This window comes from Trachurus trachurus (genome assembly GCF_905171665.1).
Source record: "Trachurus trachurus genome assembly, chromosome: 7".
NCBI lineage: Eukaryota > Metazoa > Chordata > Actinopteri > Carangiformes > Carangidae > Trachurus > Trachurus trachurus.
The window spans coordinates 34,289,573-34,361,661 of NC_139901.1; the positions used below are offsets into that span (position 1 = coordinate 34,289,573).

At 41.4% G+C, this 72,089-nt stretch overlaps 1 long non-coding RNA gene across 1 annotated transcript in view; it reads left to right on the forward strand.

Annotated features, from left to right (window-relative positions):
- Nucleotides 1–71,037: 71,037 nt before the first annotated feature.
- LOC310988711 overlaps nt 71,038–72,089 on the forward strand; it is a 531,702-nt gene continuing 530,650 nt past the window's right edge. Inside the window, exon 1 of the long non-coding RNA XR_014595499.1 lies at nt 71,038–71,433. This is a non-coding gene — a long non-coding RNA (uncharacterized lncRNA). The remainder of the gene's footprint in view (nt 71,434–72,089) is intronic.

Below are 72,089 nucleotides of genomic sequence, written 5' to 3' on the forward strand. Positions count from 1 at the left end.
ACTCAACTGGTTTAGCAGTTACTTACTTGGAAGACAACAATACGTATGTATACACAACTACAAATCATCTCTTAAAGCCATTAAGCACGGGGTCCCCCAAGGCTCCATTTTGGGACCACTTCTTTTTATTTTGTACATAAATGACCTAGTTCACTCTTCACATGCACTCCACAAAGTTTTGTTTGCCGATGACACTAATATGTTTTTATCCCATAACAATCTTGTTGAGCTCGAACAAATCATAAACAGTGAACTCACCAAAGTAGACACCTGGTTCAAATGCAATAAACTTTCTCTCAATATAAGCAAAACAAACTACATCATATTCCGTTCAAATAAAAAACAATTTGACACTAACCACATATATCCTAACATAAATGGAAAGAACATTACTCGAGTCAGCTCAACAAGATTCTTAGGGATTGTGATCGACGAATGCCTCAATTTTAAACAACATATTGATGACTTACTAAAAAAACTGTCTAAATATGTTGGTCTATTCTTTAAGTTGAGGCACTTCATTCCACTTTCTGCACTCCTCACCTTATATAAAACCTTATTTGAACCACATTTAAACTACTGTAATGTCATATGGTGCAATACATTTCCCACTTACACAAAAAAACTTGAGATTTTACAAAAAAAAATAACACGGGCTCTATCATGGTCTAGCTACAATTCTCCTACAGGACCACTTTTCCTTCGCTTCAATCTCCTGAAGCTTTCCGACTATAACTATTTTCAAAATGCTGTAACAATGTACCAAGTTGTGTATAAATTAAATAAGAGGTTATGTGACCTCATTCCAATCTCTCGACCTCTGCACACCTATAGCACTAGAAATAAACATCTAATTATAGGAAAAAGGAGGAAATTAAAATGTACCAGCCACAGTGTTGTTTGCAGAGGACCAGAGATCTGGAATGGGCTTGATGACACTCTTAAAATGTCACGCTCTATCTCAATTTTTTAAAAAAAACCTTAAAAAGCAATTACTGTTAAGGTATGTTTGATTAATTATAATGTATTGTATTATCGATGTAGCCCTGACTTGTCGAAGGAATATTGCCTTTACTCGCCATTCTACCCCACACCCAAACCGTTATGTCCACCTGCTTATCTTTATTTTACTTAATTCCTTTTTTTTCTTTCCACTCACACACACAGTTGCACTTGGAAAATGTAAATGTTGCTGTATGTCTGTCCTAGTGTCTGCTTGTGCTTGATGTTTGTTTGTGTGTCTGTTTTGGCATGTACCCAATGTATGTTATGGTATGTCTGAGGGCCCCCTACTATGAGCCTTGAGTGGCTTCCTTGGGGTGACCCGTTTTCGCACACTGCAGCTAAACGTAATATGTATCTAAGATGCTCTGCAGATGCTGTTGTACGTGTGTGAAATAAATTAAATTGAGAAATTGAGAAACACTGGCAGCGACTAGTTTCCGGTGTCCAAACTTTGTTGCTATTTGAGGCCAATGTGCATTTAATGAGGTCTGTGTTTAACTGCTAAACTAGTCAATAAAGCAATGTGAAATGTAGCTGGTAATGATCCAAATGTGACCTTAATGTAACTGACAACAAGTCACGTCTTTCTGAGAATTGACAGCCCGGACAGATTTGCCAGACGCACAGCTTCCGCCAACAGAAACCACGACAAAAGTCGTTTATTTCAGCCAGGCACCTCTATTTGACACGGTTCTTTGACGGGGGTCCGAAGAAAAACGTAGTCACACTCGTAGACTGCTGTCTCTCAAGTTATAATCATTCATTTATTAATCATACGATAGAAATTATGACGTCAATACCTCGGAGCCATAGACGCTCAGCGCCAGACACAACAGCGCCTCCCCGAGTGCCGGCAACGTAATGACACCAACAGAAAAAGGAGTTGTGAACAGATTACTGACAGTCTGTAGTGTGTATTGTCTGTCTATTCAAGGCTATGATCACAGATCACAGTAAGCTGTATACTGAGAACCATGTTCATTTCATTTAAATAAAATAAAATGTGGAATCTATTTCAATTGTCCACAAGAATAAAAATTGAGAACAATTTGTAAACTCTTTTGAATAAAAACCAAATGAGACAAATTCCAAAATTCTTTGCTTTATTTGAACACAAATGCACATTATACAATGTTTCTCAAAGCGCTTCCTGTACAGTAAGCTGCACTCTTAACACCCACAGGTGAAAGGTTTGACCACTGTCAACTTGTTAGCACAGTGCTATTGCAGAGGGTCAGCTCTCCATTATGCTTTTAAATGGACCCATCCATTAGAATGAACCATTGCCATGTCATACATATCACTATTGAACAGTTTTTTGTCTCAGTTTTACGGTAGAAAACATTTGCTCACTTGTTCCCATCAACATAACCCAACCTTAGCGAGTGTGTCTGCTCTGAAACACTGACTGTGCTGCTATGTCTGTAACGCATAACATTTTGTAATTGCATAAGGCAAGGTGTGCCTTAGACGTGCAATAGATGTTACAAAAAAAGTCAGCCAGTTTATGAAAACATAAAAATGTCAAAGTCCAAAAAACAGCCCTGCCATGAGTGAAAAGAAATTTTAGCGAATAACTGTTTGGTCCGTGGCTTCAATGAACTGAAGGCGCAGATGAAAGTCACCTGGTTACATGTGTGGTCCCAAAAAAAAGAAAAAAAAACTATACACAAATACATAAACAAGTGTCTGAGACACTGTGTCTGTCCTTGACAGAGGATGTAGGCGCTGATGGGAGGGGCAGCCGCACCCACTAAATCATATCTACCAGCCGCACACATGCACTCTCACATACAAACAAACACTACAGCTCATTCAGTCTCACTATCGCTGTCAGAATCCATTATGCCTTCAAAAATGTCATCCTCTTCTGCCTCCTCCTCCTCCTCCTCCTCCTCCTCCTCCTGCAGGACACTTCCTGTGACCAGTGTTTGATAGACGGCCTGCACCTCCGCCATGAGCCTCTTTGTTGCATCCAACTGGGCTTGTACAGTGCACCACAGTCCCTCATAGGCCTCAGGAGGAAGAGCTGAAGATAGAAAGATAGATTTTATTGGCAAAATACAGAATATTTTAAAAACAAACATGTCAACACAACTGCTGCCAAAGGGATAAAAACACAAAAAAGCCATTGGCTCATTTCCATTGTGGTCAGTGAGTGTGTCCGTGTGTATCAGTGGGTGTAAGTGCATGTCCATAAGGCGGCAAGGGGAAAGATAAACCTTTGTCTGTCACAGTAACGGAAATCATCTTTGGCAAGCACGAAAATACAATCCTGTAGACCAATACGCACATTCCATTGGTGTTGGGTGGTGATGGGAGCAGATCCCCAGTCAAATTCTAATAAAATAAATTAACATAAGCTCTGTTCATTGGGCCAACGTTTTGGTCTTTTGATCTTTATCAGGACCAACATGCTACACTTGTTGTGTGGCTTCATTTGAACACCACAGTTGGTCCTCATGAAGGTCTACAGTATAGACTAATACGTTGACCCATTAAAAAGAGCTTATTGTGAGTGCGGGAGCAAGCTGCGATTTTTTTTTGCGTCTGTACTGACATTGAATCACTGAAAGACCTGAGCTTCCTTAGTAGGTGGAGATTTGTACACAGGTAGGTATGAAAAGAATGATTAATTCACTTTTACTTATTAATAAGTGTATGTAACAATCCTTTTGTTATAACGTAAAAAACTTGACTAAAGTCATTTGCAATGTTGCAACATTCAAAAATGTTATACACTTACAGTCTCTCACTTCGTCATCACTGATGGATTCTCTCAGACGCCTCGAGTAGCGGCAAAGCGACTTCCAGTGTTGCTGCATTTCTTTGAGGAGAATGCCAGCCTCTTCTCCAAGACGCTTGACGAGCATGACTTTGTCAAAGGCCATCTTTTTCCTTCTTAAAGGAATGTCCGATTCTGTAATGAGAAAAAAAAAGAAAGAAAAAAAAGGGACTGATGTTTTAAGTCAGATATGAATGCATTACATACTTTGAAATAACTACAAGTTTAGGTAAGCCCATACCCTGATCCCATGGCCATAGACCGAATCTCCTTGTTGTTTACATTCTACTTCCGGGTAGAAAACCAGCACGTAATTTGAATGAGATCAATAGTAACGAACGAGAGTTTAGCTATATATCATATTTTTCACGCCCTATCACCGTTTAGACAAATCTGAAATGATTGAAGAAACATTACTATTTCTGTTTGTGTGTTTTGTGTTGCTATGTGTTGTATTTATTCAGTTTGGGGGAATCACGGTGTCTAGAAAGCATCAGTGGCTCAGCTGACAGGGACAGCTAACGGTAGCTAAGCTAACGGCAGTAGCTAAGCTAACACCAGGACGTCAGCTGTTAAAACCCTCCCGTTGTGGGACACGACATGAAACTACTCCAGTTAGCTCAGTCATGTTGGAACTCAGATATCCGCTGGAGAAAATATTTTTTCATGGATCGTTTATTGAGTCACTGAGTTATTAAAGTTAAACAGGTAGCTAACCGTTAGCCCGGCTAATCTCTGATAACCATGACTAATTACAAAAATGTGCACACGTAAATAGTAAAGTTTGTCCAATCATTGGTTTTATAGACTTTACAAACATCAGATTAGTCTAAACGGCGATATAGTGACATGAAAAAGTAGATATAAATAGTGAAACTCTCGTCCGTCACTATTGTTCTCATGCTGGTTTTCTACCCGGAAGTAGTTGTAAACAACAAGGCGATTCGTCCTATAGAGGGCACTCCACAGCCAGGATATCATCGGCAGGAGGAACAGCCTCTTCAGAAGGGACGAGCAGGTTGTAAAAACCAATGACCTCCGCCAGTTTGCTTTTCTCCTGCTGAATTTTTGTGGTGATCCTCTGTCTGGCCTTGCTGCTGTCTGAAATATAAATGCACATACATCTCATTAAATAATGACTATTACAATTGTAATGAGACCAAAAGACAAAAACATTGACTTGTACGCACCATACTGACGATATTTGGCTTGCTTTTTTTGTTGGATGCTTAACATCAGGCTCTCCATGACACGCTGAAGCCCAGGAGCATCCTCTGGACTGATGTTTGCTGGGGCTGTTCAATATCAGAGTTTAGAAAACATACATTTAAATGCACGATCTGATATCACCAAGTAATTAACAGCCCAGGATCAATGTCCAAGTTGTTCGTCCAGGAGCACTGTTATAACCAACCAATCAGCGGTCATTTGTGCGTTGTGATGTCATTGACAGTGCGACGTGAAAAATTCAATGTGCGTTAGCCTGCCTCCTTTTTTGTAGCCTGCCTTCATTTCACCAAAAAGGTAAGAGCATTTCCAAATTCGACTTTTGATTGTTTTTAAAACATTTGTGAGAAAAAAGGCTTGATGAGCACGTAGGATTATGTTTTCGCACAGTGTTTAATAAGGTAGCTAATTTGCTAACAACTAGCAACTAGCCAATTGTTAGCCTAAGTAATACTTTTGCTTGGTTTTAAAACATTTGAGAGAAAAAAGTCTTAATAAGCAGGTAGGTGAATGTTTTCCGTGTTGGATAAGGTAGCTAGTTTGCTAACAACTAGCAACTAGCCGATTGTTAGCCTAACTGTTAAAACTAGCCAGAACAGTGAACAGTGGGTGAACTGTGCAGTTATTGCCTTGGGAAATATTCAGAATTACTGTCAGATAATGCATTTTGCCTTGATAATGAGTAGTTACTTTTGAGGGGCAGAGTGGTGAAGCAGCAGAGTTCATAATATTTCTGAACAGGATGCGTTGTACGTAGCTTTGTAAACTGTTAGCAGGGAAACAGGCTATGTAAATAATAGCTGTTACTAGGTAATTCATCAATAGCTAACTGTAGGCTACTCACCTCAATTTTGACAGAGAATGATGGCAACAGGCTAATCTAGGCCAGGCCGATAACCCCACACATTTTGCTTATCTGTGCTATCAAAATTTTAATCCAGGAGCAATATAGTATCACATTTATCCAGGACCACTGTTCATCACCAGTCCAGGACAGTCAGTCTCACTTTCCACTCATTGTTAATCCAGGACTGATAAAGCATCACATTCATCCTGGACTGTTGTTACAAGATCTTTAGTCCAGGACAGTCATCACCTTGACGTGGACTTCTTCTTCATCAGTCCAGGACAATCACAGTCTCACTCTCCTCTCATTAAGTTTTAATCATACTGATACAGTATCACATTCATCCTGGGCTGTTTTTGCTTAGGCCTATCTTTAGTCCAGAGGCCTGTACTGCGAAGGAGGCTCAACATACCTAGGCTTTGTGCTCAAGATGCAGCTCAACAAACCCTCAAGTCCGCAATCAGAGCTAAACGGTACTGTGACGGTGGTTATCAACTTAATTAGTCAAGTCCGGTTCTCAGCTTTGTGCTCTGCGCGCGTTCACATAAAAGGGGGCGTTTGACGTCATATTATTCTACTTCCGCACGAAATTGATCCACAACGGGCTGATTTCAGCCAAGACGAGTGCAATTGTTTTAATGGAGAGAGTATGAGCGATATTTAAAAAAAGCACGATCACAGCCTGAAGCAACAGTGTTGCTGCAAATACTATGACAAGAGAGGAGGCTGCTTTTAATTTTTCTGACAGCTCTTGCGCTACTTTTAAATATGAAGCTTTATCCATATAAACTAGAGCAACATCAACTGTCATTTTAAATTGTGTTTTATATTGTTATATATTTCACTGATCGCAATTATAACGCGAGTGTGTGTTTTATTGGAAGCGAGGCTGGATAGGTTACAGTGAGGTTATTTTTAGGTGCTGTAGCTAAAAGCAAATCTCATAAACAAAGACCTTTTTAAATGTGAAAACAGCGGAGACTTATTCAAGATTTGCGTTTGGGCAACACTGAAATATAACGGGCGACACATCGGTCACATTAAGTGAAATTATTAACTTTACCGATTATCCATCTGATTATCTGTCCTGCTGCGAGCGAACAACTTCTATCAGTGGTGACTGACTGTATATAAAAGTAAAATATAGGCTATAGACCGAGTCGGCAAGCAAGGAAACGTCACTTCCGGTCAGGGCCGTGGGGGAAAACAAACCGTTTTCCCCATACACACTCATGCAAAAAGGCGGCATTTTAAACCTTTGTCAAACGCTTGTTCGCCGTCCTGTCTTAGTTTTAATCACATGTATATGCTGACAAAGAGCTATATATTAGAAAACTCATCACGATCTGGGTCGATTGCTGTCCGTACATCTTAAAATATAAAGTTTTCACAGCCATAGCCTACACCGAGTCAGCAGGGTCGGCAACCTTCACTTCCGGTCAGAGCGTTACACGTTTGGAGAAGATGAGCGAAGTTCCGATATAAAAGTTCAGGTTGTGGTTTTTGAATTTATTTGCGGTGCAAAATAATACACAATAACTCAGGCAGTGTCTACGAGTGTCTAGAGCCGGCCGGCGGCGACTAAGAGAGCGTCAGAGCCGTGGGGGAAGACAAATATGACTGACTGTGAAATACCTAATATTTTTAAATGTACGGACAACAATCGACCCAGATCGTGATGAGTTTCTAAAAATATAGCTCTCTGTCAGCATATACATGTGATTAAAACTAAGACAGGACGGCGAAAAAGCCTTTGACAAAGGTTTAAAATGCCGCCTTTTTGCATGAGTGTGTATGGGGGACACGGTTTGTTTTCCCCCACGGCCCTGACCGGAAGTGACGTTTCCTTGCTTGCCGACTGTGTCTATAGTCTAATAGGCTAATGAGCTCCTGACGCTCAGCTCAACGGGTGAGGAGGCGGAGACTCAGCGGAGACGCTCAGAGAAAGTAAACAGCAGCGATCAGCTGATCTCTCCCTCCGTACAAACGCTCCGTTCTGATCCAGCTCCACTGGACTTTCAAAGTAAAGGTGCCGCCAGCTGTAAATTAGTTAAAATAGTGAAACAGCGGCGCTTTTATAGCCGGTTTTATGATTAAACTCGGAACATAACCTGGTCGGGACCAGGTTATGAGCTAAGCATAAGTTACCATGGTGATCTAGCCTCGTTAAAAGACAGCCACCGTCGCAGTACAGGAGAGGCTGGCTTTACACTCAACATACCTCGCTAACCCACTAAACTGGCTTCGCAGTACAGGCCTCAGGACTCCTGCACTTAATCCTGCACTTTAATCTAGGATCACCATAGCACTACTTTTATCCGGACTGTTGCGGACTGTTATTTATTATTAGCCCAGGACAATCACAGCCTTATAGCTATGGTTTACTGTTATTAGAATATTATATCTTGTATTCCTGATTTGTCATTTGGTCTGAAATGTAATTGTCCCTGTTGTTATGATTTTGTCCGAGATACAATGAGATTTAGGGTAGTAGTTTTAATAACTTGATGTTTTTTGTTTGTTGAAAATGTACAGTAGTTGACCCATATGCTTCTTCAACAGGCAATAGACGCACTGATTTACCTCCAGTGTAAGGTATTGACACACTTTATTGTCAATATTTATCAAGTGAATATTACATTTGATTTTATAGCTTTTATGCTTAATGTAATTTCAAAAATACTTTTGGGTAACACTTTATAATGAGTACACCCTATTAAGCATTAGTTAAGCATGAATAAATATTGAATTCATAATTTATAACATATGAATACTCATTAGTATGTAGTTAGTAAACATAGTTATAAATGTTTTACTCATCATTGGTAAGCACAGTAGTTATGGATTAGTAAACACTGAATTCATCATTTATAAAGCATGTTTCTGACGTTATTACTCATTAGTATGTGGTTTACAATCACAGTTGTAAATGTTTTACTCTTCATTAATAAGCTTATATATATTATATATAAATGATGGATTCAGCCTTCCCAAGCGCTCTTACACGTCCAGTATGAATGGTTAGTGACTGTTAGTAAATGTTTTATAAAAACAAAATTTCATTTCCAATGGATCACTTATAAACATTAATGCAGGAATTCATGAATTCAGGCAGTTACAAAGCACTTAGTACTACTTGTTAATTAAGTATTTTGTGTGAGCTCATCTAAAGTGGGCACTATCTATGCCTTGTAGAGCATTTACAAATGAGATATTAAGGCTGGCAATGCCTCAAGACTCAAAAGTCTTGGTTATCTTAACAGACCAAGGAGAGACACAACACAAAGGGATAGTTTATATTGCATTGTATTTATTGCAACTTCCCAACATATTGTAACTGTACAACTGTTCTGTTGATGTAAAACAAGGGTAAGCATGGCTGAATAAAAACTTGCCAACACCAACAGTGGATCACAGAAGTTTAAGTTCAGCAAATAATTCTTTGAAAAAAATCTTTCTGTAGCCTATTTATTTTATTTTTTTCTGTATCAAAAAATTAAGTCAGTTCCTTATATTTGCTGGGGGCAGCTCTCTGCGGTTGGAGCAGTGTTTCGGTCCATCCCAACACGCTTGAAAGCAGGAGACCAAACAGCCAGAGAATTTTCTTGTATACTGGGAAACGGCCTGATCCAGATTTTGGACTGCAATTTAGAGAACAAAAAAGTAAAGTTATCAACAGTTAGAAATAAAGAAAAGAGGGGGAAAAAAGGATATTTAACTAACGATATTTAACACACACACACACACACACACACACACACACACACACACACACACACACACACACACACACACACACACACACACACACACACACACACACACACACACACAGTCACACATTGACTTGTAAAATCAGAACAGACATAATAACCTGTGATTTTCAGCTATGATTATATTATCCTTTACAGCAGGCACATTCTGACAGATGAGAATATTATTGTCAGGTATTGCCCCCCCTCTATTAAATTTGAAATGAGGCTGCTCTGATGATACAAGTCGGCAGTCCTGAAATGTGTGTTTACATGTCGCGGTAGTAGCCTAGTAGTAGCCTTCTGGGCCCGCGTCCGCCGGACTCGTCGATTCTGGGCAGAGTTCAGTTCTCCGTCTCCAACTCTCCATTCATTTTAATAAGATCTTCCATCCCTGAAAGAAAAAAGAGCACAATTCTTAACACCACACCCTATATTTGATTTAAAGTAATAATCCAGAGTAATTTTAACCCTACCTTGTGACCTTGTTAAATCAAATTGGTACCCAGCCCTACTACAAATCGATCAGAGTATAAAAAAATGCAGACAGCAGGCTGATCAGCAACCTCAGTTTGCTCAAGCAGGTCAAATAGTAGGTCTAACCCTACAGTAGGCCAGTGTTAAGATGCTTTTATTTATTACAATTGAGGTCTTATTTGAGAGGTTTGCTTGACATGCACGTATTGGTATGATTGGTATATCATGAGGATGAATGTGATACTATATTGCTCTTGGATGAACACTGAGACCATAGACTGAGACTCGCCCTGCCGTGGACTGATGAAGAAGAAGTCCACGTCAAGATGATGACTGTCCTGGACTAAAGATCTTGTAACAACAGTCCAGGATGAATGTGATGCTTTATCAGTCCTGGATTAACAATGAGTGGAAAGTGAGACTGACTGTCCTGGACTGGTGATGAACAGTGGTCCTGGATAAATGTGATACTATATTGCTCCTGGATTAAATTTTTGATAGCACAGATAAGCAAAATGTGTGGGGTTATCGGCCTGGCCTAGATTAGCCTGTTGCCATCATTCTCTGTCAAAATTGAGGTGAGTAGCCTACAGTTAGCTATTGATGAATTACCTAGTAACAGCTATTATTTACATAGCCTGTTTCCCTGCTAACAGTTTACAAAGCTACGTACAACGCATCCTGTTCAGAAATATTATGAACTCTGCTGCTTCACCACTCTGCCCCTCAAAAGTAACTACTCATTATCAAGGCAAAATGCATTATCTGACAGTAATTCTGAATATTTCCCAAGGCAATAACTGCACAGTTCACCCACTGTTCACTGTTCTGGCTAGTTTTAACAGTTAGGCTAACAATCGGCTAGTTGCTAGTTGTTAGCAAACTAGCTACCTTATCCAACACGGAAAACATTCACCTACCTGCTTATTAAGACTTTTTTTCTCTCAAATGTTTTAAAACCAAGCAAAAGTATTACTTAGGCTAACAATTGGCTAGTTGCTAGTTGTTAGCAAATTAGCTACCTTATTAAACACTGTGTGAAAACATAAGCCTACGTGCTCATCAAGCCTTTTTTCTCACAAATGTTTTAAAAACAATCAAAAGTTGAATTTGGAAATGCTCTTACCTTTTTGGTGAAATGAAGGCAGGCTACAAAAAAGGAGGCAGGGTATTGAATTTTTCACGTCGCACTGTCAATGACATCACAACGCACAAATGACCCCTGATTGGTTGGTTATAACAGTGCTCCTGGACGAACAACTTGGACATTGATCCTGGGCTGTTAATTACTTGGTGATATCAGATCGTGCCATTTAAATAGTCAAGAATTGTCACTTATATTTTAGCTAGAGCCATACATACTTGCTGCAGCCCATGCCCGAACATCGTCAACCCACTGCAGTAGATCTTGATCGGTGATGCAGAGGTCACTTTTCAAGATGTTCAGCTCCTTCTCCTCTTGGACTGTCCTCTGCAATATCTGTTATAGATTTGTGTTAGAATTGTTATTTCTTTATTTCAACTGACTCAATTTCACAAGAATACATTTAATACATGGGCCTCATTCACCAATATCTTCTTTAGAAAGAAAATTCTGAAAGATTTTTAAGAATCTGTAATGAAAATTCTTAAGAATCAAGAACTCAATGTCGCATTAATCAACAGCAGAGAAGGTGAGGTAAGTAGGAAAGTTAAAAGGCTCAAACTAAAATCTGCTGAGAGAGCACTGGACTGCAAACATATAAACAACATTAGTAGTGACATGGAGGTACTGCTGCTGGAAGTGAAAGAAGCAGAGTGCCAACTGATGAAGTAAAGAAGAAATGGTTTGCTGGGTTTCCCCCAGAAAACTTGTTAAGATCAGTGGTAGGGTGGCCCACCAGCGTGCAAGTGTGTTTGTTGTGACGAGGGCCTGATCCTAATCATAACTGATGGCAGGGCCCTATAGGTAACAGATTCATTAAACGGGTAGTAGAATTTTAAAAGCTGTGATTCCATAAAGCTGATGTTAGAAGTTGACTGGAAATTTGAAATATAATAACTATGTATTATCCTAAGATATTTATGTAACATCTAAACTCATACTTTACGCTCCTCCCCTCTGTTTGAAGGGTTAGACAACTGTCTAACCTCTGCCATCACAGCTTTAAACAGCAGGCAGTAGATGTCATTGGTTGTCTATTTGTACATGTATTTTTTTTCTGGTGGTGTTTGTGTGTTGGTATCTTTGGAGCAGATCTGTGCAAATGAATTTCCCCCAGCGGACAATAACTCATGAATGTGAATCTAAAAGAGATAAGCTAAAGAAGGGAGATGCAGAGCAGTGGAGGGGAGAGGCTGGTCAAGACTGATCTGAGCTGGACCAGCACATCAGGTCATCAGTGAGAGGCACCCTGTGTTGCCTTCTAAATATCATATGATCATTGCTATTGGACTCAATTTTGTAATAAACATAACTGATATGAATTAACTGTCAATAGGGCTTCAGCAAGCAAAGTGGATTGTAAAATATTACTAAAAACCTAAATTATGACAATATTCCAATTCAAATCATACACTACAAACTGCACAGAAAAAAAAAACAATTTTGCACAAGCATCAGTTCTCAAATGTGTGTGCAAGTATGCTCCTTAGTGTGCATTGATTTTGTTCTTAGACGTTTGTTGAACGATTGTGGCATTCATGATTTTTTTTTTTCTCCGGGATTTGTTCTCGAGTTAGAACTTCAGAACAAATTTTTTCTCAAGAACGGTTTGTGAATAAGGCCCAATGTCCTCCATGATCAGACATGTTAATGTGTCAGCAGGAATCATACCTTGACATATCTTTGAGAGAGGTATCTGTGCAGGTTTTGCCTCTTCCTTTTATTCCAGCCTCTAGCTTGCAGAGTTATCATATCTGTGCGTGCTATGAGTGAAGGGGAGAAAGGTTACCTTGTGTTGCAATAGAGAGCTTTTAGCTTAACAATTTCACTTTTGTTCTATCATGATAAATGTAAAAAGCCTGGATGTGAGCCAGAAATGTGAAGTCAACTGTTACAATAATCACTGTGGTGATATGACAAATTCTGTACTACAGGACAAGTTGCAGAGTACATGCATTATTTACTTACTGGATTTGGTCATATACTTTGTTGTCAATGCAACCCGTGACAAGAAGGAGTTAACCTGCTCTACCTCCTCACCAACAGTCATACCTAATAAGATTGGGAAAATATGACAGTTTGATTAGAATACAGTATGTGTAATTCAAGTTTGATTTCAAATTACTTGGGCAGATTAGAACCAATGGAATTAACCAGATAAACAGACATTTGGAGTTTATAACACTTCAGCTTGCTTATGTTGACTAATTCAATGAATACTTTCCCCAATCCACATGCTCACAACCTGTCCCCTTAAGACAATACAACATGTTTCTGTAGTGATGTTAACCACAGTCCACATTCAAAGTGAATGTGGTTGCATGGATGACACAAACAGCTCAGAGGCCGAGTGAGTTATACCAATAAAAAAAAAATGCTTAGCCATGCTTTTTACATAACTTGTTTTCATTGAAGACAACACAAACCAAAAGCCGAATTTAAAACGAAACATTTGAGAGGCTAAGGGGACTACTATCAATTTGTTAATCACTTGAAAATGTGAACAAATATTTGCTCATTAATCAAGGAATACATTGCAATAGTCATGATATTATTTGAAATCAGAACACAGCCCTTGTAATAACTCCTTAATGCCATTTTAAATATGAATGTTTAAGTGACTGTCTTCTGTGCCGTCTCTCTGCTGCATGTTTGACAACTAACCTGCTCCTTCCTGATTACGGCCACCCCACTGCACCTGTAGAGCAATAGGAAATCACATTTATCATTCCACATATAATCTAAATAAATGCTTTAAAAAAATATAGCACACAAGTTTTGAATTGGGAAAGGACACAACTAGTTTAGAAGAATAAAACCTAGACTTAAGCTTCAACTGTATAACATTTTATTCATTTATTATAGCACAAGCAATGCATAAGGTGAAGGATTAATTTACCTCACATTTGCCGGAGTGCCCCTTAGCGTGCATCACTGACAGGAATGGCTTCTGTTTTAAAAGTGGGGACAGTTCTGGAAATGTCTCACACACCTTCTGCAGATATGGGTAATACTTGCACATAATGTCTGTGCAAATAAACCCTATTTTGGTGTCAGCTGTGCCAAGCTCCTTCTGCAGGAACATAGGGTAGGCGAAGATTTCCCCTCTGAACATGTTGAGTGCCCTCAACAACATGCCATGACGGCAGACAGCCACCTCCACACCCTCTTCATCCACCTTTGCCCCCGACTTTTTGGAAGTTTCTCTTGCCGCTGTCCAGCGAGACTTCCCACACACACCTTTTCCAGATACCTATGAATCATTTGGAACACATTAAAAACATGGAAAACTATTTATGCTTTAATATTGTAACACTATTCTAACATGATATTTGAACAAAATTGACTATTCTGTTACTCCACTTTGTTGTGGTTGGTGGAGAAGAGTGAAGTATTCAGTACAGTTCTGGTGGATTTGTCTTTTACAGAGGTCTTAATGTTTTACTTTCCATCCAATTACTGATGTAGGATCACATCTGTAGGGGCCATATCATAGTCCTTCTCCAAGTGTTAGGGGTTCCATGGAGTCTTAATCTAATATCGGACATGTTTTCAACAAAATAACACAAGGATTGGGGCACTGAGTGGCGCAAGAGGCTAAGCAGGCAAGGCAAGGCAAGGCAATTTTATTTGTATAGCCCGTTTTTACAAACAGTTTGTCTCAAAGGGCTTTACATGGCATCGTAACAACATCCTCTGTCCTTAGACCCTCACATCGACTGAGGAAAAACTCCATGGAAACCCTTTTAACAGGGAAAAACAGGAGAAACCTCAGGGTGAGCAACAGAGGAGGGATCCCTCACCCAGGACGGACAGACGTGCAATAGATGTTGTTACAGACAAGAAAACAGTTTACAGTTTGTCACAGAATGTGCGGAATATGGAAATGTTAGCAGGGGTTGATGAAGGCAGTCTCTAGTGGGGGGGGGGGGGGGGGGGCAGGGAGAGCCGGTCAGCTCGATGGGAGGACTGGGTGGCAGACTGGTCCATGGGAAGGGAGGGGAGGCCGGTCTAACGGCAGGGGAAGGGGTGGGAGGGGGGCGATGTAGGCGGCGGCTGGTGCAGAGAGATGGAGCTCCGGTGGATCTGCGGAAACACAGAGAGAGAGTGCGAGACACCAAGGCCAAACTACAAAGTGCAACAGAAAATGACAACAGAAAATGACAGTTTAAAAATATACTGAGGAGAGGAGAGGAGAGGAGGGGAGAGGAGAGGAAAGGAGAGGGCTCTGTGTAACCAGATGTGTCCCCAGCAGTCTAAGCCTATAGCAGCGTAGCTATAAAATGGTTCAGAGCTACCTGAACCAGCCCTAACTAAAAGCCCTGTCATAGAGGAAGGTCTTAAGTCTAGACTTAAATGTAGTTAGAGTGTCTGCCTCTTTGACCCATGGAGAGAGCTGGTTCCACAGTAAAGGAGCCCGGTAACTGAAGGCTCTACCTCCCAGTCTGTTTTTAGAGATACTGGGAGTCACTAACAGACCTGCGTTCTGGGAGCGGAGTGCTCTGGTAGGACAGTAAGGAATGATTAGTTCTTTCAGATAGGTTGGAGCTTTATCATTAAGAGCCTTGTAAGTCAGCAGAAGGATTTTGAAGTCTATTCTAAATCCTACAGGAAGCCAGTGGAGAGAAGCTAAGGTGGGAGAGATGTGCTCTCTCTTCCTAACTCCTGTCAAAACTCTCGCTGCGGCATTCTGGACCAGCTGGAGACTCTTTAGAGAGTTTTTCGGACATCCTGACAGGAGAGAGTTGCAGTAGTCTAGCCTAGAAGTGATAAATGCATGCACTAGTTTCTCAGCATCACTCTGGGAGAGAATATTCCTAATCTTAGTGATACTGCGCAGATGGAAGAAGGCGGTCCTAGTCACATGTTTTATGTGGGAGCTGAAGGAAAGGTCCTGGTCAAAAATGACTCCAAGGTTCCGCGCGGTTGTACTCGGGGTCAGGGTGATGCCATCTAGAGTAGCGATCTGATCAGAGAAAGTGTCCCTGAGATGTTTAGGTCCAAACACAATGACCTCAGTTTTATCTGAATTCAGTAGCAAGAAGTTAGAGGACATCCAGGATCTAATGTCTTTCAGACAGTCTTGCAGATTGATGAGCCGGCTTCTGTCATCTGGCTCCATGGACAAGTAGAGTTGCGTATCATCCGCATAACAGTGAAAATTGATTGAATGCTTCCGGATGATGCCACCTAATGGGAGCATGTAAAGAATGAAGAGGATTGGCCCTAAGACTGAACCCTGCGGTACACCATGCGTAACTCTGCTATACTCTGAATGGTCGTTATTAACATTAACAAATTGAAACCTGTCAGATAAGTATGACTTAAACCATTTCAGGGCGGGCCCTTTAATCCCTATTTCATGATCTAGTCTCTGCAGCAGGATGCTGTGGTCGATGGTGTCGAATGCAGCACTGAGGTCCAAAAGTACAAGAACAGAGACGAGACCTCTGTCTGAAGCTATAAGAAGATCATTAGAGACTTTGACAAGTGCTGTTTCAGTGCTATGGTGTTCTCTGAATCCAGATTGGAAAGCTTCAAAGAGCTCGTTGCTGTGCAGATGTTCATGTAGCTGCTCCAGGACAATCTTCTCAAGGATCTTAGAGATGTAAGGAAGGTTGGATATAGGCCGATAGTTGGCGAGGACATCTGGGTCAAGAGAAGGTTTTTTAAGTAAAGGGTTAATGACAGCCACCTTGAAGGCCTGTGGCACGTAGCCTGTGGCTAAGGAAAGATTGATTTGGTTCAGAAAAGAAATGTTAATTAAGGGAAAGACATCCTTAAGTAGTCTTGTCGGGACTGGATCCAGCAGACATGTGGCTGACTTGGAAGAAGTAATTGCAGAAGTTAAGTCTGACAGGTCGATGGGAGAGAAGCTGTCCAAGTGTGTACCAAGTCTGGGAGGTGCTTCTATGGGTACTGTAATCTGTGCTCCATTACTAGCAATTTTCGTTCTAATATTAACTATCTTTTCGGTAAAGAAAGTTAGGAAGTCGTTACTGCTGAGAGTTGGAGGGATGGATGGCTCAACGACACTATGGTTCTTGGTTAGCCTGGCCACAGTGTTGAAAAGGAACCTGGGGTTGTTCTTATTCTTTTCTATTAAAGATGAATAGTAATTGCTTCTAGCATTACGGAGTTCTTTTTTATATATTAATAAACTATCCTTCCAGGCTTGACGGTCTTCCTCATGTTGGCTGGAATGTGTTTTCCTTTCCAGCTGTCTGGTCTTCTGTTTCAGAGCGCGCAGATTTGGGCTGTACCAGGGAGCTATTCTTTTCTGATTGATAACTTTCTTTTTCAGGGGAGCTACAGCATAAAGTGTCCCAAGGAGTGCTGCTGCAGTGCTATCCACAAGATAGTCCACCTGTGTGGGGGTGAAATCAGCATAACTGCCCATAATATGGTTACAGGATGTGGCACCAAGCTCTGCTGGAATAAGCTCTTTAAATCTAGAAACAGCAGTGTCAGATAGACATCTACTGTAGCGGGATTTTTTCCCAGGTAGGATATAATTTGTTAAAGTAAATTCAAATGTTATTAAAGAATGGTCAGACAAGACGGGGTTCTGAGGAAGAACTGTGACATGGTCAGTTTCTATTCCATAAGTAAGTACTAAGTCAAGGATATGATTAAAAGTGTGAGTGGGTTTGTTTACCCTCTGAGAGAAGCCGACTGAATCCAAAAGTGACTTGAACGCAGTAGCCAGACAATCATCATCGACGTCCACATGAATGTTAAAGTCACCTACTATAATGACTTTGTCTGAGCTCATTGCTAAATTTGACAGAAAGTCAGGGAATTCTTCTAGAAACTCAGAATAAGGTGCAGGAGGACGATACACTACAGCAAGTAAGAGTGGTTTTTCTGCTTTCCAGTCTGGGTGAGAGAGGCTGACAGTAAGGCTTTCAAATGTATTATATGAACTATTATGTCTAGGGTTGATAATCAGATTTGACTGATAAATAGCAGCCACTCCTCCTCCTCGGCCTGTGTTACGAGGCACATGACAGTTAATGTAACTAGGAGGGGTAGATTCATTCAAACTAACATATTCATCTTGCTGCAACCAGGTCTCAGTTAGTGTTAATATGTCAATATGGTGACTTGTAATTAAGTCATTCACTAGGAGAGACTTGGATGGGAGAGAACGAATGTTGAGCAAACCACATTTAATAGTTCTATTAGGTTGGCTTGCTGGAGCAGTGGTTTTGATTTTAACTAAGTTGCTATAAACAACTCCTCTAGATTGGGGTTTAGGCTTAGACAGCCTCGAGGCAGACACAGTTTCTATAGGCTGGGTGGGTGACAACAAGAGGGAACCAGCAGAGGGGCGTGTTAAACTGCGGCTCTGCCTGCTGGTCTGAACTCTGGGTGCTTGTCAGGGATTAGCACGGCTAATAAAGTTCCCTATGTTACTAGATAGGAGGGATGCGCCATCCAGAGTAGGATGGACGCCATCTCTCCGAATCAGACCAGTCTTTCCCCAGAAGGAGGTCCAGTTATCTATGTAAGCCACGTCGTTATCTACGCACCACCTAGACATCCAGCGATGGAATGAACGCATGCGACTAAACATATCGTCACTCACTAAGTTGGGCAGCGGGCCAGAGAAAATTACGGAGTCCGACATTGTCTTTGCAAAGTTGCACACCGAAGCCATATTAACCTTAGTTAACTCCGACTGGCGAAGCCGGGTGTCATTACCGCCGACATGGATTACAATCTTACTGTATTTAACCTTACGTTTACATGCCAGCAGCTTCAGATTAGCCTCAACGTCGCCCGCTCTGGCCCCTGGGATGCACTTTACGCTCGCTGAATTCTCTACCTTCACGTTCCGTAAAATGGAGCTGCCAATGACTAATGCCGACTTCACAGCGGGGCTGTGAGCAACAGAGTCGACATGTTGAGTTACGTTCTCAGCGGGTGTGTCGCTGAGTGGGGAAAAGCGGTTGGAGACGTGAAGGGGTTGGTGGGCCAACACGGGCTTTTTGCGACTATGATTCCCTCGGCTTGTTGTCACCCAGCCGGACTGGCTAGTTCCCGGCTGCTCGGGGGCTGGGGGGGAACTGCTAGCGGCGGCTAGGCTAGGTGGCTCCGCACCGGCTAAGCTGGACTGTGAAGCTACTGTAGCTGGACTAGCCTCCATGGTGCGGAGCCGGGACTCTAACTCGCTGAGCCTCGCCTCCAGAGCTGCAAACATGCTACACTTATTACACATACCATTATCACTAAAGGAGGCAGAGGAGTGGCTAAACATCTGACACTCAGAGCAGGAGAAGGAGAGAGAGGAGGGGGGAGAAGCCATAGCTAGTATGCTAAGCTAGTATGCTAAGCTAACTAGCGGACCTGTGGCAAGTACAACAAGTTGAATGGAGAAATACAAAGAGAGTCCTGTTAAAGACTTAAGTGACAGAAAGTTGTGTAATGTAGGAAAACGTGGTGTACACTGGTGCTTAAAGTGATTAAATTAGCAGAACGCTAGACGGAGGACTGAGAAAGTCTAACACAACACAGCAACAGTGCAGCAGGTACAGGCAGGAAATGACGTAACACGCTCACCGTAAGTCTCGAGCGCCACCAATAGGAACCAGCCACCGTTAATGGTGCAATCCACTAGATGATTACACAGGAGTTTGCAACACAGTTGAAAGACAGGTCCCCAATGTAGAGGCCACAGTCCTCAATGCAGTTGGCCCCGGTTCAGGCACGTGCACACATAGGGCCCAAAGGGTGCTTGAGCCCCTGCCCTTTTTGCCTCGTATTAAAAAGTGCCCTTTTTTATGTTTTTTTCTCCAATAAATGCATTCCTGTTGTGCATGAGGATGTAAACAACCGCGCTGTAAAAATGCCACGGTTATCTACCGTACGCGTTCCCTTGTAATACACGGTATTGTGTATGTACGTTGGTGTGTGTGTTGTCCGCTGCTGCTCCGCTCTGTCCCGTGCGCGCTCCCTCACATGCACGTCCAGAGAGAGAGAGAGAGAAGTAGAAGCTGCTGCCTCGTCGATAACTGTGTGTGTGTCGCATGTAGATGAGACGTGACAGTGGAGCGACTTGTGTCGAATCTTGTGAGTTATAAATCCACCAACATAACTTCCTTGTCGGTTCTGACAAGTCGCTGTCCACTTATTCAACGAGCTTAATATGAGTCATATTTCAGAAAAGCGCTCATTTGTGTTTGTTTAGCTAACTGCTTGTTAAGAGTTAAGCCCCGCCCCGTCCTCTGTCTAACATCACCTGAATGTAGTGAACAGCAGCAGCAACAGGAGGAATCACTCACTCAGCTTGAGTTCACTGACTATTTGAATTTGTTTCCAGATGTTGAGTTACTGGTGTGACTTTGCTGTTGTAAATATTGCTGATGTTCTGAAATATGCACAGTAGCAGTCACAGTAGTCATTTCTTGGTTTTGTGTGTGTAGCCTGTAGGCTTAGCCTACTTCTATTTCTCACATGATTTTTTTTTTTCTGCAAGCCATGTTAATGTGCACCCAATACCATATTAGTCATGTGCACGTCCCTGCCCCGGTTCTAATCCCGCATCGGGCACCCTTTCCTGCACGTCATTCCCCTCTCTCCATCTCCCTGTTTCCTGTCTCCCTCAACTATACTATAAATAAAAAAAAAGGCATCAAAAGCCAAAGAAATATATAATCAAAAATACCACAAGGATCAAGTACCACAGCAGCCTTCTCATCCTGTCTAAACAACCCTAGTCAGAGGCAGTCCCACCTACCTCACACCCTTCTAGTGTAACCGTGCCAATCAGAACCTGTCCCATCCATCTCAACCAGCAACTGCTGAACCCAAGTAAATTTAGTAGGTGGGGACACCCAGGGGTATGGATGGAGACACCTTCCTCCCCTTTCCCATGAAATATGGGGCACAGCAAGTACAGTAAGTAAGCACACCTCTTAAAGTCCCACTCCCGCGACCCTTTTCGGCCATTTTAAAACCAGCTCATTAGCCATGCACATTAGCAATGCACCTCTGGGGGGTGGGCGGAGACTGCGCTGCTCTGCACCCGCCCAGCCACCTCCTCACACCTCACCCCCCGCTTGCTGACAGCTGGACATTGTACAGTTACAGATTCAGCGCGTTTAGCGTAAAACTCCACACTGGGATTCGATCCCAGACTGGAGCATAGTCCTTGCTCACAGTGCAAGCTGCTCTACCAGGTGAGCTATACCTGTTATACCTTGACAGCTACACCGAGCTGTGAAGCCTTTCACCTCTGAGCCAGATGCAGAGCTTGTAGCACTAGTGCCCTCCCCTGGAGCTGTGACACGTCAGCTCCAGTCTCCCTGAAACTGCCAGTTTGCGTCTGCCATTGGTTCACAGCAGTTTGAAGGCAGAAAAACTCAGAAATGCAATTTTGCACTTCCTTTTCTGCTGATATGTCCTCTAACACAAGAAAAATGCCACAGGAACATGTGAAAAGCTCAAAAAACACGATTTTCACGGGAGTGGGTCTTTAATACCTTACTTGACAAATACAAATAATTTATTCTTCAGATAAAAGGCTAGGTCACCCACATCTTTAAGGTTGTATCTTATGTTATTTTTCTTTTAAATTTGAAATGATTCGATAAACCTATCTATGATCTAATCCATAAACTGTTCTTATCTACCCAGCAGTAGCAAAACTCACAGGTTGGACTGCATTCCGAAGGTCCCCACAAAGTCTGCCACATCCTTGTCCCGTGCAAAGAAAGCACCATCAAAGTATGCTTTTTCTCCCGTTCTGAAAAATAAGACAAGAGAGCTACTACAATACAGACACCAAAGCTCTTTTGATATTGTAGCACACGTAAGTTTTGTGATTGATATTTCTTCTCCAAAAATAACAAATGGTACTTAAATTAAGTAATGAATACCCTTTAGTACGATTGAAACGATACATCTTTCTGTTTCCATCAAGAGACACTGCTGTCATGTCCTCAGTGCAGGCTGGGCATGAGAAGTGGTCAATGTTCAAGAGTTTTTCCTTCTCATGCCTACAGTAGGTCCACTCTAAGAAGCTGTGCTGTAGGCTGTCACCACATATACTCCCAGACTGCAAGTAAACAGGATGTAAAGATATTTAATTGTTAATTTGATAAGCTCTGCAGAACATTATGTAGAATTTTTAATAGGAGGAAAATATGTTACTGACTGCAATATTTAACGGCATAAAATATTTTATGACTTACACGGCCAAAGTTGCTGGAACGATTGTCTAGCATCTTTACAAAAGCCTGTCTGGACAAGGCTGGTGCACTTATTTTCATCTCTTCAAATGAGTTGAAAACATCTACTGTATACACTGTGTGAAAGTCAACATTTCCAGGCCAGTAACCACTGGCCAGGAGGTGCTTAAGACCAGGAGTCCATGTTGCGACGCAGGACTTGCAGGTGATGTGGGGTAGTGACAGATCGTATCGGCCTGTCGAGACAAAGGAAACATAACGTTCTCAAAATTAATAATTCTAAGAGAGATTTGCTTGATCAACTCAACATATTCAAAACATCATAGTAGCATGATTACCATTTATGGAGACCAGGATAATGGCTCGTCCAACACCAACAGTGTTGTTGGCAGAGTCACATGTACAAATCCGAGTTGGACAGGCAACTGGTAACAGGCATGCTACAAATAAGCAAAAGAAAGAAAGCCTAAAAAAAACAGAACTTTTGAACCACTTCAAACCAGGGAAGGGTGATTAACCAATTACATTTAGGTTAAAAAGCTGTCAGACCAGATGATATTTGAGGAGAGTGCTATTAGTCACATTGATGTGGTCTTTAAAATACAGCAAGAATAAAATTGACACTTTTTGGAATGTAAAGACTTTGTGGTAAGCTTGTATGACAAGAGTCCTCAAAGCAGTCTTTGAATAAGGAGCTGCAACAAACTTACAAACATTGAGGTCCATTGTACTAAATAGGACAAATGCATTTCTTGCCTTTGAAAATGTTTTAAGCCAATGGACTTACCTTGTTCACGTATTGTATGTGCCCCATTATCACTGGCTATATATCGAGTTGGAGGAATCGGTTGGTAAAAGCCTTCCAACATACAGTCTCTGTTGTGCAAAACAGAATTGCGATGGACAGATACATCACACGTGCTGCAAAACAGCTCTTTCGGAAGGCATTCCCGGCAACGGATGACAGCCTGTTCTTTGTTGCAGTGGTGACACAGCTCGTGAAGAGTGTTCTCTGCCGACAGCATCATGTCCAACAGCAGTGGCCTGGCATTTTCCCACTTTGCCTCAGACAGTGTCTGCCGCATGTCCCAAGTTCTACTACTGCACACCACAGCCTCATAACATTGGAATGGATCATCCTTTAGGGTGTCCTTCAACATCTGGAGCTGGCAGTCTAGAACAGAGTGACATTTGCTGAGTCCGGCTCAAAATCAGCCAAATTTAACAGCCAAACTGTAATAGTGACAAAGTGAAATTTGTATTTCCAAACAGAGATCAAGATCGATTATTTTGGTGCGTTCCAGGCAGGCTTTTGAACTCATAAGTTACAACTTTAAGTCACCAGTTACAAGTTTGTAGCTTTTATTTACAAGTTACCACTAGGAACTGGGAGTAGATCAATCTAGTACGAGTTCACAGGTGAGACATTACGAGTTACACTCTACGTTCCAATGGATAACCATAAGAACAGGTCGCACAAACACAATGGACGGGTTGCCTAGAACGCACCATTAATTTAATAACATAGCTTAGGGCTTACCAATAGTCTGCTGTGCCTCTTGCACTTCTGACTGGGAAGCTTCAAATTGACAAAAAGATAAATAAAAAGGAGAACAAAAGCACAGATCAGATGAAAGCATGCAATTGCACTTCGAATTTTGTTAGTATGTCAAAGTAATCAAATATTTTAGAGTCTGGATCTAGCCAATTCTAATACTGTACAGTAATTTTAACACTAATACTCTTATGCCTTTTATTATGAGCTGATTATGGCTGGTTATGGTATCTTATCATATTCTCTTTTCACTTATATTTGAAGATACAGATGTTACTGGTTCAAAATTGCGGACTTCACGCGTGGTTCATGCGAGACGGCACAAGACTCAGGAATTTTTTTTCTTTGGCGAGACAAAGGTTTTAATGAAAAGCCTCAATGTGCCAAAACAACCACCAGGTGGCATCTGTGAGAACGGAGGACGACAGGCGGATGACTCAGTGATCTGTGCAGTAATCCACAGCTTAAACTCTAGGCTATTAAACTAGAACTAACTACTGTATACCCTGCCTAAATCACAGAAACTATTGTAATATGATAAAGCCTGTCTTGCTTTATGACTTGATGATTATGTATCACAAATTATGAAGGATCATCTGCGCAAGGCAAAGATGATAGCATCAACAAAACACGTCGTAACACACGCGGCTGTATGGGACAGGCTTTTATTTAATTCAGCACTCACTTTAAGTTAAACACTTTTTAATTCATAAAAACTGCTCGGCAGCGAGAAACGGACGCGTTTCGGCAATCAGCCGTCCTCAGCGTTTTTTGACTTTGAATTTTTTTGGACTGGCACCCGATTCACCCGTTCATACCTTGAGTTGAGCACGCCAGGTTTGCTGATTTTATTTAATTCAGAACAAACCGCTTAGCAAAAATGGAAAATATAGTCTATAATAATTAGGGGAGAGCCGGGTCGATTGATACACTTTTCATTTAAACGTCTTTTTCAAAGATGACGTTATGTACACAAACATTTTTATCATGTGATCAACAACTCACATGTGTATTTTCTTAGTTACAAGTGTAATTTAACACATATGTTGGATGATCGCGCTGTTTTATAACTTTGAACGTAAGTTGACATTTGTCTCAAACGCCCCACCTATGCGGGTCGTTGGGACGGTTGAAACAGCGTTTTAAACAGAAACTACTGACATTACTCTCGTTTTTATGCAGCATATCGGACAACATACTAGTGTACTCGTTATTGCCAAAATGTCACATAATTTCTCACAATATAAATAGGTCAAATAAATATTTTTGTCCCGTGCGCAATTGTCAAGATCCGCATTTCGATTAAACTCGCCTTTCTTCTTTTGTACGAGTTGTTGGACAACTGCATTTTCATTTAATTTACTTATTTCCCTGCCCTAAGTCATGTTTATGGATACACAGTTGAACATATTGTCATTTTTCCCTCGGCATTTTCCCCTCACTTTGCTGAATATCTGTTGATTCACGTCATAAACACGAACATTAAAAATATGTGGTGTTTATTAAAAATATGTTGTTCATTCAAATCGGTTGTTGTTCATTGCAAAACAGTTAGGCTATTAATTTGGTGATTTATATACAGATATTGATCGCGCAGTGTGACCACAGTCACTACGCACGGTGGCGTGAGGGACATTTGAAACAGCTGTATCAATCGTCCCTGCAGCGACTACTGACAATAAAACCTGTTTTGCCTCTAAACTTCAAAACTATGACATTTCATAATTTAGGACCTGTTTATGTACGAATTCATCTGTTGTTAGGTCATATTATTATTGCATTAAACACACAATACAACTTTTGATCACAAAAAAACTACCGCACCTAACATTTTACTTTCCGTAGTCAAAAACCGGTTCGCGCTAATAACTTTTGAATGGTGTGACGTAATTTCACAAGCTTTCCCAGGATTGGTCGGTGTTGAGTGCTGAACATAGTGACAAAATCTGACGGCTCAAGCTTGTGTGGTTTTCGAGGAAATCGCTGTGTATCAATCGTCCCGTGTATCAATCGACCCGGCTCTCCCCTAATTGATCTGTTGTTTGGCCACTGTTTGAAAATAACTCGAATTATGAGCAAATAATCTGATCCAGAGCAGCAGTCATAATCAGACTTCTTCTAAATAAACCTAAACATTCATTCTTTTTTCTCTTCTTCTTCACAGGAGAAAATGAGGTGCGCTGCGCTCACGGACGCGTTGATGTTTTGTGATTTATCTGCTGCCTTGACTCTGCCCTTTATAGCCTACATGTGCGTTCAGATTAACAATAAGACAAGCCATGGTTGAGTTTATTGAGTTAATAATCAGCATCTTAGTACCTCTGATCCGGAGCGATAGTGTTATGAAAATCGCTACAGTTGAACTGGTCTGGTTTTTAGCTGCTCAATCTCATTGTTTCAAAGAAAAGGGATTGATTTTTATAACGAAATGAAACGAAAACAATATTATATTGATACATTGTTGTAAAAAAAAAAAATCCAAAAGAAACGAAAATGAACTAAAGAAAATAACTTTCACACACACATTAAAACAGTGCGATTGGTTGAAAGCTGATAATTAGCCATGTGCTTATAAGCTGATTGGCCGAAACCAAGAACAAAGCCGCGTGAATGGCCAATCGCCATGTGTTAACGGCCGACATGTAAATCAGCTGTTTCGATGGGCGTTAGGCTATATGAATAGAGATGTTAATGTGGTACTTTGCACATAGGCTACTTTCTGTAACTGGAAGAAAAACAGCCAGCTGGAAGAATGTGTTGCCTAAATCTTTTACTGTGTGGGAGATCTCCACCAACGTAGCCGGGGAGAAAGCAAGTGGGACCGTTCTGCCCAGTCTCTGAGCAGCGCACGTTTCACAGATAAGCTTCATAACGGGAGTAGCCTAATGTCAGTAGTTTCTGTTTAAAACATGCTGTTTCAACCGCCCCTCCTCTGTGTCTCAAACGACCCGCATAGGTGGGACGTTTGAGACAAATAACAACATACGTTTAAAGTTATAAAACAGCGCGATCATCCAACATATGTGTTAAATTATAGCCTATGTAACTAAGAGAATGGACATGTGAGTTGTTGATCACATGATAAAAATGTTTGTTTACATAACGTCACCTGCCCTAATGTGCGTGTCCCTTCTTTTGTCTCTAGTATATTTCCCACAACTTTAGAACAAAGAACTGACTCATGCCAGATTTTTTTTCTCTAGCTTTATTTAAAATATACAGCAGCTTTATATTAGGCTACAGTCACCAGCAGGCACACAAACAGCATCCCCAGGACAGGATATCGATTACGGTCACATGCCAGTCGCTCCTCCCTTCAGTTCTATAACTTTCTCAATGACACTGTCCAGATGATCGATGTACTTATTACAGACGCTGATGGTCAGCTTCTCCATCCAAAATGTCTGGATCGCTGCTTCCAACTCCTCCCTGTTAGTTGGTTTCGCCTCAGAGCGGTTTAGGGTTATTTAGAAGAAGAGTAAGTTATTTAGAGCGGTTTATTTAGAAGAAGTCTGATTATGACTGCTGCTCTGGATCAGATTATTTGCTCATAATTCGGGTTATTTTCAAACAGTGGCCAAACAACAGATCAATTAATTATTATAGGCTAGACTATATTTTCCATTTTTGCTAAGCGGTTTGTTCTGAATTAAATAAAAGCCTGTCCCATACAGCCGCGTGTGTTACGCCGTGTTTTGTTGATGCTATCATCTTTGCCTTGCGCAGATGATCCTTCATAATTAAAAATAAAAAGTCCAGGCCGGCTGCATGGCTGACGGTGTCACCACTCTCATTATCACTGGCTGTTTGTGTTGTCTGTCAAAAAATGGATGAATGAAACGACTTTGTATCGGCCGCGTCTTCTATCGAGGGAAAGTTATTTATCCTATGTTTTATCGCCCAGCCCCAAAGTGACACAGACCCGTTCATTCACAAGAAATCATCCAGCTGCACTCTCAAACAAGGTGCGGAGTGAGAAATCTGCGGCACTACTGCACAGTAGGCTACTGTAGTTGGCTCATTTTAAAAACACATTTTGGAGATGACGAGACAGATGACCGAAAAAAGAGAGTGAGACGTGGGCTATAGTCTACTGTAGCTGCCGTCGTTACATTTTGTCATTGAAAAACGAGGCTACTACAGTATATTATTTACTGTCTGCAGCTAGTTCTCCTTTCATCCTCTTGTATTCTGTATCATGAACAGCGCCACTCCTAATCGCGGCTATCAGGCTGTCAGCATTGTCCCCAAAACGTCTGAGCAGTATTTAGTACGGTGCTGCCACCTAGAGGAAAACAGTTGTGGTGAAAAGTCACGCGATCACGCGATCCTGCAGTGCAGGAAAAACCCCGCAATTTTGAACCAGTAACATCTGTATGCTGCTATTTTTTATGCAGCTTTACAGTCGGTTGTCTCGGGCTAATTTCTGTTAGCCCGTCTATGAGGTTTTGCATTATACGTTAGCATTAAGCTAGCGGGCTTTATGCTTAGTTGTGATACTGGCTGTGTGTGTTTTGAACGTTGTTTAAAACTATGTGGGTTTGATTGAACATCTTTGAAGCTTAAATATATATATTACCGCTTAATACTCCTCTTTTATTTTATGTATGCTGCTATTTTTTATGCAGCTTTACTGTCGGTTGCCGCGGGCTAATTTCTGTTAGCCCGTCTATGAGGTTTTGCATTATACGTTAGCATTAAGCTAACGGGCTTTGTGCTTAGTTGTGATACTGGCTGTGTGTGTTTTGAACGTTGTTTAAAACTATGTGGGTTTGATCGAACATCTTTGATGCTTAAATATAGCCTATATATTCCCACTTAATATATTGCTTTACTCCTCTTTTTATTTTATGTAGGTATTTTTACTGTAGGGCAGGCTAATCTTGACAAATAAAACCTTGAAGCAAAAAGATTTTGCCTTTTGTTTGAGAACTGACATTTATGTACAATAATTCAGTAACAGTTGTAAATATACCTTTGTACAATTTATTTTTTTTAATATTTTACCGTTCAAAAGCAAGCTCAGTGCTGTCTGTCCCATAGAAGAACATGACAGCGGCAGCCTGCTGTAGCCGCTCTGCTTGTGGTGCAATACATACAACAGTCTCCGGCTGCAATGAACACGCGCTGGAGCCGAGCAATGGGGGCGTGGTTTTTGTGATTCCTGATTGGACGGAGGGGCGGGTGTGCGATTCGAAAAAGAAATCGTTAGTCCAGTAAATGCAGCCGCCCGGGATGGTACCTTTAACTATTAGTTTTTAAAGATTTTAACTTATTTAACCATTTTAGCAGTACAAGGCTGCCCTCTTGTGGACAAAATGAGTAACAGCAATACATACAACCAAAAAGTGGTCTGCTACATCTCCTAATCATTGAAAGAATGTTTCCAATTTTGGTTATTATCCTCTTTATATGCATGTCCCATGATAATGTACGATCTATGATGATTCCTAATAATTTTACCTCTTTCACATGTTTAATTAATTTGTTATTGATCATCACATTAAGCTCTGGGTTTGAACGCAGTGAATAGTTTGATCCAATAACCATACTAGTTGTTTTTGACACATTCAAAATTAATCCATTGCAGTTAACCCACTCAGAAACCAACTTCATTTCTTCATTTAAATGTCTATTTAATCCATCAATAGTTCTTTCAGCTAAGTAAATTGTCGTATCATCGGCATACATTGTCATGCGAGCTGTTTTTAATGCCAAGGGAAAATCATTGGTTAAGATTGAGTATAAAAGAAGTCCAAGGCAACTTCCTTGGGGTACTCCCTGTTTTACTTGTTTTAAATCTGACTCACTTCCATTGAAATAAACCATTTGCCATCTCTCACTCAAATAACTTTTAATAATTAACAAAGCTGATGATGAAAACCCATAATGTTTCAGTTTTGCCAATAATAATTCATGATCTAGAATATCAAACGCTGCCGAAAAATCCAGGAAGACAGCTCCTATCATTTTCTTTTGCGAGATTTCATTACACCAGTCATCTAACATTTGTGTCATAGCTGTTGTTGTGGAATATTTTTCCCTGTAAGCATGCTGAAAATCTGTAAATAAATAATTATTAGAAAAATATGACTGAATTTGCTCATACACAATTTTTTCCATGATTTTACTCAAAATTGGCAATAAACTGATAGGTCGACTATTTGACTCAGAAAACTGCAACTTTTTGTTTTTGGGAATTGGTATTATTTTTGCAATTTTCCATCCTTGTAGCCATATATTTTTAGTCAAACATAAATTAATTATATGTGTTACCACTGGGGCCACAATACCAACAATAGGTTTCAATAACCTTCCATCAAGAAAATCAACCCCAGGTGACTTATTCTTACAATTCATTAATAATAACTCAACTTTAGAAACTGTAACAGTCTTGAAATCAAAAATACATTCTTTACCTTCCATAATTTGGTTAATTAGTCTATCTGCAAGGTCAGTATCATTATACTGTACAGTACTTTTTAACTTATCGATTTTATTAATGAAATAATTATTCAAATGATTAGCAATGTCCTTGGGTTTGGTCAAGAACTCTCCTCCTGTTTCTAAGTAAGATGGTGAAGACTTGGTGTGGCCCTTAAAGCAGATATCAGCTTCGCGGCCGTTTCGGCTAATGCTGCGTTCAAGGCAGGCTTTTGAAACCGTAAGTTACAGCTTCAAGTCACAACTACGACTTGGTAGCGTTCCAGGTAACCCGTAGCTCGTGTTTTTACCATCCTGTTGTCTGTGAAAGTTCCCTATAACGGCCACTCGTAACTTCCGACCCGTGAACTCGTACCAGATCGAACTGGTATGACTTCACAGGAAGGAAAAACACAAAGTACGAGTTTCTTTGAACGCACCATGAGTTAGCAGCCCCCGCCCTTGTCAGGCATCAATTGGTCCTCGTGCTACGTCACCACATTCACGCGCATCCCTTGGCTGCACACACAGCCCTTCATGCCGTTCTCTCTCCTCATTGGATAACACTTGTATCCCACAAGGAAAATTTTCTCCTCGGGTTACAGCAGAGCAGAGTGACGGAGAGACTCGTGTTTAGGCTGAAATACTTCATGTAAGTGATTGCTGACGGAAAATAGGACTATTTAGGACTTATATTAACAAAAACATTCCACTGATATCTGCTTTAATCCTCCTGAAATCATACAGTCGTATCACTGAGCTGATAAACTGCAAATGCATTAGCTTAAACTTAATTTTCTAGCCTTTTATCACTCCTTGGAAGTAAATATAATAATAATAATAACGGAAACCTCATTTATTTCTTAATATAAACGAAATCATATTTTCTTTATTGATCACCATAGTTTATCCAAACTTAAACCATCCAAGTTTAAACAATTTATCATCATATAACAAATAATTATTCAGTCTGTGTTCTGCATGCTTACCGCACCAGTTTACTGTCTCTCTATCATTTCCAGGGTAGATCATGTTGAGTCAGTCTCCACATTACGCACCAGCTGCGCTCGCGCTGTTCACCATCAATCACGTTGCTCGGTCCTATCTGGCAGAGTCACCCCACCCTGTTGAACTGAAAACAAACGTTGAAAGGGCAACGGGACGTCTCTAAACAGTGAAATAGTGAAACAGCAGAGAAGTGATTATATATGGAGCACAAATAAGGGGGGCTCCACAAGGATCCATACTGCAACCTGCACTGCTTACAGTGATTACGGATTATATGGTATCCGCGGGTCATTCCAACATACCGCCACTCCGACATTGACGTCTAGTTGTCGTAATGGCGGCACTTCCATTAATTGAAAACGTCCCACCACTCCGACAATTTTTGTTTCCATTGTCGGAATGGCGTTACTTTCCTTTTTTGGAAACGTTCCGCCATTCCGACATAAGGTCATTAAATGTGTAGGTTAATAATGATCACCAGTGCCCTAGGCGAGATTACTCTCAGGCGCCCCCCCAACAATGATCATAATGATCATAACGATAACATAGCAGTGTATCTCTATGTCCCCTCTGACCCTGAGATACACAACTTTCAACACACACAACAATCAGTAAAATTGCATTGAGTAAATCCTGGGTGAAGACATGAAAAAATGTGTCTCTTCACAATCGTGAGAACAAACTGTTGTGGTGCTTGAAATGGGATACGAAGGTCTGGGCTTCACAAAAGCAGTGGAATATACTGTATGATATAAGGCGATAAGTGTAGAAAAAAAATTGTTTAATTGCTTTTTGAGCATAAATGTTAGGCCTAACTGTCATTCTCACCAAATGTCTCAAATGTGGGATAACAGAAGCTAAATATTGACTTCACGTTACATTTCAAACTTCATGAGATGTATGTAGCCCTAAATGAGAAATTTTCTACAAATATCAACTAAATAGACAAAAAACACACAAAATGTACAATATTTAGCCTATTAATGTACCCTATATGTGTTGTCACTGTGGTGCTGTTTGAGAGGTAAAAAAAAAAAACTAGTTTGATAGCTCAGCAGGTGTGAATACAGAGCTGGAGCTGATCTGGAGCTGTGGCCCACTGGCCCTGCTGTCTGAGCAGGCTGAAATCTCAACTCTCTCTTCTTCTTTCATAATCTTCCTCATCAAATTAGTCAGAACTATAAACCTCTGAAGCACCGTCATCATCCTCTCTCTCTCTCTCCCTCTATCCCTCTGAACGACTCTGCTGTTTCGAAGCGCTTCACAGTTGTTGTTTTGATTGACAGGTCGTCAAGGGCGTGCGGCCGTGCGTATTTGAAAGAGGAGAGTCTCCCAATCACAGTAGTTGAACCGCATTTCTACTGTGTAAATGACCCAAATATGAAAAAACAACAACAACAAAAAACATATTGAGACGGTCACGCAAACGCGCCGGCATTTGTGCCACACATCTAATTAAAAATGTGGCGTTTCTAACAAGAAAACAGCTTGAGAGCATTCCTGCTGCAGACAGGTATCTGCTGTGTGTGTGACTATACACAATTTAGGAACATGTTTGTCATTGTTTATTTATTTGTATTGGGGGTTTTTTTCTACACACAAAACACTAAGTGAGGGGGCGCAGCGGACATAAATCATTATTATTATCTTTTTTTTTTTTTTCCCCTTGACTGGCGACGCCCCTCCAGCAGTTGGCGCTCTAGGTGACCGCCTATATCGCCTATGCCAAGAGCCGGCCCTGCACACACACACACACACACACAGGACTCTGTCTTCCTCATGTAACACCTGTAATGTATACAGATAACTTGGACTAGTCTCTAGGTTCAGGAAGAGTGGTGAGTTTAGTGTTAAGAATAACAGACCACAGACCAGTGAGTGAGTTTTTAACTGCCGGCTTATTTATATAGAAAATGATCAGAAAAACAGTAAACATTAAATGGTACCAACATTCATACACACATACATTCGATAAGTGAAATGTTCAATCTCCCTTCAACCATTCAAAATGAAACCAAGATCCCAGGAAATCAGGTTTATTTATCCCTATTTATTTCTTCCTCAAATTAATATCTTCCTCAAAAAGTAAAGAAAACAGGGTATAAAACCTCAAAATACACACTTTTCACTCCTAATTGTTTCTCTTTTTTCCTCTCACTCACGAGTTAAGCCTGGTTTATGCTCGACGCAGTCGCGAGTGCGCGAGGCTCGCGCGCCACAAATGACGTAAACGCGCACCTCGCGACGGCGTCGCGCGCTGGCGCGTCGCGCTGTCGCGCACCTCCAGGATTTTGAAACTTGGCGCGCGCCGCGCGAGTGTCGCTCGGTTCAAAATGGATGAATTGGAGGGAAGACTGGCTGAGCTATACGCTCTAGCATTTGTACAACTCGTAATTAACTTATAAAGACCATCAAATGACCCAGAACTCGAGGAACTATGCAAAGCCGGTCCCTCCTCTCCTCCATGTGCATCTGTTTACAACAAGCCGGCGAAAAATCAATACATGGAGCGATCGATAACGTTATATAACTACTACACTGATGTTGCAAGGACGGTTGGTTTTCAAATCATGTAGTTAACTATCACAATTACACCGGAGCTTTTTAATTAAGGTAAATAGTAGAGCTACAGGAGAAATCCTGCTTACTTCTTCTCTGTTTTTAGTTGCTTCTGCTACTTCCTATTGTATTTTTTTATCTACCGCCCCCTGTCTTTGCTACGAATATTGCAACGGTGAATGCGGCAAGTATAAACGCCTGTGCGCTCTGCCGAGGTGCGCGCGCCAACTGCCAACGGAGCCAGGCGAAAGTATAACCTAGGCTTTACTCTGTTTATAGGACGAATCGCCTTGTTGTTTACAACTACTTCCGGGTAGAAAACCAGCATTCGAACAATAGTGACGGACGAGAGTTTCACTATATATATCTACTTTTTCATGTCACTATATCGCCGTTTAGACTAATCTGATGTTTGTAAAGTCTATAAAACCAATGATTGGACAAACATTACTATTTACGTGTGCACATTTTTGTAATTAGTCATAGTTATCAGAGATTAGCTGGGCTAACGGTTACCTGTTGAACTTTAATAACTCAGTGACTCAATAAACGCTCCATAAAAAAATATTTTCTCCAGCGGATATCTGAGTTCCAACATGACTGAGCTAACTGGAGTAGTTTCATGTCGTGTCCCACAACGGGAGGGTTTTAACAGCTGACGTCCTGGTGTTAGCTTAGCTACCGCCGTTAGCTTAGCTACCGTTAGCTGTCCCTGTCAGCTGAGCCACTGATGCTTTCTAGACACCGTGATTCCCCCAAACTGAATGAATACAACACATAGCAACACAAAACACACACACAGAAATAGTAATGTTTCTTCAATAATTTCAGATTTGTCTAAACGGTGATAGGGCGTGAAAAATATGATATATAGCTAAACTCTCGTTCGTTACTATTGATCTCATTCACATTACGTGCTGGTTTTCTACCCGGAAGTAGAATGTAAACAACAAGGCGATTCGGTCTATTCCTCTCCCTCCAGTAAGCGGCGCTATAGTCACCTGACCGGCACTTATTAAAGGAGCAGTAAACATAAAATAATGATAAATTGAACAGTACTCTGCTTTTTGACTGCTTTGATGACATTCTGTTAAATTAAACACAATAATTATTATGTTTGCTTACTTTTAGGTTTGATCTTAATTTTATAAGTTTATTGTCTTATTCATCTAGGTTACACTCACACTCACCCCGGCCCCTCAGTTTCTCATCCAACCCTACCCTACCTGCCCGTACCGTACACATTCACAGTCAGTCAGAAATCACAGAATTTAAATATCCTAACAACAACATTACTCTGGGGTCGCTACAATATTTTCAGTTGTGCAGTCAGCTATTATTAATAATGAGCGATGAGCCCGTGTAACGGATGTGCACTCACTCCACCGATAAAAGACGTGCTAACCAACCCACCAAGTGGTTGTCAACCTCTTGGCGAAGAGGTTAGCATCGTCGCCTCCGGTGCGGGAGGTCGTGGGATCGAACCCCACCTAGGGCAGGCCGTGAGAAACACAATGCAGAGGGCCAGATATGACATCGGCTACACCCGGCCGTCATACAGTTTTTATTTTATTTATTCATTTTTGTCGTTTTTTTCCCCACTCAGTTTTTTTCCCACTTTTTATTTAATATTTGAATATTAATTTTCATATTTGAATCTCAGGTTTTTTTAAATATTCAAATATATGTTGGAATTTAGAATATTCGTTGACAGCCCTACTTGAAATAAGAAGACATTCTTGATGCACGGTGTCCTGACTTGATCTTTTAACATTTCTCAGCATTAAACTCTGGTTGTTTCTATGTGTGCTTCACTTTATATCCTCATCTTGATCAGACTGATGCTGTCCAGAGAAGAACCTGTTCTAGGAGACAGACACACCTTGTTAGTTCATAACAGGATGTATCGAGTTTAACTTTGACTTAGAAGAAGTCAAACATTCTTGATGTAGCCTACCGTGTCCTGACTTGATATTTGAACATTTCTCAGCATTAAACTCTGGTTGTTTCTATGTGTGCTTCACTTTATATCCTCATTCTGATTAGACGGGTGCTGTCCAGAAAACAACCTGTTCTAGGAGACAGACACACCTTGAATAGTTCACAACAGGATGTATCAAGTTTAACTTTGACTTAGAAGAAGTCAAACATTCTTGATGCACTGTGTCCTGATTTGATCTTTGAACATTTCTCAGCATTAAACTCTTGTTTGTTTCTATGTGTGCTTCACTTTATATCCTCATTCTGATTAGACGGGTGCTGTCCAGAAAACAACCTGTTCTAGGAGACAGACACACCTTGAATAGTTCACAACAGGATGTATCAAGTTTAATTGTAACTCATAAGAAGATATTAGACATTCTTGACACACCTCTGTACCATTGTCAGCTTAATGATACCTCTTTAGCAACCAGAGATATGCACCAACTGGACCTGCTCTGACAAACATGTCATGGGACAAGTGACAGAAAACCAAAATCACACCACCAGTGTCAGCATGTGTGATTGGCTGTCTGTGTTAAATACCCAAGTATACGTAAGTACCCAAATCTGCTCTGTTATATGTCTGTCTTCAGTTTTCTTTAAGACATTTCATGATCTGCACAAACTGATGATCACATCTTCACCAAACTGGGGAGAGAGGACTGAATCTGAAATAATAAACTAATCTTTCATCTTCTGTACCGCTTATTCTCACTAGGGCCGTGGGCCTATCTCAACTGACTTAGGGCAAGAGGCGGGGTACACCCTGGACAGGTTGCCAGTCTGCAGGGCTAACATATACAGACAAACAACCATTTACACTCTCATTTGCACCCACGGACAATTTAGAGTCGCCAATTAACCTAATCTGCATATCTTTGGTCTGTGGGAGGAGGCCGGAGTACCTGCAGAGAACCCACACATGCACAGGGCGAACATGCAAACTCCACACAGAAGGGCCCCAGCCCCAAACTCATAGCTCTTCATTATGTGCAAGACATGGCCTCCTGCAATTTAAAATAACGCACTGCTTACATTGGTCAAAACAAAAGCTTGATAAAATATTTCCCTCAGTAGATCCCTCATGTGACAGATGCAGACTTGGACCAGCAACACTGGGTCATATATTCTGGAGTTGCACAAAGCTATCAAATTACTGGGACAATATCTTTCAGACTCTATCAAATACCTTACATAGACCAATTAACGTAGATCCATTGATGGCGGTTCTAGGAATTATTGATTCAAGTATGATGAAAAGCAACATGGAACATAGTATGGTTTCGTTTGTCAGCCTACTGGCTACAATAGAAACCCCAGTAAATGGTTCAGAGCTACCTGAACCAGCCCTAACTAAAAGCCCTGTCATAAAGGAAGGTCTTAAGTCTAGACTTAAATGTAGTTAGAGCAGGGGTTTTCAAAGTGTGAGGCGCGCCTCCCTTGGGGGGCGCCAGAGAGTTTGAGGGGAGGCGCGACATGAGAAAAAGGAAAAAAAAAGAAAAACTGAAAACATTCAAACAAAAGATGAGTTACATGTCACTTGCACATAGGGCTAAATGATTAATGTTTTTGCAGTAGTCTATAATTTGCAATTACACTGCGATATGATAAAACACGATCTTGTTGAAACACACAGGCTGCGATTATGCTCGACTGATGTGTCAGGGAGCAACACACAGTCTCACCCCCGACGTGAACTGACGCTTGGTCAGTCGCGTTGTGCACTGACGCCCAAGCTGCCCCGATGCAATCCCCTCCGCGGCGATATGTGACGCTCGGAGCGAGTGATCAGAGAGACTGTGTTGCAGGGAGAGCGGAGCTCAGCTGGCCTCGGCTGAATGTAGCACTAAACTTTAAACAGTAGACACAAGTCTTGTGTATTGTCGTATTACTCCACGTTTTGATAGGTCATATAGTTTTTGATCAATCCATGATCAATGACCATGATCATTTTTGGATAAATTATGAGATTATAATGGGTGTGTATTGCACGGAATGTTCGTGTCAGAGTGGGTGACATCATCGGTTAGAGTGGGAGAGATGCCAGAAAAACTCCAGATTTTTTCTCTATCCAACCTCCATACGGCCACAATTTACACTCTACAGACATAATTTCGGCCACGGTTGTAGACGAGCTCATCCCTGATCTCTTAATCTGCTCAAAATATCAGAGAGACTTACAGAATTTAAACTCTGAGCCTCTAATGGCGCATTTCCACTAGCACGGTTCGGCTCGGTACGGCACGGCTCGGCGCGCTATTTGCGTGTTTCCACTAGCACGTAGTACCTGCAACCAGGTACACTTTTGGTATCACCTCAGCCCTGGTTCCAAGCGAGCCGAAGCGTTACTAAAACGTGACGTCAGCCGACTGCCTTCCACTGATTGGCCGATGAGTGTCGTCACTGGAAGCGACGACCGACAACAGAAATGTTCCTGCTGAAGCCTGTTATTACCAGAGAATTTCTAATATTTAGACTGGCTCTGTTATTACGTGACTTTATTAAGTTTTAATATTTTTTCATGCGAGAAAGTAACTGTTTAGATCCCCATGTGCGGTTAGTTTATCCAAACGACGGCTGTTTAGAAGTTTGCCCCGATGTTTTTGGGAGAAGTGAAGCTCCAGGTCCGAGCAGCGACCGCGACATCACAGAGGCAGCAGCCCGGCTCCTGACGTGCTCCGCCGGCCAGCCTACCACCGTCACCCCGAGGAGAACAGACCGCTTATTAACTTCCCCGATGGCTTTTAGAGGTTTACCACCGGCTGGTTAAACTCTTAAATGTTGGTCTCATTGATGAAATCCAACAATTGTGGCTGTAGCAGCAGTTTGTTTGTGGTTAGACAGAAGAGCAGCACTGCCTTGGGGTCTGAACGCACAGAAAACACCACATTTACATCAATAAATAAATGTTTTACAATGAACCAGGCCGATCTCAGAGCTGGCAAGACTCTCCGGTAAGGCATATTGAACGGTTAAATGCCGTTAACGGGACGAGAGCAGTCAAAACGGCGGTTTAAAGCTAGCTACAGCGAGGGTAGGTTCACTTCCTGTTTACAAAGTAAAAGCACCAATTCTATCGTAATGGCTTTCCTTATGATAAAAGGCAACGGGTATTTTATTTTGTGAAAATAACCAGAAGTGCGTTGCTCACTACGACTAGCTTTAGTAACGCCGACTTTGTTGAAACAAAATTGTAAACAGCTGGTATTTAGTCAGTTTTTCAACACGTTGGGGATCTAAACGACTACTTTCTCGCCTGAAAATGTTTCAAATGTTGCTAAAGTTATATATTTACAGAGTTTAGAGCGTTGCTCGCCGCTGTGTAAATGACGTCACGGCGGCACTAGTGATACTCAGTTGTAAAGGAAACACAACCAAACCGAGCCGAGCCGTGCCGTGCCGAGCCGTATCGAGCCGAGCCGTGCTAGTGGAAATGCGCCATTAGTGCGGCCACGTCTGTCTCTGCTCCTCATTGACTCCAATACAAATATTTTCTGAGAGAAGCAGAACGGCCTGATGTTTTAAAACTGCCAGCGTCGCCAAAATATTTACTGTAGAAACACCAAATCGTACCAAAATTTTCATTAAGTCCTTGGAGCAACGTTGATCTGTGTTTTGTTCTGATAGGAGTTACCGTTTTCTCACGCTAAGCCTAATTGTGAGACCGGTGCAGAGACAGAAAATGGCTCTTTTTCTCCACGTTTCTGTCTGTCTCAGCCTGCGGGGGCCCCTATCGCCGTGGTAACCACCTGGAGTTGCTGTCGTAACCTCTTTGATCCTCAGGCCAGAGCTCGTTAACTTCATAAACAATCCACCTGGCGCTCGTTTAAATGTTTATAAACACCGACACAGCTAAATCAGACTGACACAGGATGCAGCTACTAACTAACTATGTGTCAAGTCAGTCACACACACACACACACACACACACACACACACACACACACACACACACAGGTAACCTAATGTGGTTACAGCTCCTCCATATCAGTGCTTATAGAAAGATGATCATGTGTCTGTCTGATCAGCTCTGTCTTGACCTTAAGATCGTGGGTTTGATTCCCATGTTGACAGAGATGGCACAACCCGCAGTAGCTCCCGTGGCCCATTCAAAATTTCCCGAGAGGAAATTTTCTAGTTTCTTTTTACTGGCCTATGTGTTAATGTTTATCTGTAAAGGATCCTCAATGATGCTATTGTAGTGTATTATCCACCTGTGCTTTTGCTTTAATATCTTAAATTATTGCATGTTCTTCTTTATATGTGTGCCTTGACCGGAACTCAAGGAATGTGTGAATCGATGTCCTGCTTAGTGGTCATCTGACCTAATGGGATAGGTATGGTCCAAGATGACCTAATGACTCGGATGTCTTTTCTAATGGGATACAGGAAATGGGGGATGTCTTCTCTAATGGACAAGAGACATAGGATACAGGATATGGGGTTTTTAGCTAAGTCTAAAAAACCTAAAAAAGCCTAAAGATCAATAGGTTAAGATAAGGTCCTTGACCATCTGATCTCGGGAGGTTTCTCTCTGTCCGGAGAAGGTGGAGTTTTGGAGATAAGCCAGCATATAAAAAGGGAAGGTTTTGGGCCAGTCGAGAGAGATCTCATTTTTGACCAGAGATGCTCCAGGATTCGGCATTCTTTGTACACGGTTCTTCTTCTTGTTAATAAACTTCTTTTTTGAATGCAAGCGAAGACGTGTCAGCGGTGATCCTTCTTTTCATCAACACATCAATATACCACAATTTTGGCGTCACGAACTTGGACGTGTTTGTGGCCTCTCAGCGTTGGCTGGCAGCTCCACTGAGCCGACTCCCGCAACAGCCGGCTTCTATAAAGGGTGAGTTTTTCACGTAAGTGTGCGCTAGTTTGCTCGTGGGGGCTGCTGTCTGCTGTTGGATCACACCGTTAAAGAATTTGTGTGGGAGATTGTTGCTTTGATGATTGGAAGTTGATTATCGTTCTAAATTTTTCTAAATTTGGGGTATTTGGTTTTTATTTGCGCTGCAGGCAACGCAAAAAGGGGGAAATAGGGAATTTGAGGTAAAAGTAAAATAGGATATTTGGGGTAAAATGGGTAGGTAAAAGAAAAGGGGTAAAAAGGGGATTAAGTAATGGGTAATAATATAAGTTAAGAATTGGTCTTAGTGGGTTTAAAGGAACTGGGGTTAAAGAGGGTTAACTAAAATAAAGGGATTTTTTGAGTAAAAATAGGTAAAATAAAGGGACATTTTGGGATATTAAAAGAAATAAGGTTAAAGGGGGTTTACTAAGAGTAAAAATAAAAGTTAGGAAAGGTGGGTAAACATTTGATAGAGGGAAAATTAAAATAGGGTAATAAAGAGTTAGAAAGAAGCTTTAATATATATGTGATCACTTGTTTTGTGTTTGTTTGTTAAATCCCCATTTGTGTGTGTGTGTGTGTGTGAAGATTGGTTTTCTTTTGTGAATAAAGTTTATAAGTACTTATGATATGATAGAGTGCATGTTGAATAGAGATATATAATGTTATATATTCTTTAGCTGCTAATAGCTATGAGCCTGAGGAAGACGCTTTAATGAGCTTCCAAAGGACGTTTAATAAGAAATAAAATGTATAAATCTTCCAAGGGGTATTTGGTTAAAGATGTTTTTATGAGCCTCTTTTTCTTTTTTCAGAGGACTTGAAAAATAAATGTTAAAAACATATGAACCCCGGAGGAGGATTCTTTTTGTAAAAACTTTGACAAAGGGTGAAAGTTTGATAAAGGGGGGAAGAATTGTTTTCAGGTGTTCAAATGTTTTAGTTATATTGATAAGGCATTGAACTATTTGTCTGTTTTCCTTTCATGGTGTGAGAGTGCAAAGAGGAGATCCAACAATAATGGTGAAAGTAAATAATCAACCATTAGAAGTGATGGTGGATAGCGGAGCGGCTTTCACCTGCATTCGGCCTGAAGATGCTATACATCTCCCTATGTCTGGTCAATTGATACGGACAATCGGGTTTGAGGGAGTCAAACAGCTGGTACCTCTTACAAAACCAATTGAGCTCTGCTACAAAAATCAAAAAACTACAATACCTATACTGGTATCAGAACATACACCGATTGCACTTTTGGGAAGAGATGCTTTATGTAGATTGAATTGTGTAATAAAATGTACTCCAGACGGCTGTCTGGTGGAAATGCCAAGTGATACTGCTCGTCAATTGTCAATGAAAGCGGATGTTGAAGCTTCTTCAGTGTTTTGGATTGGAGATCTCAGTGCAGGACTTTTGGAGCCTGTTAAATTGTGGGAGAAGTTTATTGTAGCAAATATGCCTGATGCAAAGCTTCCAGAGTATCCGCTGCATTGTACATTGAAGTATTTTAAGGATGCTTCTCAGTCAGATTTTGAAAATTGGGTGAATCGTCAACCAAAGCAAGTTGAACTCACTTCATGTTGTATCATTTTGGGCCCACAAGGAGCAGCTATGATGATTGATGTGAATGATTATGTGAGTAAAGAATTTGACATCAAGAAAAGTGTGCCGCATGTAACTTTGATGGTGTCTGAGGACTATGAACAGAAACATATAGGAGAAATGATGGTTGAGGCAGGGAAAGCTGTTTTTGCTCCAATAAAAGAGAATCTTTCCATTTGGAGGAGTGAAGATCAGTGCTTTCTTAAAATTATGATTTCTGCTCAAGGTCATGGGCGACCACAAACTGTTCAAATGACACATGAAGTAATTTGCAGTGTTAAAGTGGACACAGATGTTATGAAAGAGGAGATGTTGCAGCAAGTACCTGAATGTCTATGGTCTCGATACAGCACTGATATAGGTCTTGTGAAGTCAGCTCAACCTGTGAAAGTGGAACTTAGACCGGGGACTAGACCTCCCTGGAAGAATCAGTATCCACTGAGAGAAGAAGCAGTTGAAGGGATTGAACCTCAGATTGAGGGACTTTTGAAAGCAGATGTCTTGAAGATAACTCAAAATCCTCAAAGTAATACACCATTGTTACCTGTGAAAAAGCCTGATAATTCTTATCGCCTGGTACATGATTTGAGATTTGTAAATGAAGTAGTTGCTGATTTTCCAGCAGAAGTGCCGGATCCGCACACTTTGTTGGCACAGATTCCTTCAACTGCTACACATTTTACAGTGTTGGATTTATGTGGTGCATTTTTCAGTGTTCCACTTGCCATAGAAAGTCAAGGCTTGTTTGGGTTTACATATAAGGGACAGTTCTATGAGTATAAAAGATTGCCACAAGGATTTAAACACAGTCCTCACATTTTCAATAAAGTATTGAAAGATGATCTAGTAGGACTGGATCATAAATTGAAAAGTACAGTGGTACAATATGTGGATGATATTATAATCTGTTCACCTGATAAAGAAACATGCCATGACGATTCAATTAAACTGTTGCAGATTTTGGCAGAAAATGGTCACAAGGTTTCTCAGAAAAAACTGCAGTATTGTCAGGAGAAAGTAGTTTATTTGGGTCAAACAATAACACACGGACATAGAAGCATTTCGGACAATCATTTACAAGCCATTCGAGAGGCTCCTAAACCCAGAACAGTAAGAGAAATGATGACATTTCTGGGTATTGCTGGATATTCTTCTGCATGGATAGAAGATTATGCTAGTTTAACAGGGCCTTTGAGAGCTATGATTAAAGATACCGGAAGTGTTCAATTACACTGTAATCTTTCTTGGACACAGGATGGCCTTTTGGCTTTTGAAACAGTCAAACAGAGGTTGCAGGAGGCTCCAGCGCTGACACTTCCGGATTATTCCAAGAATTTTCTGTTGTATGTGTCTACCTCGGTTGGGGGTAAATATGCATGTGCAGTTCTTTGTCAGCCAACAGGAACAGGGAAAAATCCTCAACCCATTTCCTATTATTCCACTGCCTACTCAGAAGTAGAGTTGGGATTGCCATTATGTTATAGAGCAATGGTAGGAGTTTCTTTGATGTATGATAAAGCATCTTCTGTAACAATGGGATATCCTGTGACAATTCTCACTCATCATAGTTTGAGAAATCTTTTGAACTATGGTAAATATACATTGACGATGCCTAGGCTTAGAGATTATCATAGACTTTTGGAGCAGGAGGATGTTATATTAGTGAGGTGTGTTACAGTGAACCCGGCTGAAAATCTGCCCACTGCAGAAGATGGTGAATCGCATGACTGTGTACGGGAGGCAGAGAGATATTCAAGGCTGAGGTCAGACTTGCAAGCCCTCCCACTGTGTGAGGCAGACTTGGAGTATTGGACTGATGGATCATGTTATCGTGTGGGGGATAAATTGAGTGCTGGTTATGCAGTGGTCAAAGCCCAGGGAACAGAGTTTGTGATTGAAAAAGCTGAAGTGGTTCCTCAACCTGCATCAGCACAGCTTGCTGAACTTGTAGGATTAACTGAAGCATGTTTGTTGGCAGAAGGTAAACGCGTGACAATTTACACGGATTCTGCCTATGCGCATAATGTGTGTCATTTGTTTGGATCAGTGTGGAAAAATCGAGGTTTTAAGAAAACTGATGGTTCCCCAATCCAGCATCATGCTCAGATTATGAAACTTTTGCATGCTATGATGAAACCAAAAGAAATAGCAATAGCAAAATGTGCAGCACACAAACATGACATGTCAAGAGTTACTCAAGGTAATAAAGCTGCTGATGAAGCTGCCAAAGCAGTAACAGGAGCAGACAAATTGGGCAAAGTTTTCTTGGTCACACATGACGTCGATTTAGAAGATAAAATAACACTTAATGATGTGATCATGATGCAGGAAGCAGTTTCTGTATTGGATAAACAGTTATGGATTGACAGAGGTGCTACTCAAGATTCCACTGGTCTTTGGAGAAATCATGAAGGACTGATAATAGCACCTCCTGACCTGTTGGGATTGATGATCCTAGAGGCACATGGGTTGGCCCATGTTGCAAGGGGGGAGGTTAGGAGAAAGATCATGAAAGAGTATGGATTTTGGGCACCATATCTATTAGAACAAATTGATCATGTTATAGGCAGATGCACTATTTGTCTGAAAAACAATGTTCGAAGAGGTGTTACAGTTCCACCAGGTTACATTCCAACGCCAAGGGGTCCAATGCGAGAGCTGGTAATGGATTTTGTTGATATGATAAAACCAGTTGGAGGTAAAAGGTATATGCTGGTAGTTGTGGACAGATTTTCCAGATGGCCAGAAGCCTGTCCGACCAAGCGAAAGGATGCTCAGTCAGTTGCCAAGTTCTTGTGCAGAGAGGTCATAGGCAGGTGGGGACTTCCTGATCGAATATCTTCAGATAATGGAAAGGAGTTTGTGGATAAAACTGTTAAGCTAATCTTGCAAAAGTTAGGAATTAAACAACGCCTCGGATCAGTTTACCACCCACAGAGTCAAGGGATTTGTGAAAAAATGAATGGTATCTTGAAAAACCGCATTGTAAAAATTTGTCAACACACGGGTCTAAATTGGATAGCAGCACTTCCATTAGCATTAATGGTATGCCGCTCCAGTGAATTGCGTGATTTGCATATGACGCCTCATGAGTTGGTTACAGGTAGACAGATGCCAACACCTTGCTTGCGTACGACTGGCAAAGGTCCAAGTTTGGGTCTTTTGGAAGATGAAATGCGAGCATATGTAACATATATGGCTACTCTCCATAAAAGAATATCCATGTATGTTTCCGACAGGCAGAGACAAGAGGAGGTGCAGGAGAGACTTGATGAGCAAAAAAGGAGCACGGTACAACCTGGAGATAAGGTGTTTGTAAAGGTGTTTAGGAGAAAGTGGTATAACGAACGCCGTGAAGGACCATTTGAAGTTGTTCGCAGTACAGGAACTGCGGTCCAGGTTAAGGGGTCACCAACTTGGTACCACCTGTCTCATTGTGTTAAAGCACCAGTAGAAGAAACGCCACCCTTACAAAATGGAGGTGTTGAAGACTCACATGAGCCAGATGAAGTGGTCCAGGATTTGGATGATGATGTTGATAATCTTGTGCATGATCCTGATGATGCCACAGGTGACTCTCCAGTCAACAAGCAGGAGAAAAGATTTGAGGTCATTGATTTTAGGTATGTCCCAGAAACAACAGAGCCAGTGGAAAGTGAAGCATCAGAGACTGCAGAGAGCGGTGATGCCACTCCAGGACAATTTGAACATTCAGCAAAACAAAAAAGTCCAAGGCCAGTCAGAAGAAAAGTCAAACCCAAACGGTATGACGATTAGAGTTGAAGTACCTTTAGGAGGGTCAGTCCGGCTTCCATGTAAGTGTGGACAGAAAACTCCTGAAGCTTCATTACAGTGGAGAAATAATCAGAATGAACAATTGATGTTAAAAGGTCCTGAAGTTGAAGCTGTACCTGTTAGTAACAGAAAGTATGTTTTGTTTAATGATATGGGCCTGACAAAAACTAAGGAAGAGTGTTCACTCTTTCTGAATTTTGCTGAATGGGTAGATCAAGGTTATTACACATGTAGTTATTTAGAACCTGAATTTGAATTTGTTCCACTTAAACAGCAGTGGAAATCTGGTTATGTGACTCGTAAAATAAAACTTGTAGTTGAACCATTAAAGTCGGATGAAGTATCAAAAGTGGTCAAGGTTAATCAGGAATTGACTACTGAAGTAACTACAACTAAAGTGACACTTACTACTTTAGATTTGAAAACAACTACGAAGGCACAGACATTGAAACCTACGACTATTTTAGTTACAACTCCATTGATGACAACTATAACACCTATTCTTACTACCCTTGAAAATTCTAAGAGCGAAATGAAGCTTGAGATAACCACAAAAGCTACAGAGTCTCCAACTTCTAAAAAATCTGTAGTAACAACACTAAAACCTGATGTGATAACTTTTAAACCCAATCAGGAGGAACATGTGACACCGAAGTCTGAGGTTAATGTGGATGGTAGCCATGAAAATGTTGAAAGTAAAGAACAAGTTGAGGGAAAGAACACTGAACATCTGTTGGGTCTGATTTCAGATGATATAGGTAATCAATTGTTGAATTCTGAAGAAATATCAGAAGAAACAGTTGAGCAGTATCGTCTACTAAAGAAAAGGGAAACTGAGTGGAGAGCATATGGATTTGATGCCAAAGCATTAGACATCCCAGATCCATGGGCAGGTAGGAATTTGTGGTTTCAGCAACTAACCCATTCTATAAGATCAGTGAGAAGAATTAAAGGTCCATGTGTGGTAAGAATTCCAACACCAGGCACATGGCCTGCAATTTTGGAAGCAGTACCAGAACCACTGGTTCCGGTTTGTCAGTCTTATGCGCTATCATGGTTATTATATCAGCAGCAATCAGCAGGAGATGTGTTCATGCGTTTGTCAACTAATCTTTTTAAACCCAGATTTGAATGTTCTTGGTTGAGTAACTTGCCATATTTGAGTATATTTGGCCCAAATGAAGAACTAGCGAAGGCTGTTCCTGATGGAATGGTAGTGGCAAGAGTAAAAGCTGAGAGTTGTTTTTGTTCAAACTCTACTTATAAAGGTTCTGAGATGTTTATGGGTATATCGGATTGTAACACTTATATGATGCATTTTGGTAAAAGTGAAAATAGAGCCCTAAATGATGAGTATTCATGTTGCGTTCATAACAACTCGGAGGTCGGGATTCCCAACTCGGAAATTTCCGACTTCCGACATCATTGCGTTCACGCTGCAGGAACTCGGGAGAAAAAAAAAACATGGATACCTGAAGGAAGTTTGGCATATTGTGGCTATAGCTGAATACGGAAAATAAATGCAGCAGTAAATGATGTTTATTTTGGAGGAGAGGAGACGCCGCAGATGAGTGCACATATAATGTTATAGCCTTGATAACAGTTAAACGTTATTTCCGTCACATACGAGGACCGCAATTTCACACCGTACAACAATCACAGCTTAATATAAACGTATTTCATATAGGCTACTGCAATAACTACACAAAAATATGCATTCAAACCTCAGCAAATAACTTAAAATGTCTCAATTCTAACCGTTTAAGACGAGGGCTGCCATGTTTTGATGTTGTCGTGACGTCAAGTCGGAAAGTCGGAGCTCTGATATGATACCCGAGTTCCCGACCTGTAATTTCCGAGTTCGACGCCGTTCAATTCATTTTTTACAACTCGGAGCTCGTTTTTTTCCGACTTCCGAGTTGTCTTGAACGCAGCATCAGTTACCTTTCATGCTCCAGATTCTGAAAGGAGTAGAACTTTAACTGTGAAAAATCAGACTTTGCCAGCAAATGTGACTATGGGAAATTTTAAAGATCTATGGTGGGTATGTGATGAGAAAGCATATATATTTCTGCCATATGGGTGGACAGGATGTTGTTATATGGCAAAACTGAAACTCCCATATGAAGTATTCACTTTACATAAAGAAGAAGCATCTGATGAACCAGAATCAGAGGATGTTTCTGAAAGACGAAAGAAGAGAGAATTGGCACAATTTCACAAAATGGACGCCTACCATTTCAGAGTAAGTTTAGCAGAGAAATGGGGAATAGGTCTATTTCCATGGTATGGAGTGACATACTTAGCAGATCACATTGATAATATTACGTACACCCTGCAGGGATTCGCAGATCAAACTGTGATAGGGTTTACAACTTTGACAAACACACAGAAGAGTCACAGACTGACATTGCTGAAGCATGACATGGCACTTGACTATATTCTGGCCAAACAGGGAGGCCTATGCATGGCTCTGAATTTTACTGGGGATGCTTGTTATACTCTGATTCCCGACAGCTCAGATAATATGACCAGTGTTATAGATGCACTGAAAAACATAAGAGATGCTTTTGGTGCTTCAGAAGGGGCTGGGAAATCTGCAAATTCTTGGCTGCAGGAGCAATTAGGACCTATGGGTGCAGTGTTAGTTCAAATTATGATAGCAGTAGTTGCAACACTGTGCGTGTTGTTTTGCTTCTGTACAATATTATTGACCTTTGCGAAGGCGATGATATTGAGATGGGCTGGTGTAGTGTTACCAGGAGATCAGAACCAGATGTTACTGCGAGAAACTGATGAAGACGAAAGGGAAGCAAGAAGAGAACTGATGGAGACATATCCATATTGAAATAATGATAAAGGAGACAATAACACATGCTGATGTTGATGCATGAGTGTGTTCATACGTGACAATGTTTGAAGTGTATTTGTTGTCGCAAAGATACTGGTATGTTTTCTATCTCCCTCCTAGAACAAATTGGAGAGAGACCACTGTGAAAGTGCCAGGCTGTTCGGGGACCCAGATGTTCTGAGAAGATTCAGTCATCTAAACATGAAGAATGTGAATGAATTGAAGGGCCCTGAACATTATGGACACTTAAGTATTTTGACCACATTGAAGATTGACACTGTGGAAGAACTGCAGTATAATTTAATTTGGTGTTTTTATGTAATGCTTTTTGACATTAAAGTTTGATGATGATATGTACTCACTATTTGAATGTTTTGTTAGTATGTGGATATATTGAAGCCTCAGATGTTTTCTTTCCTTTTGACGTCTAGGGAAAGTAATGTTAGGCAGGGATAGGTCCAATGGAGGATCCGATGGGTTGACCAGCCTGAAATTGGATACTGTTTTGATTTTATTTGTCTGAGGTTTTCATATGTGTCTACTGAATTGTTTCATTCAAATTTTAAGAATTTCTTCTTTTCTAATTGGTTTGGAGTGCTAAACAGTGGTTGCCTAAGGCAGAGGGACCGTGAGAGAATTTCCTGTCTTGATTGTTTGATGGAAACTTTAAGGAAGATTGGCTGCCTGGCAGGTTTTCGCTCTCACACTCCACAAATTGTTTTATTGATAATGATTGTTTCATTGTAAGCATTATATATGAATGACTGTTAATTGCATGATAATCATTTGGTTGTATGTTATCTTTTATGTGTCGAGACTCTACGAGCCTCGAAGGGGGGAAATATGTAGTGTATTATCCACCTGTGCTTTTGCTTTAATATCTTAAATTATTGCATGTTCTTCTTTATATGTGTGCCTTGACCGGAACTCAAGGAATGTGTGAATCGATGTCCTGCTTAGTGGTCATCTGACCTAATGGGATAGGTATGGTCCAAGATGACCTAATGACTCGGATGTCTTTTCTAATGGGATACAGGAAATGGGGGATGTCTTCTCTAATGGACAAGAGACATAGGATACAGGATATGGGGTTTTTAGCTAAGTCTAAAAAACCTAAAAAAGCCTAAAGATCAATAGGTTAAGATAAGGTCCTTGACCATCTGATCTCGGGAGGTTTCTCTCTGTCCGGAGAAGGTGGAGTTTTGGAGATAAGCCAGCATATAAAAAGGGAAGGTTTTGGGCCAGTCGAGAGAGATCTCATTTTTGACCAGAGATGCTCCAGGATTCGGCATTCTTTGTACACGGTTCTTCTTCTTGTTAATAAACTTCTTTTTTGAATGCAAGCGAAGACGTGTCAGCGGTGATCCTTCTTTTCATCAACACATCAATATACCACACTATTAACGTGGGTGATCTATAAATGTCCTTAAATTATTGAAAACACCACACTGCTCATTCACCAACAATGCAGAGATGTCAGTTCTTGGGCGCTTTTGCAAAACCCATATTCCTCCACCAGGAGGCGCTGCCATTGGACCAATGCTGTTCTTACTCTCTTTTACACTGCTCTAGTGGCTACGTCATCACATTCTAAAACATCACTTCCGTGTCCAATCGCAGGATATTCAGAATAGAAACAATAGGCAGAGCCGGGTCAAAAACACTGCAGGAGCTTTTATTTATGAATAAATAAACATATATATTCATGTATATGAATTCACTGCACAATATAGCTTATATGTTGTTTTTTTTACCGTAAAAAAAAAAGAAAGAGAGAGAGAAGATGAACGTAACGTGGGACGAAAGTAACAAAGCGATTTTCCCCCCTGTACATATGTCTAACTTTGTCAGCATGTACATCATGTATAACCTAACAGAAAACAATATTGAGGTTATGTCTGACTTTGACCGAGTTACATTCAAGAACCAGCTGTTTTCAATGACTGAAAGTGAATTCACTCTGTGATTTATTTCGATCGATCAGCTGTGTTTACCGTTTCATGTGTCATAGATGGTTACCCAGATAGCAAAATGACATTGAATCAACGTTGAAGTATGGTCAGGCAGCTACGTTGAATCAACATTGATTCCCGACATTTAATCAACAAAGCGCTCGTTATGATAGATGTTGAATCAACGTCATATTTTCAACCATTAACTGATACTGAATCAACACTGATTCAATGTTCATCTAAAAGCAATCTGCTGCTATATTTTTAGTTGATTTTACATTGAAAACATGTTACTGAATCAATACTGAATCGACTGTTATCTAAATGGAGGTATTTGTGTTAATTGTAGGCAGATATAAATGTTATTTTAGTCCAAAAATATGGAATCATACTAAAACATATTCGAATAACTGAAAAAAGTGACAGAAAACAGGCTTTTAATATTCAAGGTTTATTCTGAAAAGGCAAGTTTATGTGAAAACATATGACTTAGTTCTCCTAGTTTTATCAGTCTCCCGATCGGATTTATGAGCCGTGGCACCGCACGTGAAATAACAACGCTACGAGCAAAACAAAAACATAGAGCTTGACTCAGGGAACTACCGCACACATAGGAGCCATTACACTGTACAGCCAGCATTTTATTAATTATTAATAACAATAATAATCGATTTAACTTATAATGCACTTTTCATTCAAAGAAAGGCTCGCTCACCAGAGGGCATAACGTTACCTAGTCCATACAGCTGAGCTGTTAGCAGTTAAAGGTCTTCAGGCCTGTTTGTAAAGAGTCCAGTCTTTGTGCTGTCCTCAGCTGGATGAGGAGGCAGCTCCAGAGGTGTGTCCCCCCGGTACAGAGCCTGGTGAGGGTCCGGAGGAGCAGCTGTCTGCGGGTGGACTGTGTGTGAAGTGATGAGTTGTTGTAGAAGGAGATGTGTGCCCGTTGATGCACTTGTGGCTGAGCAGCTCAGCAGCAGGACTTTGTAGTGGAACCGCTGTGTCCTAGACGGAGACATGGCTCAGCCTCTCACACCTTTTAACCTACATGTAAAACAAACAAAATGTCAGGCGATTGTCATTGATTATTTTGTCACGTAAATAAGCGTTTCCCCGACACAGGACGTCCAAGCTGCTGCTGAGACGCTCCGGTCGCCGGTAACGTTAATTCAAACCGCCGTTAGCTCAGGTGGAGCTGCGCTAACGGTAGCTGCTCCAGTCACAACACAGACCAGCAGCTTTACAGTTACCGGTATGCCACTAGGTCTCACCCTAACCCTAACCCTAACTAGTCTAAAAGCCTTTGGTGGATGTCGAATGCTATTTTAGACCGTGTATTGTATAATATTTACTCTCAAATTAACAGTTTTTATCACTCACCTGGACAGCTAAACTGAAGCTGTATGCTTGAAAACGTGTCAGTTAAAATACATCATGAACAAAATTTAATAAACTCCATTAAGCAAAAAACACAGCTAACATCTTTATAATCAGTAAAATAAAATAAAAACATTTTAAACTTACTTTAACAGGAGCAGGGTCCGTCCGAGCGCTGTCAAACAGGGGAGAGAAAAAAAAAGCCGACTGCTGCCGCCTGGCAGTTGGGATGTACCACCACTAGGTGTAAAGTGGAGCTTTGGACTGCTCCACTCCTTGCTCTCACTGTCTGAGAACAAATTGTAGACGTTTTTGTCATGAACTACACACAAGCCTTCAGAGGATTTTAACAGTAAAAAAAAAAAAATCACGTCTACAGCATATGGTGCTTAATTGAATATGTTTGACACCCCCTTCCTCTCATTATGTGGTCTCACCCAGTTCAGTGCAATTGAAACAGCATCAGTGAAACAATGTTGATTCAATGTTGGCATTTCAATGTACAATTTCAACCACCCTTCAATGTTGATTCAATGTCATATTTTCAACATTAAATTTTTAGAACGTTGATCTAGCATTGATTTTTCAACCATAACCAACAATCAACCTTTCTGACCATAATTCAACGTTGATTCAATGTCATTTTGCTATCTGGGTAGACAGATTAATTAATCAGTTTGACTTGTCAGAGTTTTTCAGTATAGAAGCAGCAAGTTTAAGTGTCGGGAGTCACTGTGGGGACGAAGGAAACAGCTGTAAAGTTACTGTAACCTCGTCCCTCTCTTTTATACAGTCTATGGTCCCTCTGCACATTAATGAGCCTGTCTGTCACCGTGCCGCACCGCGGACCGGCCGTGCAGCCCCCAACACAGGGCGCTGTGTGTGGGTGAGAGGAGCAGGGGGACTGGGCATTAGCTGACTGGGCAATGGCAACAAATTCACATGCTACTCTGCTTTTCTGGTGATGACACATAGCAGACAATGTCCTTCTCAACCAGAGCACCAGTAGGCTACTGTACCAGTAACTTTGCTTTGTTTTAACAGCAGGGCTCCACACTAACATTTTTCAAGAGGAGCACAGTGGCCCTAACTTAAAATTTTAGGAGAGCAAGTAGAAAATTTAGGGGCACACACTTGTAAATTGATTTGCAGGGCAAATATTCACAATACTCACACACATTGACCTGCCACCTGTAATTACAAACATCAGATTTTTTGAGTCTCCTCTTTCATGTTTCACCAGCGTTACAAAACAAAAGACAGGCAAATTCACTGGTTGCACATGTGCACAAGTAGATGAAAAATGTACTCGCACCATCCCAAATTTTAGGGGCAAAATGCCCCTATTTAGGGGCAGTCTGGAGCCCTGTTTAACAGTGAAACACAATAATCGATAGTGTTATTTAGAAAATACTTTGTATCAGTGTTTATTTTGCACAATTAACCTATGTTATAAGCCTATTTAATTTGAATGTTTAATTTTGGCCCGCGGCCTTCCACCCCGATTCATTTTTGGCCCTTCACTGAGAGGAATTTGGGCACCCCTGCTGTATACGTTAGCAGCAGCAGTTGGACACGGAAGTGACTCGTGACGTCACACTAGCCATTCCCATTTGGGGGCAGCCCTAGTTTTTACTGTTCTCAAATGTAAAAATGGGTCACATTGGACCTTCAACATTATTTAAAGGTTAAATAATGTTACTTAAACATTTTCATTGTGCTAACTAACAAATACAGCCATGTATAAGGACTGTTCAGCTTATATTCATCAATGAATCGTTAATCGATCAATTAGGTCTATCAACTAACAATTAATTAATTAATCGATAATTTGCATCCTTACACTGTGTGACAAAGATGTTCTGTGTTTAAATGACAGAGCAGTTGGCCTTATGATGGCACTGTGTGTGTGTATGAGTGCACGTGTAGTGTTAATAATAATATTGTGTTATTTATGAAATTTAATAGTGCTCCTAAATTTTTTTTAATTTAGGAGCACCTGTGCTCCTAGTGAAAAACATAAGCGTACAGCCCTGGAGTAGTCTATTGTCACTCAGCACAGAATTTGACTGAACTTGAACAATTCTTCAAGGAAGAATGGGTAAATATTCCCAAGACTAGTTGTGGGTTTGGGTTGAGAGCATAGACTGTAAAAAGAATGGACGTAGCGTCCGTGACGTCCCCCATTGGTTTTGAGGAGTCGTTTTTGTGACTCCAACATGGCGGCCTGAACAGCGCCATGTTGGATTGGCCGGCCGAGAACCCGCCCACTGGCCTCGAAGCAGCTGTCCACGGAGCTGCTCGGACCTGTCACTCAGCGTTTCCGTGCCCTAATTGGCCAGAATTTTAACCTAATAACAGTAAAACGGTAGAGTTAAAAAAAAATTCACCCCCCTCAGAGTGTGTGCGGGGGTAGAAACTATCGGTTGAGAAAAAAAAACGTTCTGACACCAGGCTTTTAACATGTTTACTGAGGATGTAAAGTCGGCGATTTTAACATGGGGGTCTATGGGGAATGCTCCCTTCTGACACCAGCCCCCAGAGGAAGAAGAGGGGATTGCAGTTTGTTGAAAGCGGAAGTGAGCTTCACTTCTCAGACCGACAACTGCCCCCTTGGTTGAGAGATGTTGAAAGAGACTGATTGCTGTAGTTAAAACAAACAGTGGATCTATGAAGTATTAAATTAGGGGACTGATGGCCTTTCCTAGGCTCTTATTCTAGGTTTTACATTTTTATAAAATTTCAGAAGTCTCGCCATTCTTTTCATTAGTAGGCTATGATTTGGTAAATTTATAAAGGTAAAATAAAATAAACCTGGAAAAAGTTTATTTTAAATGGGATTTCTGCCTTTATACGACAAATAATCATGCTATTTTGAAAGGGGTATGATGGTTTTATATAGGTACTTCCTCAGGTTCAAGCACACGACATGACCCAGATACAAATCTTCAAAGTTCTGGAGTCATGACAAACACTGTATGGTGTGGTGTGAAGGCGGCTACAGTACTGGTTAAATTTCACTTTATATCCTCATTCTGATCAGATTGGTGCTGTCCGAAGAAAAACCTGTTCTAGGAGACAGACACACCTTGTTAGTTCATAACAGGATGTATCGAGTTTAACTTTGACTTAGAAGAAGTCAAACATTCTTGATGTAGCCTACCGTGTCCTGACTTGATCTTTGAACATTTCTCAGCATTAAACTCTGGTTGTTTCTATGTGTGCTTCACTTTATATCCTCATTCTGATTAGACGGGTGCTGTCCAGAAAACAACCTGTTCTAGGAGACAGACACACCTTGAATAGTTCACAACAGGATGTATCAAGTTTAACTTTGACTTAGAAGAAGTCAAACATTCTTGATGCACTGTGTCCTGATTTGATCTTTGAACATTTCTCAGCATTAAACTCTTGTTTGTTTCTATGTGTGCTTCACTTTATATCCTCATTCTGATTAGACGGGTGCTGTCCAGAAAACAACCTGTTCTGGGAGACAGACACACCTTGAATAGTTCACAACAGGATGTATCAAGTTTAATTGTAACTCATAAGAAGATATTAGACATTCTTGACACACCTCTGTACCATTGTCAGCTTAATGATACCTCTTTAGCAACCAGAGATATGCACCAACTGGACCTGCTCTGACAAACATGTCATGGGACAAGTGACAGAAAACCAAAATCACACCACCAGTGTCAGCATGTGTGATTGGCTGTCTGTGTTAAATACCCAAGTATACGTAAGTACCCAAATCTGCTCTGTTATATGTCTGTCTTCAGTTTTCTTTAAGACATTTCATGATCTGCACAAACTGATGATCACATCTTCACCAAACTGGGGAGAGAGGACTGAATCTGAAATAATAAACTAATCTTTCATCTTCTGTACCGCTTATTCTCACTAGGGCCGTGGGCCTATCTCAACTGACTTAGGGCAAGAGGCGGGGTACACCCTGGACAGGTTGCCAGTCTGCAGGGCTAACATATACAGACAAACAACCATTTACACTCTCATTTGCACCCACGGACAATTTAGTCAAAATTTGATGCAACAAGTAGCAGATGTATGTTTGTGGTAACTACAGAAAAACAAACAAACAAACTTCCTGGGCCTGTTTCAAAGTGAGGAACACAGCTGACGCTCCAGAAGGAAGTCACCCCAAAGATAGTATAGCTGGTAAAAAAAAGAGTGCACACTTTAGAAACCCGTTCATCTTTATGTTAACTACTAGGGCCTTAACGTTGCATTTCAGACTTTTTTTTGAGCTGGAATATAACTTTATAATATAATGTTTTTGCTACTCTTTGGCTGCTAGGAGTGTGAGGAGCTAATCTCCTGTTTGCAATAGATGGTGTGTTCTCATCAGGATTCATTGAAGTTGTGTCTTCTCTGGATGATCACAAGTGATGATAATATCATAAAGATGGGATTCGACTAATATGATGTGTGTAGTTCTTTATCTGTCAAAGTGCACCAGATTTAAGCCTTTTAATATAAAATTGCCAAAAATGTATGACCCCCGCACACTACAACTAAATGACCTCGGTATTTCAAAAATCCTGGGTATGGCCCTGGTCGCTATGGCAACATGTGCTGTAAATCAAACCTGCTCCCATCTCTGTCCCGTCTGTCCGTCCTGGGTGAGGGATCCCTCCTCTGTTGCTCACCCTGAGGTTTCTCCTGGTTTTCCCTGTTAAAAGGGTTTTCCATGGAGTTTTTCCTCAGTCGATGTGAGGGTAAAAACAGGCTATACCAATACAAATTCCTTGCCTGTCTTCCTGTGTGTTCCTTCTTGTGATTACCCACTGTGTTTCACCTGTGTTCATTGCACCACCTGTGTCTTGTTCCCTTGTGTTTCCCAATCTCTTTTGTCAGTTCATCTGCTGTAGTCCATGTGTGTGTTTTGTCCTGTGTTGTAGCTTGTTCCTTGTGCCTGGTGTTCCTGTGAATTCAATACCAGTTCTTCAGCTCGCTCTCATGTCAGTTTGTAATGAGCCATAGTCAGTTGATTTTCTGCTGAACTGAATTCGTAACAGACGTTGTGCTGTTGTTTTGACCTGACAGGACTGAATGTGATTCACGTCTCTTCAGCTCGCTCTCATGTCAGTTTGTAATGACAATAAGCAGGCCTGGAATTTCGTCATTTTAGGGGCAGGGCCACTTGGCCTTTCGTGTTGTCAATTTTTTGAGGGCACAAAGGCCAAAAGCCAGGGCAGCAAGGCCATAAAATAAAACAATGATTTTAAATCCTCGTCTTTAATGAATTTACTAACTACCGGTATCTGTTAAATTAATACATAAAACGGGCTCAAGCAAACCAGAAATTTTCTACCTTAAATTCATTTATTTTTATTTTTTGCAAGGGTCCAGTCCTACAGCTATGTTTTGAAATTCCTATCTTACTTGTTCACTATTGCACTGGGCGATATGAGAAAAAATCCTATCACGATAATTTTTTTCATATCAATCGACATCAATTTATATCATGATATAACTCAAATCACTATTTTGGTCAAGCTTAAATATTCCCTTATTGTCACAAGTGAGATTTTAAGTTATCAGAAGGTTATTTTTTTCCTGTCAAAAATTAAACATGACGGATGTAATGATGAACATTATACAACAGTATCATATAAATAAAACAGATGCTAGCTTGCCTGGGTCTGGGCAGTGTTCAGGACAGCACAGATGATCTTTACGCCAGAGTGCGGTGCGTTTGTGTCGGTGTGAACACAACAGTGGCTCTGGGCTGAGCAGCAGCAGCAGCAGCAGAGCGGCCGCACCGTGACCGCGTCCGTTTGTTGTGTGAACGCGGCCGGACGTCGCTCCGGCTCCAACTGTCTAGCGTCTCCATTGTGAAAGTTTAGCGTTACTTCAGAGTTAATGACGCACCACGCATCTTTTCATGGCCATCTGAGTTCTCCTAGACTCCTTCACATTTTCTTCCGAGGCAAAACTCTTTTTTTTATTTTTTCTATTTTTTACCAGCGGTGTTCCTCTGCTGACGTGCACAGCTGCTGCCAGAATGTCAAGAAAATACGCATTGTTCTTTCTTAACAGACGCAGGTGTCAAAGCCGTGTTGATAGGAAAGAGGCAACGGAGAAAACTGCAAAATCAACCGGGGCAGTGCGGGTGGGGCATCAAGGCCACTGTGGCCTTAGGGCAGATATTTTTTTCAAGGGCACAAGGCCAAATCGGACGGGCACGAGGGCCATGGCCCTCGTGGCCCTCGTGAAATTCCTGCGCTGACAGTAAGGTTTATTTTATTTTATTTTAGCTGCTGGAGCCTCCTCTGTCTCCTCACTCACCTGCTGCTCCACTTCTAGTTGCTCCACTTCCACTCTTTTCCACTGTTTCCTTCTTCACTTTAGCTTTAGCTGCTGCAGCTCAAACGACAGCGTCACGGGCGCGAGTAAAATATTTGCCTAGCTCTACTCGCTCGAGTGCGTTCACAGCGCCCGACGGCAGACCGACAGGCTGCTGTCGCATTTATTTCTGCTGTGTGATCAAGGAAACATGTCCATAGCCCATAATCGTAATCGCGGTCCAGATTGGAGATTGTTTTATCGCCCAGGCCTACTATTACATATAATATCTTTTAAAAAATATTTCCACAAAAATCATACTATTTTGAAAATGATTTGGCGGCCCACTTGGCCCACAGTTTGGGAATGACTGATGTAGTTAGTTACAGTATTTCAATTTTGTGGGGTCCCCCATCTCCCGATTATTGAGCAAGGCAGTCCAATAACTCCTTGTGACCACAGCAACCCGAATATTGACGGGTATTTTGTTATGATCTGCCCATTTGAAAGGTGAAGGCAGCCCGTATGTGGAAAGACGTTGCTTCCGAGATGATATAGAGAATAGAGATGATAAGAGAAACACATATAGAATTTCATTCTAATGATACAGAACCCCCCACGGCTTCTTTTGTGTGTTGCGTCAGCTCTCTCAGAAATTTAAAGGGGGCACTCTAGTCTATTAAATCATTGCAGGAAACATCATTCATTGTAGCAATGTCAGAGAAACAGCAGAAAACGGAGGAAAATAATCTCGTTATCACGAGAAAACGGAGGAAAAATATGTCGTTATCACGGAAAAACGGATGGAATAAAAAGTATGTATGACCCTTTAGGGGTTCCGTACCAATGAGATGTGGTCTATGAGTAAATTTTTCCAGTGAGTGTTTCTTGATTTCCAGTTTGTGAGATAGTTTTCTTGGCTATAGTTAGAGTTGTGAGGAGAAGTCTGCGGTTGGTTTCATCTATTATGAGTGTTGTTACATCTCCTAAAAGGCAGAGTGATGGGGATAGGTGGATGTGGCAGTCCATAAAGTCAGACAGGGATCCAGTAACTTCTTTCCAAAAGTGTTTGATTGGGGTGCAGTGTCAGGTGGTGTGAATGTAGGTGTCAGGACAGTTTTGGGTGCAATGTGGGCATTTCAGATGTAAATCCTATTTTAAACATTTTTCGTCCGGTGTAGTGGGTTCTATGGAGTATCTTATATTGCATGAGTTGCAGGTTAGTGTTTTTAGTCATGAGAACATCTGTCACGTCTGTCCGTCCTGGGTGAGGGATCCCTCCTCTGTTGCTCAAGTCAAGTCAAGTCAAGTCAAGTCAAGTCAAGAGTCAAGAGATCTTTATTGTCCCCGGAGGGCAATTTGTAGTGCAGCCAGCAGCATAAAACAACAATAAAAACCAAAGCACAACAGTGACACAACACTGACGATGACATATACGCTAATAATAAAAATAGCAATAAAATACATACACAGGACCACAATTAGCAATAGTTAATAAAATAAATAAAACAACCAATAAATAAAGTGCAACAATGCCATCCTGGATGAAACAGGAGTTTAAGTGCAACAATGCCATCCTGGATGAAACAGGAGTTAAAGTGGCCACAGTGCTGTCAATTGTTAAGAAGGCCAATGGCCACTGGAACCCAGGAATTTTTTTAATCTGTTGGTCCTGCATCCTGGCACATGGATTCTGTGTCTGGATGGGAGCAGTTTAAATTCAGGTGCCAAGGGATGGCTAGGGTCAGTCAGGACAAGTTTGGCTTTATTCAGGGCCCTAGTTTTGTACAGCAAGGAAATGTCTTTCAGTGGAGCACCAACAATTTTACTGCACACTCTGACTATGCCCTGAAGTCTGTTGCGGTTCTTCAAGTTAATTGACCCAAACCAGCAAATAAAAGCAAAAGTCAGGACAGATTCAATAAAACAAGAGTAAAACATTTCCATGAATTTAGAGTCCATGTTTATGTTCCTGAGCTTACGGAGAAAGTACATGCGCTGGTTGGCCTTTTTACACACGGCATCAACCTGATGCTCCAGGGACAGCCTGTCATTAATTACTGTCCCCAAATATTTATACTGCTGGACAGATTCTACAGCTTGGTCGTTGATCGACAGGGGGACAGTGGCTGGGCGGGACTTCCTGAAATCAATGGTCATTTCCTTCGTTTTTGAGACATTGATGGTGAGGAAAGACGATTTGCACCACTGGATAAAATCCTCCACTACGGGGCCAGGCACCGGGTCATCATGGCTGAGGAGGGACACGATCACTGAATCATCAGCGAACTTTACAATGTGGCGTTTCTCGTGTGAGCTCCGGCATGCATTCGTGTATAGGACAAATAAGAGAGGGGAGAGGACGCATCCCTGAGGAGAGCCGGTGGAGGAGAAGAGAACATCGTACAGGACGCCATTGGCCCTGACCCGTTGTCATCTCACAGTTAAAAAATCCAACAGCCAGTAAATCAGACTCCTGTCGATATTATAATTTAAGAGACGCTCGGCTAAAATATGGGGCTGGATACAGTTAAAAGCAGATGTAAAATCAATAAAAAGCAGACCAACAAAGCTTTTGGCCTCTTCTAAGTGCACCACAATCATATTAATAAGAGTTATTATTGCATCATCGACCCCCCTCCCTGCCCGGTACACAAACTGGAGAGGGTCCAAGTTTGCCTGCACAGTGTTCAGGAGCTCGTCATTCACAATCCTCTCAAAAGACTTCATTACCAAGGAGGTAAGAGCAACGGGTCTAAAGTCATTCAGTGTCTTTGTGCATTTATTTTTGGGCACAGGGACAATAATTGAGTCCTTCCACAGGCGGGGGACACTGTGAGTCTGGAGTGACCAGGAGAAGATAAAGCTGAAGATGCCTGCCAGCTGTTCGGCGCAGTTCCTCAGGACCCGACCTCCAATCCCATCAGGACCCGGACTTTTCCTCTCCTTTACCCTCTGGAACACTCTCTGTACCCTCTCCTTATCGACATGCACCGTCACAGTGCTGTCCGGCACTGGCGTAGCGCTCATGAACGCAGACAGTTCATTGCTAAAATCGTGGACATTAAAACGGTTTGAATAAGTATTTAATTCATTTGCCAGGTCATGATCAGACATCACATTTAGGGAGATATTACTCTTATGGGGCTGCGTCCCCAACAAGGATTTCACCCCCTCCCACGCAGGGCGTGCACTGCCAGTGCTGAACAGGTTCTCCACCCTATCCTTATATTGCTGCTTGCAAGTTTTATTTCTTTCCTGACCTGCTTCTGTAGCTCCTTGTATGTATCCATATCACCTATATTAAAACTTATGTTTCTCTTATTAATAGTGTTTTTGACTGATTTTGAGACCCATGGCTTATTGTTGGGAAAAATGGAAATAGATTTTTTATGGATACACAAAATTGTGTCTCTTGAGGACGGATTTGTAGGACGGAACCAAATAGACAGTGTTATGATCTGACGCACCCAATGGAGCTCTCTGGAGGGACTTATAAGCTCCTTTTATGGAACCATAACACAGATCCAAACATTTAGTAAGTCTCGTCGCACATGTCACATAGGCCTACTGGTAAAAGTTCCCCAGGTGTTTCCCTGGTTTACAGTTATTAAAATCACCCATAATAAAGTTAGTAGCGTCTGGCGATAAAGCTTGTAGTGTAGCACTGTGCGAGTGATAGCCTGAACAGCATTGTCCACATTAGCTTTGGGGTGAATACCAGTGTGACAAATAGCTGAGTGAATTCCCTTGGTAGATAAAAGGGCCTGAGTGAAACAGAGAGAAGTTCGATGTCCGGGGCACAAAGACTCTCCCTGACAATCACATTTCCACACCAGCTCCGATTGACATACATTCCTCAGTGGATGTGAGGGTAAAAACGGGCTATACCAATACAAATTCCTTGCCTGTCTTCCTGTGTGTTCCTTCTTATCCACTGTGTTTCACCTGTGTTCATTGCACCACCTGTGTCTTGTTCCCTTGTGTTTCCCAATCTCTTTCGTCAGTTCATCTGCTGTAGTCCATGCCTGTGTTTTGTCCTGTGTTGTAGCTTGTTCCTTGTGCCTGGTGTTCCTGTGAATTCAATACCAGTTCTTCAGCTCGCTCTCATGTCAGTTTGTAATGAATCATAGTCAGTTGATTTTCTGCTGAACTTCATTCGTAACAGACGCTGTGCTGTTGTTTTGACCTGACAGGACTGAATGTGATTTGCGTCACGTCTCTTCAGCTCGCTCTCATGTCAGTTTGTAATGACTATTCTATTCTATTCTATTCTATTCTAATCTAATAAGCGGGATAATGTATAGTTGGGGGGTTGTCATGGAGAAATAAACTCCTTCAGGTTGTACAACCTGTTGGGGTTTCCATAACAACCTCCAAACTACATTATCCCTACTTTGCGGGCTCTGGCAGTAAAGGCAGAGACGGTCATTTACGGCTCACTGAACTTGCTTCAGAAAATTGGATGAAACATGAAAAGGGAAACACTCCGGTCCGTGTGGTCCGTGTACGTTTCGTTAGTTTGATTTTTCCTTTAAACCGAACTGTCAGAAAACAAAAGTAAGCTGGTAATTTGGTTTTCCGTTTCAAACCAAAAACCAAAAAAATGTCACATAACAAAAAATAAAATCAGCAGTCAACAGAAACAAATAAACAGACCAAAAACACTTATTTTTTTATATTTTGACACCAGATGTTGTCATTTTCAAGGCAAGAGTGCCAATGAGCACTACGGTACCTGTGTGTCTGTGGTTCTATAGGCCAAAACCTACTCTGATATGATTTCAGACAGTAAAACAAGGCCCGTTTCACTAAGAGAGGTAACTAAAGCTTGGAGTCAGTTACTATGGCAACACACTCCGTGAACCTAACCTGGTCGGGACCCTGAGTTTCTCCTTTTTATCTGAAGCTGCAGACTGAAAGCAGCGGCTGACAGGACGTGTAAACTCCGTCAGGAGGATTATTAGACCTCGACTGGATGTTTTATTCTCCATGAGGATTTGTTTGATCGTTCCCGTTGTTCTGCACCGTCACTTTATCTGAACAACCCTCACATGAAACGACACGGACACGCACGCAGTTCAGAGACAATTGCACTTCTCTCTTATTTTTTTCGTAGTAGGTCGATCCACTTCTGGATTATTTCCAGGTGATTGTTGACTACACGCACATTCCCGTCACGTTATAATGGAGACAAACTTGAACATATCAAACACACATTTGGAGTTGCACCTGCTCAAACACACAATGTTGAATAACTCTCGAGATTTATTTAATACTCACGTATTGTCCCGCGGTAAAAAAAACAAACCCGAGCTCACGTCCATTTGCTGCTGCGGCGCTGCTGCAGAATCTTTTTTTTTTTGGGGGGGGGGGGGGGGGGGGTACGTGATTCTGCGTCAGCAGTCATACGTTACTCCACCGTGAGAAGTGGGAGGGGTGAGGCTTTTTTTTGCTGGTTGCCATGGTGAATCATGTTACCTTTGTTCCATTGATGAGGGCTTTTCATCTCCCCCCGTTGAATGAACTAACTGTTATCACCTGTTCTGAAACCCAGAACTCTGAGTTTCCTATCTCAGAGTAGATCAACTCAGAGTTCAGGATTTGACTCAGAGTTTGTTTAACCTGCTTTGTGAAACGGACCCCTGGCATATGTATGTATGTATATGTATATATACAGAAATCTGTACGCATATCAGATGAAAGTGGGGGCAGAAAGGAGATTTTAAGATGAAAATGGCAGAAGCTTGAGTCCCCAACGTACGTCTCAGGTGGCAAAAGTTATAACCAAAGTATGGACCTGCTATATCTCCCTTTTCCCTTCTTCTACTCTGTATGTTGTGAGTGTGAGTGTGTGTGTGAAGACTTTGTAGCCCGCCAATAGGGGGGAAATTACATTTTAGTTAATTGTTCTTTGATACTCAAAAAAAGAACACTTTGTGTTTCAATTTTATTTTGTGTATTTCAAAATGAAAATCCAATAAACCAATCATTTTTTGTTTTTTAATTCTCATTCATCAAAAGAAAATCCAATGACCAAAAGATACACTGACCAACGGTTCGGAGTGTTTCCCTTTTCATGTTTCATCCAATTTTCTGAAGCAAGTTCAGTGAGCCGGAAATGACCATCTCTGCCTTTACTGCCAGAGCCCGCAAAGTAGGGATAATGTAGTTTGGAGGTTGTTATGGAGAAATAAACCCCAACAGGTTGTACAACCTGTTGGGGTTTATCTCTCCATGACAACCCACCAACTATACATTATCCCGCTTATTAGAATAGAATAGAATAGAATAGAATAGAATAGAATAGAATAAACCTTATTGTCATTACAAACTGACATGAGAGCGAGCTGAAGAGACGCGAATCACATTTCAGTCCTGTCAGGTCAAAACTAAAGCACAGCGTCTGTTACGAATGAAGTTCAGCAGAAAATCAACTGACTATAACTCATTACAAACTGACATGAGAGCGAGCTGAAGAACTGGTATTGAATTCACAGGAACACCAGGCACAAGGAACAAGCTACAACACAGGACAAAACACACACATGGACTACAGCAGATGAACTGACAAAAGAGATTGGGAAACACAAGGGAACAAGACACAGGTGGTGCAATGAACACAGGTGAAACACAGTGGGTAATCACAAGAAGGAACACACAGGAAGACAGGACATCTTCACTGAACTTCAAAATAAAACAGGAAACACTACAACTGAACGGCCCCGCATACACACATGCTATAACTTTGGAGGTGACCAAAATCCCCAAGGCGGCCGCGTTTGGCAGTTTTTGCAGCAGTCTCTTTCATTAAAGCAGAAGTAAGCGATCCGGTCGTTTTGGCTAACTTCGTTAGTTAGCAGCCCCCACCCTCGTCATGGATCTATTGGTCCTCGTCCCTACGTCACCACATTCACGCGCATCCCTTGGCTGCACACACAGCCCTTCATGCCGTTCTCTCTCCTCATTGGATAAAGGTTGTAGGATACAAGGAAAGTTTTCTCCTCGGCTTACAGCAGAGCAGAGTGACTGACAGACCCGTGTTTCAGACCAAACACTCTATAGAAGTGATTGCTGTTGGAAGATACAACTATTTAAGACTTAGATTAACACAAACATTCTGCTTACTTCTGCTTTAATAATGGCAGCCCCCCAAAAATGTCAGTATCCATAATGTCTATTTCAGTATGCCGCGATTCCTTGATTTCTGTGCCGTACAGCAGCAAACCGTCAATCTGAATATGAGACTCAAATACATCGGTTCAGGGTCCGATATAGAACTATATATTTTCAAAATAATAGCTCATCAAATAATTTCCCTCACTTGGTTAATGTGATTACTGCCTCTGAACTTCACTGCACGGGTTGTAAGATGTCACTTTGATTTTCACAATTGCAAGCTCTCATCTGTGAGACGCGAGCGATGTTTACTTTTTCTGTAGTTTATGGAGGAAAAAACCTACATGACACATATTTTGATCGACAAAATATTGAAACAATTTTGTTTTAATGTCACATGAGCACCTCAATCTCCAAATAAATAACTATAACAATGAACAAAAAAATGAATGGCCATTATATAGCCTACCTTTTTTTCCCCCAAAAAGTGAGCCACGAGAGCCACAGCAGAGGCACGAAAGATCTCCGGAGCCGCAGTTCGCCGACCTCTGCCTTAGTAGTTCATTCTCCTCTTGATCCAGGCCATCAGACATCCTAAGGAGTTCCACTGCCCAGCGACCTTTCTTGTCCATGGAGATGACTCAGAGAAGGGAACGTTTCCTCTTTTCATTTCATTTCAAACCTTTATTTATTCAGTACAATACAACAGCAACAAGCAAACAAACACAACCAAATACAATTATAAATTAAAGCCGCAACCGGCGATGACGGGCCCTCGCTCCCCCATGCAACCGTGGGGCCTGAGGCATGTCGGGGCTGTGGCGTGAGGCGAGAAGGGAGAGAAAACCAGGTGGTACTAAGCAGTTGTGGGTGAGTGTGTTCAGGGGCCGTCCCTCATCACACATATGAAATTTGGAGCGAATCGGACAAAGCATGAAGGAGTTATGACAGGTTGATGGTTCATCCACCAGGGGGCAGTAGGAGCATAACTAAATGTGGCCTGGTGCGCTCAGGGTTGGACCTTCATCTCACATGTGAATTTTGGATGAAATAGGACAATGGCGATGTAAATTACAGCACTTCCTGTTTCCACCAGGGGGCAGCATGTTCAAGATTGCGTTGAACACAAGGAGGCGTTGACGGCAGGACTGTTACGATGTACATACAATTTGAAGCAGTTTGGATGAAGTATGTGAGAGAGAGCTGCTCGAATATACATGGTGATGGTTCCAATATGGCGGTGTGTAGTGGCCACGCCCTGAAGCAACCAAAAATTTTATCATTTAGGCAATTTTAAATGTAATAAAGCCAATAATGTAATAATGTGTCAATAATGTAATAAAACTTTTGAGCCAATAATGTAATAACTTTTTGCAGATAATGTAATAAGTTATTACATTATTGGCTGGTTATTACGTTATTGGCCTAGTATTAAAAAACCCTTTGAAAATGTAATAACTGGTGCCGATAATGTAATAATACATAAGTATGATTGCAGTTCTTAGAAATAAAAGACTTTTTTGCAGTTTTTGTGCAGTTTGCTCATGTTTGCTAAACTTAAAGCAGAAGTAAGCGATATTTTTGTGTTAATATAAGTCTTAAATAGTTGTATCTTCCGACAGCAATCACTTCTATAGAGTGTTTGGACCGAAACACGGGTCTGTCAGTCACTCTGCTCTGCTCTGAGCCCAGGAGAAAACTTTTCTCGTATCCTACAAGTTTTATCCAATGAGGAGAGAGAACAGCATGCAGGGCTGTGTGTGCAGCCAAGGGATGCGCCTGAATGTGGTGACGTAGGGACAAGGACTGTTATGGTGCGTTCAAGGCAACTCGTAACTCGTGTTTTTCCGACCTGTGAAGTCGGAAGTTCACGGGTCAGAAGTTACGAGTGGCCGTTATAGTGACTTTCACAGGTAAAACAGGTCGGAAAAACACGAGTGGGTTGCCTGGAACGTTACAAAGTCGTAAGTTGTGACTTGAAGCTGTAATTTACGGTTTCAAAAGCCTGCCTGGAACGCAGCATTAGCCAAAACGACCAGATCGCTTACTTCTGCTTTAAGTTACACATATATGTAATAAAAAAGGAAGAATTCAATTTTTTCTTGTTTTTGTTTTCTATCTGTAATTACAATATTGTTTACCAAATGTTATTTGTTGTTATTACTACATTTTTAATACTTCAAATCTTGAAAATATGTTGTGTCCCCGAGTCGACTGCCCCCCCTTTAAGGCCTTTGCACACTGAGTCTGTTTTTTTCGTCCGAAATTGCCGCTCGCCAAAAAATAAATTTGAGAGGACGAAAGCCTGCATAGTTCTCAGTCATCTGAGCTTTGAGCAGTACAAAGTTAAGGACATCTACTGGATGAAGTAATGCCAGTTTTATGTTAATGTTTCTTCCTTCATCAACTGTCTTAAAGGGACAACGAGGAGCAGGCACGTGCACACATAGGGCCCAAAGGGTGCTTGAGCCGCTGCCCTTTTTGCCTCGTATTAAAAAGTGCCCTTTTTTTTCCTTTTAATTTTTTCAATAAATGCATTCCTGTTGTGCATGAGGATGTAAACAACCGCGCTGTAAAAATGCCACGGTTATCTACCTTACGCATTTCCTTGTAATACACACGGTATTGTGTATGTACGTTGGTGTGTGTGTTGTCCGCTGCTGCTCCGCGCTGTCCCTCACTGAGGGGCGGGGCTGCCCCGCGGTGCGCGCTCCCTCACATGCACGTCCAGAGAGAGAGAGAGAAGTAGAGGCTGCTGCCTCATCGATAACTCTGTGTGTGCCGCACATAGATGAGACGTGACAGTGGAGCGACTTGTGTCGAATCTTGTGAGTTATAAATCCACCAACATAACTTCCTTGTCGGTTCTGACAAGTCGCCGTCCACTTATTCAACGAGCTTAATAAGAGTCATATTTCAGAAAAGCGCTCATTTGTGTTTGTTTAGCTGACTGCTTGTTAAGAGTTAAGCCCCACCCCGTCCTCTGTCTAACATCACCTGAATGTGGTGAACAACAACAGCAACAGGAGGAATCACTCAGTCAGCTTGATTTCACTGACTATTTGAATTTGTTTCCATTGAGTTACTGGTTAATTGTGACTTTGCTGTTGTAAATATTGCTGCTGTTCTGAAATATGCACAGTAGCAGTCACAGTATTTCTTGGTTTTGTGTGTGTAGCCTGTAGGCTTAGCCTACTTCTATTTTGCACTTGCACTAACATGATTTTTTTTCTGCAATGTTAATGTGCACCCAATACCATATTAGCCTTATCCTACCAGTTCAGAAGTCATGACTCTGTTTCGGGAAGTTGGGAAATTGGTCCAGCATGTTGACTGCAGTCCTGAAGGCCTGTAGGCTTTCTCTACCGACTAAATAGTAACTGTAATTTATTTTAATTAATTTATTTTGATATTAAGGCCTGAAAAAATTGTACATACTGCTCTTTTCTGATGTTGAGCCCCTGCCCCTCTATAGTCATGTGCACGTCCCTGACGAGGAGTTTGTATCTGGTTCTAAAAGAGTCTCATATTAATGTGGATGAATCTACGTTACCAATTGTTAATGGGCCCATTTTCGATAAATATATGGTTTTGTCTTTATAGTTATTTTGATATTATTATTTAGTGGTCGGCTCGCCCAGCGTTTCCTACTTTAGGTTTCCCGGACGCTGCCCGGCGGGTCATGGGAATAACGCAGCCGGATCGCTAGTTGGCATCGTTTATGGTCGGAACTACGACGGCATCTGATCATCTTCCAACCTCTTCCAACTTTCATTCTTGATCAATGAAAACATTCTTGGCAAATGTTTTCTCTTTCGTCCGTCTTGCGCCAGTCCAAGAATTTCACCGTGCACGCCAAGGTTCATGGGAAATGTAGTGTGAAAACACTTTGCTTTCCAAAACTCGTCATTGTCCCTTTAAGTTTTTGTTTGTTTGTGTTTTACATTTGTAAATGACTGAAAGCTACTTTTCATTTGAGAAGGAACAGTTTTAATTCTATTTTGATGGTTCATGTTCTATGCTGAATATTATATATTGCAGGTCAGATTCTTGGATTGGAAATAAATAATAATAAAAACAAGAAGAAGAGGGAGGAAGAGACAGTAACACACCTCTGATAACCAATCAACAAACACACACCGCCCCATGGTTCAAACGTTTTATTACATTATTGGCAGTTATTACATTTTTGGTTGTTACATGGAGTAAATTTAATTTTGAAGACAGTACAGTATAAGTACAGTATGTATGTATTCATTTTGGGTGAAATGTAATCCTTCGTGGATGACAGTCGCTGTATTTATTTTGTTGCCTTTTATTACATCTTCTATTTGTTATCGATGGTCTGACTGTAGAAATGAATTGCCTCTTTGGGACTCATGAGTTTTTCTGAAAAGACAAGTAAAAAGTTTTTACTTGTCTTTTAGATTCAGATTCAGAATACCTCACACTCTTCATGTGTTTTAAACACATGAAGAGTGTGAGGAACTCAAAAATAGTATGAAACTATGATTTATAAAATTACAAAATAAATCAAAGAGCAAATATATGACGTTGTTTTTTCTGACACTTTAGAGGGAAAACTCTGAGCGGACATGTTCAAAGAAGCAGTGAGGTAAAACATGAGCCAACAGTGATAATAACATGATGAAAGGTCAGAGGTCACAGTAGACTGGATGAGTCTCCTCCATGTCTCTGTCCTCTGACTGCCCCCTGCTGGTCAAACCTGAGGAGCACAGGAGACAAGAACCAAGCTGGGGCCTCATTTATCATTGTGGATACACCTTTTTTTACACCCTTTTTCCCCTGTTTTGTGCGTACGCACTTTTCTCCGCCAAATTTGGGATCTATCAAGCCAAAACCTGACGGGGAAAAGTGCGGACATTTACACCCATTTTGACCCTGGCGTACCGTGATTTACGCCTTTTTTGAGGAACAGGAGGAATTGGCGACACCGTTGCTGAGTCAGAGAACTGCAGTGTGAGAGGGAGAGAGGAGCGGAGTACATTTAGAAGAGCACAGTAGGATTTTTTGAAGTAATTGTGGTAGTGGTCCAACCCGCTCTATAATAACACTAGGCTCTATGTTAATTGATAAACAGAGCGGATTGAGGATTTTGCTTTTTTGATTAGGCTATGTGTGACGTCCGACAAGGATCAAACCATCCAAGTTTAAAAACACACCGCAGCAGCGCACACTGATCTACAGCTACTGAGACTGTTATTATTCTGTCACCTGAGTTAACGAGGTGCACGTGTGTTTGGAGCTGACGAGAGGAGAGAATAAAGAGTGAGACAACGCGGCCCTGAGGAGGAACTGTGAAGGACTCAGCTGTAATAGAAAATGACCTAAACCGAGTCCAGTAGAGCTGTAACTGTGTAGAAAGGCATGCAAAGTAATGGTAACTATCGTCCTGCTTCCTACATTGTTTTAACATCTAGGTAAAAATAAAATAAAGATTTTCTGGGATAAAGGGGCAGATTACATAAGATTCTTCTTCTTTCTGCTCCCTTTTGTTGAGATTTGGGAGGTTTTTGTTTTTATTGTAGCTTATTAAAATGCAAGATCATTTTTCTGACTGATTTATTGCCCGATATCGCCGTGTATCTCGCTTTCGGAGAAGTTCCGCATTTTTCCCCGTCCTCCGCCGCCTCGTTGTCACTTTGTTGTCACTTGTTGCTGCGCCACAGAGAGCACATGGCTAATTAAATATGCACGTGCTGACCATATATAGTTGTATATAGGCGTTCCGGGGGCGGAGTAAGAGGTGTGTTCACGTGTGCACCATTCTTGGGTCCGGTGTGATTTATTGCGGAGAGTTGTGCGTACGCACAGTTTGATTGATCTGAAAAAGGTGTAAATATTTCGGTTGTACGCCATTTTCGTCTTTTCGCCGTACGCAAAAATGTAGTAGCGGTTTTACACCCTCTTTGATAAATGAGGCCCCTGGTCTCTGCTGGTTGGATGAGTGTGAAGTCTGATGAGGTCAAAGGTCAACTCAGAGACGCTCCTCATCTTCCATGTGTGTGTGTTAGATAGAAAAAGAGGAAGGTTAAACATTGTAAAGCAGCTCAGCAGCAGCAGACTGAGCTCAGGTCCAGATGTTCTGGTGATAATGATGTAATGAACAGATCAAACTCTGTTAATGACTGGACTGTTGTGTTGAAGCCACGTCTCCTCTGAGGTCCTGATGGTGAACATGAGCACGTCATTGCGTGCCGGACTCCCCTACATGGTCATGCCGAGGTCTCTGCTCCAGCTGGGCAGACGTCCGTGCT